Consider the following 72,089-nt stretch of genomic DNA (forward strand, 5'->3'; position numbering starts at 1 on the left):
GTTAGATTTGGGTATTTTAGGCGAAAATTGATCCTTAAGAGGCTATGATTGTCTCCGGTTTGTTTTATTTTCACTTGAGTCTGACTTCCTCTGCTACCTCCATGAATACATAACAAATCAAAAGAAGGCACATCAATACATTTTCTAAATCCTGTTTTTCAAACTGAGGTGGTTTATCATTCGCCCTTTTTTGTCTCGACAAAGTACAATACTTCCCCCTTGAAGCTACAAATTATATACTTGACTTGTGTTGTATGCAGATTCATTGTAGGCTGCTTGTGTAGCCTAGTTGGCAGAAGAATGGGGAAAGGATTTTAATGGGAGTATAGGCTACTGTGTATGTGTACTGTAGCATATGCACATCTAAAAGCACTTAATCAATGTCTTGTCTGGGTCATCATTTTTGTTCAAAAATCTAATACAGTAGAGTAACATGATTTGACCTGAATGTAATCATTATTAGTTGAAATCTCTGAAAATAACCTTGAAGGAGTATTGAAGGGTTCTTCAGTTTATGAAATAGCATTAACAATTACAAATACTTACAGCACTAAGATATTACACAACTGTTCATATATTTAAGGCTGCAGTATTTCCAGATATGTTATCAGATAGTGAATTATCCATGTGGAAATTAAGTATTAAAAAGTAGGAACCCCAAGAGATACACAGCTTTCCCCCCCAATTAACCGTATATCTCACAGCTCTAAATTGAGTCAACATGCGATAGTCATCTTCACAAGATAACTTTAAGGTGCCAAGATCCAGCCCCTGATTTCCATAATTATTCTCATAAAGCTATGTAGTTAAAATAAGAATGTTGATGTTGTGCTTGTTATGCAATGGAAATGACAGTTTGCCAACAAGTGGAGAAAGAGAAAGAAAGCACATATGTAATTAGGATCTTGGAGGATGCATCAAAGAGGAACTTTTTATGATCTATCCATTTAAGCATAGAGAAGGGAATTCCTCAGAAAATGCAATTTCAACTGCCTGAATAAAACAAAGTAATTCTAGACCTCTGCTCGTGGTATAGTGTTGGGGAAAAGTGGATTTTCTAAAATAGCCACAGTCAATGTCTTTGCACTGAATTAGAATGGTCAATTTAGTCCCCAGCATGTGAGCAAGGAACATAATGTTATGCAGTGTGGGGTACCGGTAGCTCAGCAGCCTGATGATGATGTCTTCATCCATGTTCTCACTTCTAGAGGTGTGGGTGCCTCTGGCCTGGGGGCTGTGGGTTACTGCTGTATATGTGAATAACATAACAGTGATTTAGTTTGATGAAATGTTGATTAGGGTCAACATGTCATGTTGCTCTCTGGGAGTAGAATAAATACGCTGTGTGTGGATATTGGATTTTTGTTGAGCCACACACTTACAAATCATCCATCTTGCTTTTACCAGCACAATAAAAAAGGGATTACCGTAAATCGTTTTATGTCACCTTCAAGGTGTGACTAATGCACAAAACATTAGGAACACCTCCTCTTTCCATGACATAGACCAGGGTTCTTCAATTCCGGTCCTGGAGGGCCGAAACACTTCTGTTTTTTATTTCTACCTGGTAGTTAATTGCACTCACCTGGTGTCCCATGTCTGAATTAGCCCCTGATTAGAAGGAGAGGATGAAAAACAGAGGTGTTTCGGCCCTCCAGGACCGGAATTGAAGAACCCTGACATAGACTGACCAGGTGAATCCAGGTGAAAGATCTGATCCCTTATTGATGTTGCCTGTTAAATCCATTTCAATCAGTGTAGATGAAGGGGAGGAGACAGGTTAAAGAAGGATTTTTAAGTCTTCAGACATTTGAGACATGGATTGTGTATGTATACCATTCAAAGGGTGAATGGGCAAGACAAAATATGTATGTGTCTTTGAACGGGGTAGTACGTGACTGGCGTGTGTCAAGAACTGCAATGCTGCTGATTTTTCATGCTCAACAGTTTCCCGTGTGTATCAAGAATGACCCACCACCCAAAGGACATCCAGCCAACTTGACACAACTGTGGGAAGCATTAGAGTCAACATGGGCCAGCATCCCTGTAGAACGCTTTCGACACCTTGTAGTCCATGCACCGACTAATTGAGGCTGTTCTGAGGGCTAAAAAGGGTGCAACTAAACATTTGGAAGGTGTTCCTAATGTTTTGTACACTGTGTAGGTTCACAATCTATTTGCTTACTTTAACAAATTAAACACATGCTAATGCATGTTAGAAAAATAATCAACTGTTTATCACTTGCCTACTCAAGGAGTGTGTGTTTGGTATTATAACAACATGGGAGATGCTATGAAACAAAACTCAAAAGGAAACATGATGTTCTGTTAATGTATGCGTTTAGGTAGATCAACACAGGCCTACATTGAAAAGGTTAAACATACTGTACAGTAGATGAACAAATCAAATTATGCACTGAAACTGTCTGATCTTACCCTGTTGACTTGCTGTAAAGTAAATGTACGAGATGTAAACATCTGACTGCTTAATGCAGTTTGAGTATGTTTAACTAGAAAGCTTGTATTTATCCAGATATCGTCTTATCTGCATGGTCTTTAACAGGATTAACGCAATAATCGCTTAACAATAAAAGATGCCACTGCAGTTGACATTTAAAAATCACTTGACATTTAATTTGACAAGAATAGAAGGGGATGATAACGTGTAGCTCCTCACTGACGAAAAAGGCAAACAAGTCCCATTGGTTGGGTCTTGTTTTCGACAGAAACAATTTGCCTATTGCACTGCCTTCAATTTGAGCTAGGTCATCAGAAACCAAGGAAAAGGGTTTTATTAAGTTTATTGTACAGTACTGTAGTTCACAATTGCATGCTTTTGAAGGTTTATTGTCTAAAGGCCAAGTTTAGCACAATTGTGTGAGCATGGATGAAGGGGGCTCTTTTAAATATACTTTTTATAAAATACATTTTGTAGACTGGTTATTCGGACAAAAACGTTTAGTTGGATGAAAACAGAACAGTTCCTGAGGCACTTTGAGAGGCTTATCAAGTTTATTTTAATAACACATTTCAAATGTTCTGCCTTCTAAATGAATAACAATAACAACCACCACAAAATATGATCAAAACTTAACTGAAAGGCTTGATTTTATTCCCATTGTCTTTTTAAAAAATCTACTATAAAAGTAAAATAGTAGTCTTTTCTGCCATACTTGTCTTCACAAGTACTCTCAGCTCTCCTCCACTTCCGCCGTGGGAGGATCTGCTTGGTCTTTGTCTAATATCCCCGCCAGAGTTTTAAAGGGCGGCCCACACTCGCTGAGGTTTTTGAAGTCCTCTCCACCTTCTGCCATCCATGACTCGATGGAGCTTAGCGACTCGGCCACCGACCCATCCCCCTCGTAGGCATACGTGACCAGTGAGTCATACGGCGGAGCAGAGAAACCCAGGTGGTTCTCCTGAAGACGCTGGTGGATGTAGTCCCTGATGACTTCCGCGCTGCCCTCTGTGGTGGGGGTCGACTCATTGATCTCAGTTTGGGTGGTGACCTCTGACCCTGTGCCCCTGCGGAGCATTTTTTCCTTGATGGCCTTGGTGTTCCTCAGGGTGCCCATGTCGAAGGCGTGGGTGTCCTCCTCGCCGCCCCCCTCGTCATCGTAGTGGATCACGTTGTCCCGGATGTCCTCCTTGGACGACATCAACGTCTCTCTCTTCTTCTGCCGTCTCAGGCCGACATAGAGTACGAAGATCACTACAACATAAAAGAACCAAGCACACAGAGTGTGTTATCTTTTACATACATAGTTGTACTGCAGTGAAAATTTACATTGATGTGCTTTTCAAGAGCCTTTCAAGGTACTGTAGTGGGAAGAGAGACAGTGGGATGTCATGTGTTAGGAGCCATTAGCTAATTTCCTATTTTCTCCAGACATTATTTTTTCAGCAGGATAACGTAAAAGTATCACAGCCTGAGGCCAGCCGTGATCTATTTCTGACATGCTATCTGTCACTATTGCAGTACTCAGACAGGATGAAAGGCTGTTTCACCTGGCTTTCATCTCCGTCTTCCTCCCTCCCAATGGCAGACAGTAGAGAATACAGCACAGCAGCCTAATCCATACTACTGAAGTGCTCACTGTGTTATGCAACAGCAAGAGATTATACTTTAGTAGGAAAAAGTAGGGGTGAATGACCAGACCAAGATAAGTGAGCTAAATCAACCTATAAGTATGAATATGATTATGGGACTGTTTCAAGGGCCATTTTTCAAATTGTGACATACATTTAATGATATTACTGTACTTTAGGACTTCAGCTCCCCCTAGTGTAAAATTATACACTTTAACATTATAATAATGTGCATTTACAGAGTCTTGGGGCAATCATTATTACTCTCATTCTGAAGGTGTCAGATGAAAAGTTCAGAAATACTGTGTTTCTGCAGCAGGATTGCAGTCTGAATGATAGACAGGACTTACCCAGAAGTATGACCATGCACAGTAAAATGGCCATCACTGCCCCGGTGCTGAGGCCCATTGGTAGGAAGACTGCCTCTGCCGTGCAGGACAGGAGTGATCCGTCAGTCTCACAGGCACACACTCGGATTGTGAGGGTGCCGGTAGTGCTCTGGGCTGGGTACCCATTGTCCTCCACCAACACAGGCATCAAGTAGTACTCCTGGACCCGCCTCTGGAACCCCACACGCTTGGTCACTATCTCTGCCGTGTTATCTGGAAACCAAATGACACAATCTTTAACCATACATGTCTCAAATCAATCACTCAATAAATCAATCCTGGAACCCTAGACATTTGGTCACTATTCCCGCAGTGTTGTCTGGAAACCAAATGACAACCATTAACCCTACATGACTGGAACCCTACACGTCCATTAACCATTAACTCTAATTGTCTGACTGGAATCCTATATGTCTGACTGGTCACGATCCCCGCAGTGTTGTCTGAAAATCAGAAAGACCATCAGAGAGTGTTCACCTGTGATGCAACTGAGAGTACATACATGCATCTACATACATCTTACTTAATCCTCTTAGTTCCAGGAGGAATATAGGACCTGTACTAAAGATCTACATCGCTGCCGGTCTTGGGCTACATGCATTTGCTTATGTCTCAGCCCAACCTTTATCAAGCCCGATTTTTCTTCAGGGGAGATCTTGAATTGTATCTGAAATGTCACTTTTACTGCTTTTGCTTTTCGCCTTATTTGAAATAAGGTGAAGGTGTGCACTTAGAATGTACAAAAGAAAACAAATAGGGCCAGCAGCACAATGCACAGCTCTGTGAAACAAACACAGGCCTGGCGTTTATACGGCTATACAGAGACGAAGTGTCGAGATGTGCCCTGCCTCCTCTCCTCTCCAGCACCAGGATAGTGGTGGTGAACTGACTTTGCACAGCCTTCCCTCTGCATGGCTGGACAAAGATCTCACTTGACAAGGTAGGAGCCATTAAAGCACACCTTGTGCCTGTTTTCTGAGAATGCCATGAGCGCTGCTGTCCCTCTGTATCAGGCCTGATAGCATTTTTCTAACACAATAACGCATAACTAACAGAGGCTGGTGAGATGGTAAGGCTTTAGGGCAGGGGTGTCAAACTCATTTTGCCCCGGGGGCCGCATTTGGTCTTCAATGAGGTCCGGAGGGTCGCATTGAACATTTGTTGTATTTCCTCAGTGTCAAAATTGGCAATTTGTTGTATTTCCTTGGCGTCAAAATTGGCAAAAAATAGTCCTCTATCCATCGTTTTGGGAATTTTCTATGTCTAGCTTTCATTTCTATGATTATTAGCAAGCTGGGCACAATCTACAAACTGTTTGAATCTGGGTCCATTATCATTTCTACACTGTTTCGATTTGATTTGAGTCATTTTAAAGTATATTTCGAAAAAGGAAATGTGCAGTTTCATAGCTAATTTCAAGCTATTTTACACATTTTGCCATGAGGCTGAGAGAAAATGTTGCTGTTTTCTAGATAATTTCCTTTGGGGGGCTTGTTGGGCTGCAGCGCCTGACATCCCCTGGGTTGTGACAACAACTCTAAACATGTATTCATTCAATACCAATTGTTAGTGGATATTGTAGGGAGCTAGTATCAAGAAAACAGATTTGCAGTGAGTCACTGGCACTGCATCATAACAGATAGTCTCTGTATATTATTATTATATACAGACATTTTCTACAAAAATATCCTTACTGAACATGCCACAACTATTCAATTTCTCTCTCTCTCTCTCTCTCTCTCTCTCTCTCTCTCTCTCTCTCTCTCTCTCTCTCCACCTCTCTCTCTCTCTCTCTCACTCTCTCTCAATCTCACTCTCTCCCCCCTTTACTCTCTCTCCACCTCTCTTCCTCTGTCTGTCTCTCTCTCTTTCTCAATCTCTCCCCCCTTTACTCTCTCTCCACCTCTCTCTCTCTCTCTCTCTCTCTCTCAATCCCTCCCCCCTTTACTCTCTCTCCACCTCTCTCTCTCTCTCTCTCTCTCTCTCTCAATCTCTCCCCCCTTTACTCTCTCTCCACCTCTCTCTCTCTCTCTCTCTCTCTCTCTCTCTCTCTCTCTCTCTCTCTCTCTCTCTATCAATCTCTCCCCCCTTTACTCTCTCTCCACCTCTCTCTCTCTCTCTCTCTCACTCTCTCTCAATCTCACTCTCTCCCCTTTACTCTCTCTCCACCTCTCTTCCTCTGTCTGTCTCTCTCTCCCTCTCAATCTCTCCCCCCTTTACTCTCTCTCCACCTCTCTCTCTCTCTCTCTCTCTCTCTCTCTCTCAATCTCTCCCCCCTTTACTCTCTCTCCACCTCTCTCTCTCTCCACCTCTCTCTCTCTCTCTCTCTCTCTCTCTCTCTCTCTCTCTCTCTCTCTCTCTCTCTCTCTCTCTCTCTCTCACTCTCTCTCTCACCTCTCCCCCTTTCTCTCTCTCACCTCTCTCTCTCTCTCTCAATCTCTCCCCTACTCTCTCTCCCCTCTCTCTCTCTCTCTCTCTCTCACTCTCTCTCAATCTCACTCTCTCCCCCCTTTACTCTCTCTCCACCTCTCTTCCTCTGTCTGTCTCTCTCTCTCTCTCAATCTCTCCCCCCTTACTCTCTCTCCACCTCTCTCTCTCTCTCTCTCTCTCTCTCTCTCTCTCTCTCTCTCTCTCTCTCTCTCTCTCTCTCTCTCTCTCTCCTCTCTCTCTCTCTCTCAATCTCTCCCCCCTTTACTCTCTCTCTCTCTCTCTCTCCACCTCTCTCTCTCTCTCTCAATCTCTCTCCCCCTTTACTCTCTCTCCACCTCTCTCTCTCTCTCTCTCCACCTCTCTCTCTCTCTCTCAATCTCTCCCCCCTTTACTCTCTCTCCACCTCTCTCTCTCTCTCTCACTCTCTCTCAATCTCACTCTCTCCCCCCTTTACTCTCTCTCCACCTCTCTTCCTCTATCTGTCTCTCTCTCTATCTCACTCTCTCCCCCCTTTACTCTCTCTCCATCTCTGTTGCTCTCTTTTATCCCTTTTCTGGAGGGAAAAAATATGGCTTACTTCCAAAGTCTCTCACAGTGAAATTCCTGTTTCTGATTTCCCTAGGGGACTTGAAGAAGAACCTCTGTCCAACAGCGGGAAGATCCTTGTCCGTAGCACTGATGGTCTGAATTACCTGGCAAAGCACAAAGAGCTTTCAAATATATGCCCAGAACCAAGTGGAGAAACAATTTATCACAATTATTCTCTTTCATTCTCTCTCACACACACGCACACGTGCACACAAGCACTCCACGCACGCACACAGCCTTTCTCACAGTGGAACTGTACATGCCTGGCCTACTTCTGCATTTTCACAGACAAAAGTGTCAAAGGGAACGGCAAGCTCCGGAGGGAACTCGTTGACATCCAACACATTGACTGTGACTGTGACCTTGTCGGATAGGAGAGGCTTGTCTGCAGAATCAAAGAAAACAGTAACATACAACATACAACACATAATAAATACATCATGCACACAGTGGACCTCAGTGAGCATCACAAATGAGTGAGCATTGCAAAAGTCCTTTCTCTCATCATGTGTGAACTGCTTTGTAAAACAAACAGTATTGAGGTGTATTACTAACTGTAAGTCGCTCTGGATAAGAGTGTCTGCTAAATGACTAAAATGTAAAATGTAATGATGTATTGGGCACATGTTAAGTCTAGTTTGATAAAAGATGCAACAGTGACACTTTCTGTTTGCACTTGGAATTGCAGGCCTCATTCAAGCAATATGAAATTGACAATTAAATAATGTAACACTTAAAAATAGTCATTGAAAAATATTCAAAATGTTTTAATAGAAAAACAAATGTCAGCACAGACAAATTATAAGATATTAATCATATGTGTTGATTGTATTGTGTGATTTGCTAATCATGCTAATGATTATTTTTATTTCAATTGAAAATCTTCCCATATAATAAGCTGCCGTTTCAGTGGAGAAATAGCATTAGTTCATCTTATCTGTCAGTCTGCATTACCGTACGTTTCAGTCAATTCCCCTAGATGGTGCCAAAAGTATGGAACATTGTGTGTGTAGGAGATTACTGAATGGCTTGCTTTCTGCAAACACTGTCCAAGTTATTTGCTCCAGGACCAGTATTCACAAAGTGTCTCAGAGATTACTGATCTAGGATCAGGGCCCCCTTCTTGTTCATTGTGATTTAAAAGGCTAAACTGATCTTAGATCAACAATTCTACTCTGAGAGGCTTTGTGAATACGGCCCCAGGCGGATTTATATTAACCAGAGGAGGCTGGTGGAAGGAGTTATAGGAGGACTGGCTCGTTGTAATGGCTGGAATGGAATAAATAAATGTTACCAAACACATCAAGCACATGGAAACAACGTGTTTGACTCCATTCCATTAATTCCAGTCCAGCCATTACAGTGAGCCCGTCCACCTACAGCCTCCTCTGATATTAATATATATTATATACATATTAACCCTTCGTCCCAATACTTACTAACTTTACTGGCCACAACAGAGATATTGTGCTGCCTATTACTCTCTCTGTCCAACATCTCGTTGGTGGAGATGGTCCCTTCCACAGTATCAATGTCAAAGCAGCTGTCCACAGGCCTCTTCCACTCAATAGAGTACCTACAAAACATGCAGAAAATGTATAATTAACATATACATATGATTCCTTCAACCTCACACGGCATCTCTCAATCAAGACATACAGCTTAGCTATTCTTGACATACATTTTCTATGTAATAGATCTATAGAGATAGATAAATATTTGATTGGTTCCCAAGGAGAAATGTCAGAACGATTAATCAAATAAAGACCAAGGCTATGACAGGAAACATTACACAGAATAATAATAATTTGATTTTCATGTAGAGACTGGGGATTTGTCCCAAATGGCACCCTATTCCTTATAGTGCACTTCTTTTGACAAAATAAGTGCACTATCTAGGGAATAGGATGCCATTTGGGATGCAGTCTGGTTGTGTTCTGATCAGCGTTTTAGTACATTTAAGTGTTCCATATCCCAAAAGAACAATGACAAATGTAATGCTCTGAAATATTAAGCAGCCATCATGAAGACTGCCTTTTAAGCAAGGTGAATGACTGCCTCCTCCATTTGTAGTAATCCGTTAAATATTCATAGATAACAAAAATACACAGTTGGGCTACAAAGTATTTTGATGTTCTTGTGCAAGAGATGTCCTGCGTCTCACGTTCCCGCTCTCAACACCAACAGAGTGGAAGTCAACTGTACTTGAAAAACATTTAGAAGAAGAAGACAAACAATAGGCCAAATGTGATAGTAGATGTCAGTGTTCATTCATACCTCTGAGGAGCAGAGGTGGGTTTTGTTGCCGTTTAAGGTGTCAGACATAAGTGCCCAAATGTAAAGTAACTCAGCCCATGATGGACCCATTTCTCAACCCCAGCCTTGATGGATCTCATCTTTGAGTAAACATACTGTAGGTACACAATACTTATTATATATATGCATGAGTACGTACCTAACTGCACTGCTGCTTGCGTCTAGGTCCTGTGCAGTAACTGATCCAATGATGGTGCCCACAGGAGTGTCCTCATACACATCTATGGTGTAAGAGGTCTTAGTGAACACAGGGGGTTCGTCCACATCCAGCACATTGACCTTGACTGTGGCGATGTCTTTGAAAGGGCCCAGGTGGAGGAACCGGGGGTCCCGGTGAGCGTTGGAGGCCTCCACTTTAAAGGTGTACGACTTTTTGTTTTCGTAGTCGAGATGCTGAAAGATAATGAGTGAAGGAGTAATCAGCAAAGTTAAATGCATTTATTATTCAGAAATATGAATCAACATAGAATGATCGAATTAATACCTTCAAGAAAAGCAAACATTTTACATGAACACTGAATATACTGTGCAATGGTCAAATATAAAGCTTAGGGGGTCATAACTGTCTTGGTTCAGTTTGTTAACACCTCTGTTCGGTTTAATATGCTCAACAGACACGGAAGTTAAGTACTTTCATATAGAAATGTGCCCATTAACTGCACCAACCAAGATTGATTAATCTAAAATGAACCAAAAGGGTTGGTTTCAATGTGCTTTTACCAAAACAGATGCATGTTCTTCAGTGTCTCAGCATTTAAGCAATTTGAGAATTGAAAAGTGAATGCTTGGGTTTTGACACATTTTCAGGAAGACACGTTGAGAACAGCTTTCTAACCCTATATTACTGTCTTACATTCACTCAGCTGGGTCCCTAGTTAGTGTTTACAACAAAACAGTTCTCACTGCCAACACACACACAGCAGTCCCTGTCTGAGGCACATGCACCCAAACATCTGGTAATCTGTGGAAATGGCAGCCACCCTGCTGACTGGATAACAACCAGACAGACAACAGGACTGGGCCGGTGATGCAGAAGGACAGACACCACAGCATGTGTGCTATCCTATCCCAAAAGCACTGTTCAGCGTTACCTGCAGGGAACACAATTCCTGCAATCAAATCAAATCAAATCAAATTTTATTGGTCACATGCGCCGAATACAACAGGTGCAGACATTGCAGTGAAATGCTTACTTATAGCCCTTAACCAACAGTGCATTTATTTTAAACAAAAAAAGTAAGAATAAAACAACAACAACAAAAAAGTGTTGAGAAAAAAAGAGCAGAAGTAAAATAAAGTGACAGTAAGGAGGCTATATATACAGTAAAATAAAGTGACAGTAGGGAGGCTATATATACAGGGGGGTACCGTTGCAGAGTCAATGTGCGGGGGCACCGGCTAGTTGAGGTAGTTGAGGTAATATGTACATGTGGGTAGAGTTAAAGTGACTATGCATAAATACTTAACAGAGTAGCAGCAGCGTAAAAAGGATGGGGTGGGGGGGCAGTGCAAATAGTCCGGGTAGCCATGATTAGCTGTTCAGGAGTCTTATGGCTTGGGGGTAGAAGCTGTTGATAAGTCTTTTGGACCTGCATACATGTAAATTAGCAGGGAAAATATTCATTATCTGGAAATTGAACCCATCCTTTGTTGGTTTGGGCCTATATCCTCCAGCTCTACCTCCCACCACAAATCTGCAACCTAGTGAAATGTCTTCTTATCATTGGCACAGAGGTGTCAATTACAGTTTTTGTGCCAGGAAGCTCCTGCTGTTTTCACTTTGCCCTCCTGTGTGACTGACTTACCTGCCATGTCTCATCGTCTAGGAGATCAATGGGATAGCAAAGCGCCTCAACTTCCTACTTAAAATGTGAGGGCACACTTGTTTTAATTCACTGATAACCCACATGATAATAACTACTTTTGGAATATACAAGAGCTCAGCTTGGAAAGAGATCATATTATCTCAAATAAATCAGAAGAGGTTGATAGTCTAACGTATAAAGGTTGGAACCTGCCAGATAATAATTACTGGAGTCTTGAAGTATAGTTTAGATTAGAGTGTGCTTTAAGACCGAAACGAAATCCAGCAAACTGTCCAATGTAGAAAGACCCCGATATCTTGACACATAAATACATGTAGAGGGCATTCGAATCCCACAGACGGTTTACCTATGGTTTCACTATAATCTTTTATTTTGACGGAGCCGATTATCCCTTGAATCCATTACTCCAAATCCTCTTATCACACTGTGGCAAACCTTGGCTGAGCCCTCCCTAAGTCAGAGACGGGAGCAAAATAACCGGTCTCAGCAATTTTCCAGACTTTCCACCAACACCTGGGCTTTCACAGTGGGTGGTTTGGTGCTGTTTAGGCAAATGTAGAGTACCAGTCAAAAGTTTGGACACACCTACTCTTTCCAGGTTTTTTTAATTTGTACTATTTTCCACATTGTAGAATAAAAGTGAAGACATCACAACTATGAAATAACACATATGGAATCATGTAGTAACCAAAAAAGTGTTTTATATTTTATATTTGAGATTCTTCAAAGTAGCCACCCTTTGCCTTGATGACAGGTGTGCCTTGTTAAAAGTTAATTTGTGTAATTTCTTTCCTTCTTAACGCATTTGAGCCAATCAGTTGTGTTGTGACAAGGTAGGGGTGGTATACAGAAGATAGCCCTATTTGGTAAAATACCAAGTCCATATTATGGCAAGAACAGTTCAAATAAGCAAAGAGAAACGACAGTCCATCATTACTTTAAGACATGAAGGTCAATCCGGAAAATTTCAAGAACTTTGAAAGTTTCTTCAAGTGCAGTCGCAAAAACCATCAAGCGCTATGATGAAACTGGCTCTCATGAGGACCGCCACAGGAAAGGAAGACCCAGAGTTATTAGAGTTAACTGCACCTCAGATTGCAGCCCAAATAAATGCTTCACAGAGTTCAAGTAACAGACACATCTCAACATCAACTGTTCAGAGGGGACTGCGTGAATCATGCCTTCATGATCGAACACCAATAAGAAGAAGAGACTTGCTTGGGCTAAGAAAAACGAGCAATGGACATTAGACCGGTGGAAATCTGTCTTTTGGTCTGATGAGTCCAAATTTGAGATTTTTGGTTCTTACCGCCGTGTCGTTTTTAGACGCAGAGTAGGTAAACGGATGATCTACGCATGTATTGTTCCCACCATGAAGCATGGAAGAGGAAGTGTGATGGTGTGGGGGTGCTTTGCTGGTGACACTGTCTGTGATTTATTTAGAATGCAAGGCACACTTAACCAGCATGGCTACCACAGCATTCTGTAGCGATAAGCCATCCCATCTGGTTTGCGCTTAGTGGGACTATCATTTGTTTTCAAACAGGACAATGACCCAACACACCTCCAGGCTGTGTAAGGGCTATTTGACCAAGAAGGAGAGTGATGGAGTGCTGCATCAGATGACCTGGCCTCCACAATCACCCGACCTCAACCCAATTGAGATGGTTTGGAATGAGTAGGACCGCAGAGTGAAGGAAAAGCAGCCAACAAGAACTCCTTCAAGAGTGTTTGAAAAGCATTCCAGGTGAAGCTGGTTGAGAGAATGCCAAGAGTGTGCAAAGCTGTCATCAAGGCAAAGGGTGGCTACTTTGAAGAATCTAAAATATATTTTGATTTGTTAAACACTTTTTTGGTTACTACATTATTCCATATGTGTTGTTTCATAGTTTAGATTTTTTCACTATTATTCTACAATGTAGAAAATAGTAAAAAATAAAGAAAAACACTTGAATGAGTAGGTGTGTCCAAACTTTTGACTGGTACTGTATGTGTGTGTGTATGTGTGTGTGTGTGTGTGGGGGGGGGGGTTTAGTTGACCCCTGTGTCTCTACTACCTGGTGATCCACCAGCAGCCATTTCGATGTATCATCTGGTACACACGCACGTTCTGCAATGTCAGTTATATGGTTTGTCATTTTGGGCTACTTGTCAGGACTTTGTAGATGTCTTACATTTAGAGAGTGGAAGAAATAGACAGAGCAATAAGAAGGATGGCTGTGATACAAAGAGCTACAAAATGATGGCCCAATAATCATTTCAATTTCAGAAGGCAATTGTGCCTTTATATATAATTCGCACTATGTATTTGCAAGAAAGTGTCTAATGCTTTGAAGTTTCATTGTCAACATCAAAACAAATGCAGGTGGCACATGGGGAAACTTCTATGTAACCAAGGACGTCCTCCAGAAACAGAAACACAGTATTTGCGAGGTAACTCACATAGCTGCAAGATACACACCCCATCTGTGAACAAGTAATAATATCATCCCAGACCAAACGAGAGATGTACTCAAACCGAGTTCAAAAGCTTTCATCAGGACAATTGGTGCAACTATCCATTTATGTGAAGATAGGAGTTTGGAAGTATGTGGGTCTCAAAGAGAAAAGCTGCTGTAAAGAGAATGTCTAAAGGGATTCCTGCTCGTCACATCCCATCAGGAGGTGTGTTTTCTGATCCTAGCCTTGGAGGCATTTATTTATTAATGTCAGCTAAATCCCAAAACATTGCCCACTGGGCACACACTGGTTGAATCAAAATTGTTTCCACGTCATTTCAATGAAATGACGTTGAACCAACGTGGAATAGACTTTGAATTGACGTCTGTGTCCAGTGGGTGGGCACTTCCTGCGAAAAATATCCCAATGCATTTTTAGAATGCCAGAACATCGGGATCATCAAGTTCTCCATACTTCCTCCTGGTTAGGTTCTGAGGATGGTTTGTAGCTGTGATAAAAAGATATATGCAGCAATTATCTATTAATATTCCAAGGCCCAAGTAGTACATTATTTTAATCATCTAAATGAGCAGCATTGCTCGTGATCTATCATAACAGATCTGAAATTCTCATGGAATGAAATTGAGAAACTGTCCCAAAACCAAGTGCAATGGATATCATTTGTGGACCTACAGTATCCTCATCACAGGGCAAAAGTGTTAAAGTTAAATGAAGTGACTGGTGGAGGGTTGTGAATTCCTACCTTTCTAAGGACTATGATTCCCTCCTGACTGTGCATGTTGGAGGTGACATCAAACACCTTTCCTTCATCCCCAGGAACTATAGAATATTCCACCTCTGCATTCCTGCCAGAGTCCAGGTCATGAGCTCTGATCTTCCCTACTGCTGAGCCCACAGACGATGATTCTGGGACCCTGAGGTGGAAAATACCTGGTGGAAAATAAAGACAGACGAGAAAGTTTAAAATAAAATATGTCATTGGCAGATTCTTGTATGTGTCAAGTCCCGGCGGTAGTGTTAAGTAAGGACAACAGACTCACATCATCCTCTTTGTAATGTGTTATATGAAAACTATCTGTGCAGTTATCACTTCTATGGTCATTTAAAACAATTGATTATGTATAGACAGTGCATAACCTCATTATAATTGAGTTACACTAATTAACACTAATTAATGATTAGATTAACATAAAATTACTTAGAGATATAAGGTGACTTTCAGCACACACAATTAACACATGCATTCAACTTTCATACTTGTTAGACTTGCTAGATTTATTGGCTAACAGCAAACAAAGCCGTTGTCATTTAAATGCAATGTGGCACACTTTTTGAAAACCTGGGCGGGTTGTCATTGACGTCGCTGAGGGTGATGTTGATGGTGGTTGTTCCGGCTAGTCCCCCCAGCTGCCCGCCCATATCCTTGGCCTGAATAAGGACCTGGTACAGCTCCTTCATTTCACGATCCATGTTGGGTAAAGCAGTCCTTATCACCCCTGTTTAAGGTCACAGAAACAAACAGGGAAGATGTGAGGGAGAGAAATGAGAGAGAGAGAGAGAGAGAGAGAGGCAGAGAGAGAGAGGGAGAGGGTACACAGGTGGAGAAAGAGAGATGAGTTGTGACTATACGAGATCGTATCACCTTTGATGTTACTAGAGGGAATTGAGAAGAGGTGGATTGTGTGTGAATAGTGAATAAAAGATGTGTGAATAGCGTTTGATCAGGAGTCAGCCCATGGCACGGGTACTACGGGGTCACAAGTTGCCACCGACAATGAGTAAAAAGGCAAAGGAATTGCACTGTGTTGTCATCCTGTGAGTCAAGCAGAGTGTTCCCCTATACTCTGTCCAACTTTATCTGCAACACTCACTATTGAGTTCCAAACTGCCTCTGGAAGCAACGTCAGCACAAGAACTGGTTGTCGGGAGCTTCATGAAATGGGTTTCCATGGCCGAGCAGCCGCACACAAGCCTTAGATCACCATTCACAATGCCAAGTGACGGCTGGAGGGGTGTAAAGCTCGCTGCCATTGGACTCTGGAGCAGTGGAAACTCGTTCTCTGGAGTGATGAATCATGCATCACCATCTGGCAGTCCGACGGACGAATCTGGGTTTGGCGAATGCCAGGAGAATGCTACCTGCCCCAATGCATAGTGCCAACTGTAATGTTTGGTGAAGGAGGAATAATGGTCTGGGGTCTGTTTTTCATGGTTCGGGGTAGGCCCATTAGTTCCAGTGAAGAGAAATCTTGACGTTACAGCATACAATGACATTGTAGACAATCCAACTTTGTGGCAACAGTTTGGGGAAGGCCATTTCCTTTTTTCAGCATGACAATGACCCCGTGCACAAAGCTAGGTCCATACAGAAATGGTTTGTAGAGATCGGTGTGGAAGAACTTGACTGGCCTGCACAGAGTCCTGACCTCAACTCTATTGCACACCTTTGGGATGAATTGGAACACCGACTGCGAGCCAGACCTAATCGCCCAACATCAGTGCCCAACCTCACTAATGCTCTTGTGGCTGAATGGAAGCAAGTCCCCGCAGCAATGTTCCAACATCTAGTGGAAAGCCTTCCCAGAAGAGTGGAGGATGTTATAGCAGCAAAGGGGAGACCAACTCCACATGAATGCTCATAATTTTGGAATGAGATGTTCGATGAGCAGGTGTCCACATACTTTTGGCAATGTAATATCTACAATAATCACATACAGTCAGGCCCATAAATATTTGGACATTGACCAAGTTATTATTATTTTAGCTGTCTACCACAGTATATTGGAGTTGAAATTAAATAATGAATATGAGCTGAATGTGCAGACTTTCAGCTTTAATTTGAGGGTATTTACATCCAAAACGGGTCAACGGTATAGGAGTTACAGCACTTTTTATATGTGTTCCCCCCCTTTTTAAGTGACCTAAAGTAATTGGACAATTGGCTGCTCAGCTGTTCCATGGCCAGGTGTGTGTTATTCCCTCATTAGTTCATTTACAAGTGTAAGGTTCTGTATTTATTTTCTTAGTTCACCTTGTGTTCTTGAACGTAGCCCTGTTTCTTTGTGTTCTTGAACGTAGCCCTGTATTTTATTTTTGTTCATTGATTTCACCTGTGTTACTCACCTGGTCTCATCAGCCCCTTATTTAGTTCAGTTCATTCTGTTTGTGCCTTGTGAGGTATTGTTCTTTTTGACTCTACTAAGCCTTTTCCTAGCTCGTTTGTGAGAACCAGTTATAGCCTTCAGTCCTAGTTTTGATTCACATGCCTGTTAGCCTTCCTGTGTATGACCATTGCCTGCCTGTGTCCACGATTCCTGCCTTCTGCGAATGCAAAATAAACACCTGCCGCGCTCTGCGCGTGAATCTACAAATTTTTCTCCCTGAGTATGTATTACAACAAGTAAGCAGATAAAAGGTCTAGAGTTGATTTCAAGTGTGGCATTTGGAATCTGTTGCTGTTAACCCTCAATATGAAGTCCAAAGAGCTGTCACTGCCAGTGAAGCAAGCCATCATTAGACTGAAAAATCAAAATAAACCCAGAGAGATAGCAAAACATTAGGTGTGGCCAAATCAACTATTTGGTACATTCTTAAAAAGAAAGAATGCACTGGTGAGCTCAGGAACACCAAAAGGCCCGGAAGACCACGGAAAACAACTGTGGTGGATAACAGAATCATTATTTCCTTGGTGAAGAAAAACCCCTTCACAACAGTTGGCCAGATCAAGAACACCCTCCAGGAGGTAGGCATATCTGTGTCAAAGTCAACAATCAAGAGAAGTGTCACGGTTTTGGCCGAGGCTGCTCCTCCTCCTTGTTCGGGCAGGCTTCGGCGGTCATGAGGAGTCTATTCAGCTATATCTGATCGACTCCCCTGCGTACCCGGTGGTGCTGGGAATTCCCTGGTTAAGTACCCATAACCCTTCTATTTCGTGGCAAGAGAGGGCTCTCAGGGAGTGGTCTGCTCAGTGTGAGGGGCGATGTCTGGGTGTTTCCGTGGGGGCGACCTCGGTGGAAAGTCCAAACCAAGTGCCCGCAATGCACATTCCCCCTGAATATGAGGATTTGGCACTTGTGTTCAGTAAGGCGAGGGCGACGCAGTTGCCTCCTCACAGACAGGGGGATTGTGCGATAGACCTCCAGGCAGGAGCAGCGCTCCCGCGGAGCCACGTGTACCCTTTGTCTCAAGAGGAGAAAAGGGCTATGGAGACGTACATAGCCGAATCTTTGAGACAGGGATACATACGGCCCTCCACTTCCCCTGCGTCCTCAAGCTTCTTTTTTTGTGAAGAAAAAGGATGGATGGTTGCGCCCGTGCATTGATTACCGTGGTCTCAATCAGATTACTGTGAAATACAGTTATCCACTCCCTCTGATTGCGACTATGACGGAATCATTGCACGGAGCGCGTTTCTTCACAAAACTGGATCTCAGGAGCGCATATAACTTGGTGCGCATTAGGGAGGGCGATGAATGGAAGACAGCATTTAGTACCACCTCGGGTCATTACGAGTATCTCGTCATGCCATACGGGTTGATGAATGCTCATTCAGTCTTCCAATCCTTCGTGGATGAGATCTTCCGGGACATGCAGGGGCAAGGTGTGGTCGTGTACATTGATGACATTCTGGTGTACTCTTCTACCCGAGCCGAGCATGTAGCCCTGGTGCGTCGAGTGTTGAGGAGGCTGTTGGAGCACGACCTGTATGTCAAGGCAGAGAAATGTCTGTTTTTCCAGGAGTCGGTCTCCTTTTTTGGGTTATCGGTTGTCCGCGTCAGGGGGTGAAGATGGGGTGGACCGTAGTGTCAGCCGTAGCGTAATTGGCAAACCCCGACCACTGTTAAAGAGGTGCAGCAGTTCTTGGGCTTTGCGAATTACTACCGGAGGTTTATCCGGGGTTTTGGACAGGTGGCAGCTCCCATCACGTCTCTTCTGAAGGGGGTCCGTGCGCTTGCAGTGGTCAGCTGAGGCGGACAGGGCTTTTGGGAAACTGAAGGGCCTGTTTACTTCGGCTCCGGTGCTGGCGCATCCGGATCCCGCCTTACCATTTCAGGTAGAGGTGGACGCGTCTGAGGCCGGTATAGGGGCCGTTCTATCTCAACGGTCTGGCACGCCACCTAAACTCCGCCCCTGTGCTTTTTACTCTAAAAAGCTCAGCCCGGCGGAGCGAAATTATGACGTAGGGGACAGGGAGCTGTTAGCCGTGGTACAGGCCCTAAAGGTGTGGAGGCATTGGCTTGAGGGGGCTCAACACCCTTTCCTCATTTTGACTGACCATCGGAACCTGGAGTACATCCGGGCGGCTAGAAGACTGAACCCTCGCCAGGCTCAGTGGAGCATGTTTCTAGCCAGGTTTGTATTTAAAATCACGTACATCCCTGGGTCCCAGAACGGTAAGGCAGACGCCCTGTCCCGGTGGTATGACACAGAGGAGAGGTCCGTTGAGCCCACTTCCATACTACCGGAGTCTTGTCTAGTGGCACCGGTTGTGTGGGAGGTCGATGCTGAAATCGAGCGGGCGTTGCGTACCGACCCTAGCCCTCCACAGTGTCCTGTGGGTCGGACGTACGTTCCGCTCGAGGTTCGGGATCGACTCATTTATTGGGCTCACACGTCACCCTCCTCTGGACATCCTGGTATTGGCCGGACAGTGCACTGTCTTGGTGCTAAGTACTGGTGGCCCACGTTAGCCAGGGATGTGAGGGTTTATGTCTCCTCCTGCTCGGTGTGCGCCCAGTGTAAGGCGCCTAGACATCTGCCTAGGGGTAAGTTACAACCCCTGCCCGTTCCACAATGACCATGGTCTCACCTCTCGGTGGACTTCATCACTGACCTTCCCCCCTCGCAGGGAAATACCACTATACTGGTCATTGTGGACCGGTTCTCTAAGGCCTGTCGTTTGCTCCCTATGCCGGGCCTTCCTACTGCCCTACAGACCGCCGAAGCTCTATTCACCCACGTTTTCCGGCACTACGGGGTACCCGAGGATATTGTGTCTGATCGAGGTCCCCAGTTCACCTCCAGAGTCTGGAGAGCTTTTATGGATCGTTTGGGGGTCTCGGTGAGCCTTACCTCGGGTTACCATCCTGAGAGTAATGGGCAGGTGGAACGCGTGAACCAGGATGTGGGTAGGTTTCTTAGATCATACTGCCAGGGCCGGCCGGAGGAGTGGGCACGGTATGTTCCTTGGGCAGAAATGGCCCAGAATTCCCTACGCCACTCCTCAACTAACCTAACCCCTTTCCAATGTGTGTTAGGTTACCAGCCGGTTCTGGCACCATGGCAGCAGAGCCAGATCGAGGCTCCTGCGGTGGATGAGTGGGTGCGGCGCTCGGAGGAGACGTGGAACGCTGCACACGTCCATCTGCAGCGGGCCATCCGTCGTCAAAAGGCGAGCGCCGATCTCCACCGCAGTTAGAGGCCGGTGTACGCACCTGGTGATCGAGTCTGGCTCTCTACCAGAAACCTGCCCCTCCGCCTGCCATGCCGGAAACTGGGTCGGCGGTTTGTGGGGCCGTTTAAAGTCCTGAGAAGATTGAACGAGGTGTGTTACAGATTACAACTGCCTAGTGACTATCGTATTAACCCCTAGTTCCATGTGTCTCTTCTCAGGTGGTGGTAGCTGGTCCACTCCAGGAAGATGAGATCAGAGAGACTCCTCCGCCCCCATTGGACATCGAGGGGGCACCGGCGTACACCGTGCGGTCCATCTTGGATTCGAGACGTTGGATGGGGGGTCTCCAATATCTCGTGGAGTGGGAGGGGTACGGCCCGGAGGAGCGGTGCTGGGTGCCGAGGAGGGACATCTCGACCCGTCTCTTCTGACCGAGTTCCATCGTGGTCATCCCACGCGCCCTGCTCCGCATCCTCCTGGTCGTCCTCGAGGCCGGGATCGGCGCACGGCTGGGGCCGCGCGTCAAGGGGGGGGTACTGTCACGGTTTCGGCCGAGGCTGCTCCTCCTCCTTGTTCGGGCAGGCTTCGGCGGTCGTCGTCTCCGGAGTACTAGCTGCCACCGTTCTTTGTTTTCGATGTTTGTTTGGTTAGGTCTGTTTGGTACACCTGTTCATGTTTAGTGTTGATTATGTGTCCTATAAGTTCTCGTTGTTTCTGTCATGTGTTGTGTGTAATTGTTTTCACCTGTCTGTTGGTGCTCTTCATTTGTTTGGACAGACGCCAGAGTGTACCGTCGCACTTTTGTTTTCGTGCGTAGTCGGTTTTGGTATTTTACGCACTGTTGCGTATTGTTCGCCTCCGGGTTAGTTGGACCCGTTTGTATTTGTTTCATTTCAGTAAAGTCAGGTTTGACTGAGCTCCTGTGTCCTGCACTTGATTCCACACCACATTCGCATCAGAACCCTTGACAAGAAGACTACACCAAAGTAAATACAGAGGGTTTACCACAAGATGTAAACCATTGGTAAGCCTCAAAAACAGGAAGACCAGATTAGAGTTTGCCAAAAAACTTCTTAAAAAGCCTGTACAGTTCTGGAACAACATCCTGTGGACAGATGAGACAAAGATCAACTTGTACCAGAATAATGGGAAGAGAAGAGTATGGAGAAGGGAAGGAACTTGTCAGCTTCCTGCTTCTCCTGTTTGTCTCCGGGCCTCTAGAGGTCAGCTGTGTTCCCCTCTGCCTTAGTTCTTCCTCGTGTGTCCTCATTAGTTTGATCCAGGTCACCTGTGCCTTGTTTTCCCTTTAGTATTTTAGCTGTGTGTTTTCCCCTTGTTTCTCACTTGGTTATTGCGTCCTGACTATGTGTCTCCTGCTTTGTCCCACCGTGTCTGTCCTAGTAAGTTGTTCGAAGTTATCTTTAGTTTGTTTTTCTCCCCTCGTGGAGTTGTTTTGTTTTGCCTCCTGTTTTGGGAACATTAAATCTACTTGCCTGGAGTATTGCCTTGGGTGTTTCATTTGGGTCCTACAACACCTCCTCTGTGGCTAAGGGGTAGTACCCCCAGCTCTCCACATCTGAGACCGGAGTTCTAGCCCGGCTTGTGACAGAATAACCAAGTCAATCATGGACCCAGAAACACTCAGTTCCCAGGATCTGTTGGCGGTGATCACTCGACATGAGGCTTCTTTCCAGCGCCATGAAGCCGTTCTCAGCCGACAAGAGGAGCTGATGGCTAGTCATTCTCAACTCCTGGCTGAAATGATGAGTTCCCTCCGCCAGCTCTTTGAACGCCTCCCTGGTCCTCTCCCTTCCCCCAGGTCACCCCCAGTGACGACAGGTCGTCTCCGGTTGGCGGAGCCCCGACTACCACCTCCCAAGCCCTTTTCTGGGGATCCAAGCTCTTGCCAGGGTTTCCTCACCCAATGCTCCCTCACCTTCGAGCTCCAACCCTCAAGTTTTCCCACAGACCGTTCCAAGATTGCCTACATCATTACCCTTCTTTCAGACAAGGCGCTCGCCTGGGCTTCTGCGGTGTGGCAGTCCCAGGAGGCCTGTTGTGACTCCCACGCTGCATTTGTAGAAGAGTTCAAGCGGGTGTTCGATCATCCTGTCAGTGGGCGGGAGGCTTCCAAGCGCCTACTGTCTCTCCGTCAGGGCCCCCGAAGCACGGCAGATTTTGCCATTGATTTCCGGACCATAGCAGCAAGGAGCGGATGGAATGATGAAGCGCTGAGGGTCTGCTTTCAGGGAGGGTTATCTGAGCCCCTTCAAGATGAGTTAGCCACCCGAGAACCAGCTGGTGATCTCGAGTCCCTCATAGCCTTGGCCATCCGCCTGGACAATCGTCTAAGAGAGCGGAGAACGGCTCGCCGTCAGGTGTCTCAGTCCCAAGTTCCTCTGAGCAGCTCTGTTTCTCCTGTTTGGACTCCGTCATTCAGAGCTTCCCCGGCTCCTGAACTGCTCCAGGATTCCCCGGAGAGCATGCAGTTAGGCCGTTCCAGGCTTTCTCCCAACGAAAGGGAACGTCGCATGAGGGAACGTCGGTGCCTCTACTGCGGGGTTGCCGGCCACTTCCGCTCCACTTGCCCCGAGCTGGGAAACGCCTGTCCCCGCCCAGCTACAGGAGGGCTGTGATGGGGAGAATTAGAGCGCCTCCTACTAACGCTGTCCTGGCTATTCCAGCCACTCTGTCCTGGGGGGCCACCAGCATCGGGTCCAGGCTATGATCGATTCCGGTGCCGCAGGTGATTTCCCTGGATGTAACCTTGGCTAAGGAACTTAAGATCCCTACCCAACTACTTCCTCAACCCCAGGCAGTTACAGCCTTAGATGGCAGACCTCTGGAACCAGGAAAGGTTACCGAGGCGACTCAGTCCCTGCGACTTACCATCTCTCAACACCAGCAGGAGGAGACCTTCTATCTCATTGACTCTCCCGAGTATCCTATTATCCTGGGTCACCCTTGGCTATGCAGACATAATCCCCAGATCGACTGGCCTACGGGCACCATTCTAAGCTGGGGTCCCACCTGCCAACTCACCTGCATGCTTCAGAGTCCCTCAGCCCCTAGTACCCAGTTTCAAGAGTCTGTTGACGTCTCCCGAGTCCCCAGTGTTTACCATCGGTTCAAGGCAGTGTTCAGCAAGGCCCGGGCTACTTCCTTACCGCCTCATCGCACGTATGACTGTGCCATTGATCTACTCCCTGGGTGCTGCCCTCCTAGAGGTCGGATCTTTTCCTTGTCCTCCCCGAGCACGCAGCTATGGACACCTACATTAAGGAGTCCTTGGCAGCCGGCCTCATCTATGCCTCTACTTCCCCGGCTGGGGCGGGCTTCTTTTTTGTTGAAAAGAAAGACGGGGTCTTAGGCCTTGTATTGATTACCGGGGACTCAACAAGATCACGGTCCGGAATCGATACCCCCCTTCCTCTCATGGCCACTGCTTTTGAGCTGCTTCAAGGGGGCTTCCATTTTTACTAAGCTGGATCTCCGCAATGCTTACCATCTCGTGCGGATCCGGCAAGGAGACGAATGGAAGACGGCGTTCAACACGCCCACGGGGCACTATGAATATCGGGTGATGCCGTTCGGGCTCACCAATGCCCCCCGCAGTATTCCAAGCCCTGATTAATGATGTTCTCCGGGATATGCTTAATCTGTTCGTCTTCGTGTACCTGGACGATATCCTCATCTTCTCGAGGTCACTGAAGGAGCATGAGGGGCATGTTAGCAGGGTTCTCCAGAGGCTCCTTGACAATCACCTCTACGTTAAGCCTGAGAAGTGTGAATTTCATGTTTCTCAGACTCAGTTTCTCGGGTTTATTGTCACTCCCGGGCACCTAGAGATGGATCCCAAGAAGGTCAAGGCGGTCCACGATTGGCCCACACCTGCCACAGTCAAGGAGGTTCAACGGTTCATTGGCTTTTCTAACTTCTATCGGAAGTTCATTAAGAATTTCAGCTCGGTGGTAGCCCCCTTGACGACGCTTACCAAGGGAGGAGGGACCAAGATTCACTGGGGTCCGGAAGCAGCAGGGGCCTTCGAGGATCTCAAGCGCCGCTTCACTTCTGCTCCGATTCTGGTGACCCCTGACCCAGAGAGACCTTTCGTGGTGGAGGTGGACGCCTCAGAAGTGGGGGTGGGAGCCGTCCTGTCACAGAGGGGTGCGGATGGGAGATTACACCCTTGTGCCTTCATGTCTCGCCGCCTGTCTGAGGCCGAGCGCAACTACCACGTGGGGGATCTAGAGTTGCTTGCGGTAAAACTGGCCTTGGAAGAGTGGCGCCATTGGCTTGAGGGGGCTCAGCACCCTTTCCAGGTTCTCACAGACCACAAGAACCTGGAATATCTCCAATAGGCTAAGCGGATGAACCCCTCGGCAAGCACGATGGTCCCTTTTCTTTAATCGATTCCAGTTCCTCCTGACTTACCGACCTGGCACCAAGAACGTCAAGCCGGATGCTCTGTCTCGAGTCTATTCTCCCGAGGTACAAGAGAAGCCCTTGGCATCGATTATTCCGAGGTCTAGGATCGTCGCACCTCTTCAGTGGGAACTAGAAAGAGGGGTACGAGAAGCTCTTGTCCATGAGCCCGATCCAGGCGGTGGTCCTGCCGGTCGCCTGTACGTTCCTCTCTGTTCGGGCCCGCGTCTTGCAGTGGGGTCATGAGTCGCCCTTGACATGCCATCCAGGCAGTGCTCGCACACTGGAGTTCCTCCGACGGCGGTTTTGGTGGCCGGTCCATTAAGAAGGACGTGCAGGTCTATGTTGAGGCCTGCCCTGTGTGCAACCAGGGAAAGTCGACACGCCAGCGACCCCAGGGACTGCTCCATCCCTTACCTGTTCCTCGAAGGCCATGGTCACACCTTTCTCTGGACTTTGTTACGGGACTTCCTCTATCCCAGGGCAACACCGTCATCCTTGTGGTGGTAGACCGGTTCTCTAAGGCTGCCCGGTTTATTCCCCTGCCCAAGCTGCCCTCGGCTAAGGAGACTGCTGAGCTCCTCATGAACCATGTCTTCCGGATATTTGGTATTCCCCTGGACGTGGTCTCTGACCGAGGTCCCCAATTCTCGTCCCGGTTTTGGGGGGCCTTCTGCAGGCTTGTTGGGGCCACAGCCAGCCTATCGTCGGGGTTCCATCCAGAGTCTAATGGCCAAACGGAACGGATTAATCAGGATCTGGAGACCACCCTGCGGTGTATGGCGGCCAGTAATCCCACGTCTTGGGCCACCTATATCATTTGGGCTGAATACGCCCACAACACCCTCCAGTCCTCAGCCACCGGATTGTCCCCCTTCGAATGCCAGTTCGGTTACAACCCTCCATTATTTCCAGAGGAGGAGGCGCAAGTTGGTGTTCCCTCGGCCCAGCGCTTTGTCCAACGCTGTGGCGGACCTGGAAGAAGGCCAGGCGTGCCCTCCTTCGGACCTCCCAGAGATACCAAAGTCAGGCTAATCGCCACCGCCGGACGGCCCCTAGTTTCCGAGCTGGTCAGAGAGTTTGGTTGGCCACTAAGAACCTGCCCCTCCGGGTCGAATCCAAGAAGCTTTCCCAGAGATACATCGGCCCTTTCCGCATTGCTAGAAAGGTTAACCCTGTGTCTTATCGTTTGGTTCTCCCTCGCTCCCTTCGTATTAACCCCACTTTCCATGTTTCACTTATTAAACCTGTCTTGTCTTCTCCCTTTGCCCCCCACGCAGACCCCCGCCACCTCCCAGGATTATTGACGGCCAGCCAGCCTACACAGTCCGCCGGATACTGGACTCCCGGAGGGTCCAGAACTCTCTGCAGTATCTGGTGGACTGGGAGGGCTACGGGCCAGAGGGGGAGCGCTCCTGGGTTCCAGCCAGGGACATCCTGGACCCAGGGTTGATCCGAGATTTTCGCACCCTGAGGCCAGGGTGTTCTGGAAGGAACGTCAGGAGTCGTTCCTAGAGGAGGGGGTCCTGTCAGCTTCCTGCTTCTCCTGTTTGTCTCCGGGCCTCTAGAGGTCAGCTGTGTTCCCCTCTGCCTTAGTTCTTCCTCGTGTGTCCTCATTAGTTTGATCCAGGTCACCTGTGCCTTGTTTTCCCTTTAGTATTTTAGCTGTGTGTTTTCCCCTTGTTTCTCACTTGGTTATTGCGTCCTGACTATGTGTCTCCTGCTTTGTCCCACCGTGTCTGTCCTAGTAAGTTGTTCGAAGTTATCTTTAGTTTGTTTTTCTCCCCTCGTGGAGTTGTTTTGTTTTGCCTCCTGTTTTGGGAACATTAAATCTACTTGCCTGGAGTATTGCCTTGGGTGTTTCATTTGGGTCCTACAACACCTCCTCTGTGGCTAAGGGGTAGTACCCCCAGCTCTCCACATCTGAGACCGGAGTTCTAGCCCGGCTTGTGACAGAACTGCTCATGATCTGAAGCATACCACCTCATCTGTGATGCATGGTGGAGGTAGTGTTATGGCGTGGGCATGTATGGCTGCCAATGGAACTGGTTCCCTTGTATTTATTGATGATGTGACTGCTGACAAAAGCAGCAGGATGAATTCTGGTGTTTAGGGCTATATTATCTGCTCAGATTCAGCCAAATGCTTCAAAACTCATTGGACGGTGCTTCACAGTGCAGATGGGCAATGACCCGAAGCATACTGCGAAAGCAACCCAATATTTTTTTAAGGCAAAGAAGTGGAATGTTCTGCAATGGCCAAGTCAATCACCTGACCTGAATCCAATTGAGCATGCATTTCACTTGCTGAAGGCAGAACTGAAGGCAAAACGCTCCAAGAACAAGCAGGAACTGAAGACAGCTGCAGTAAAGGCCTGGCAGAGCATTACCAGGGAAGAAACCCAACATCTGGTGATGTCTATGAGTTCCAGACTTCAGGTAGTCATTGACTGCAAAGGATTTGCAACCAAGTATTAAAACTCACAATTTAATTTATGATTGTTAGTTTGTCCAATACTTTTGAGCCCCTAAAATTGGGGGGCTATGTATAAAAATGGTTATAATTCCTACACGGTTCATAGAAGAATTTCGACAAAACCCTTAAATTAAAGATGAAAGTCTACACTTAAAGCACATCTTGATTGTTTCTTTTAAAATCCATTGTGGGGGCGTACAGAGCCAGAATAATGCAAATTGTCACACAAATACTTATTACATTTACATTTACATTTTAGTCATTTAGCAGACGCTCTTATCCAGAGCGACTTACAGTTAGTGAATACATCTTTTTTTATACTGGCCCCCCGTGGGAATCGAACCCGCAACCCTGGCGTTGCAAACGCCATGCTCTATCAACTGAGCTACATCCCTGCCGGCCATTCCCTCCCCTACCCTGGACGACGCTGGGCCAATTGTGCGCCGCCCATGAGTCTCCTGGTCGCGGCCGGCTGCGACAGAGCCTGGATTCGAACCAGGATCTCTAGTGGCACAGTTAGCACTGCGATGCAGTGCCTTAGACCACTGCGCCACTCAGGAGCCAAGTCCATATCACCTATTTATATCATGTGTGACTCATGATACTGTACATCGAAATAAGATATTGCAGTGGTCAGGGCTCTAAAGTGTGACCAATTTGGTTGAAAATGTTTGTATTTTTGCTGTGCGACCTGGAGTTTTAATTTGGGAACACCAGTGGTACAGCTTTACATTTTGCCATTGTAAAGGCCAGTTACACATTTGGTTTTCAAATCTCTCCATGTGACATTATGGATGTGCCTTGATTTCAAATGTGTTGTGATCTCACCAGTTTTGGAGTCGACTGAAAAGTAAGGCTGTCCGTATAGGATACTGTACACGATCCGTGCACTATTCCCATAGGTGGGGTCGTCAGCATCTGTGGCAGTCACCTGCATAACAAAAGTACCTGTGCGTCAGACAGAGACAAAGGGAAGGAAATTGTTAGAAATACTGTTATTTTCGTCACTTCGAGCATTACGTCTTAAGAATAGTACAAGATTCGTATGTTTTTCATGAAGAAAAATTTGTGACATAATTTGACACATTCTGGCATGTAATATAATCTACAGTGGGGAGAACAAGTATTTGATACACTGCCGATTTTGCAGGTTTTCCTACTTACAAAGCATGTAGAGGTCTGTAATTTTTATCATAGGTACACTTCAACTGTGAGAGACGGAATCTAAAACAAAAATCCAGAAAATCACATTGTATGATTTTTAAGTAATTAATTAGCATTTTATTGCATGACATAAGTATTTGATCACCTACCAACCAGTAAGAATTCCGTCTCTCACAGACCTGTTAGTTTTTCTTTAAGAAGCCCTCCTGTTCTCCACTCATTACCTGTATTAACTGCACCTGTTTGAACTAGTTACCTGTATAAAAGACACCTGTCCACACACTCAATCAAACAGACTCCAACCTCTCCACAATGGCCAAGACCAGAGAGCTGTGTAAGGACATCAGGGATAAAATTGTAGACCTGCACAAGGCTGGGATGGGCTACAGGACAATAGGCAAGCAGCTTGGTGAGAAGGCAACAACTGTTGGCGCAATTATTAGAAAATAGAAGAAGTTCAAGATGACGGTCAATCACCCTCGGTCTGGGGCTCCATGCAAGATCTCACCTCGTGGGGCATCAATGATCATGAGGAAGGTGAGGGATCAGCCCAGAACTACACGGCAGGACCTGGTCAATGACCTGAAGAGAGCTGGGACCACAGTCTCAAAGAAAACCATTAGTAACACACTACGCCGTCATGGATTAAAATCCTGCAGCGCACGCAAGGTCCCCCTGCTCAAGCCAGCACATGTCCAGGCCCGTCTGAAGTTTGCCAATGACCATCTGGATGATCCAGAGGAGGAATGGGAGAAGGTCATGTGGTCTGATGAGACAAAAATAGAGCTTTTTGGTCTAAACTCCACTCGCCGAGTTTGGAGGAAGAAGAAGGATGAGTACAACCCCAAGAACACCATCCCAACCGTGAAGCATGGATGTGGAAACATCATTCTTTGGGGATGCTTTTCTGCAAAGGGGACAGGACGACTGCACCGTATAGAGGGGAGGATGGATGGGGCCATGTATCGCGAGATCTTGGCCAACAACCACCTTCCCTCAGTAAGAGCATTGAAGATGGGTCGTGGCTGGGTCTTCCAGCATGACAACGACCTGAAACACACAGCCAGGGCAACTAAGGAGTGGCTCCGTAAGAAGCATCTCAAGGTCCTGGAGTGGCCTAGCCAGTCTCCAGACCTGAACCCAATAGAACATCTTTGGAGGGAGCTGAAAGTCCGTATTGCCCAGCGACAGCCCCGAAACCTGAAGGATCTGGAGAAGGTCTGTAAGGAGGAGTGGGCCAAAATCCCTGCTGTAGTGTGTGCAAACCTGGTCAAGACCTACAGGAAACTTATGATCTCTGTAATTGCAAACCAAGGTTTCTGTACCAAATATTAAGTTCTGCTTTTCTGATGTATCAAATACTCATGTCATGCAATAAAATGCAAATTAATTACTTAAATATCATACAAGGTGATTTTCTGGATTTTTGTTTTAGATTCCGTCTCTCACAGTTGAAGTGTACCTATGATAAAAAGTACAGACCTCTACATGCTTTGTAAGTAGGAAAACCTGCAAAATCGGCAGTGTATCAAATACTTGTTCTCCCCACTGTATATAGGCTATAGGATATATGATGTAATTCAAAGCAAGACAGCTTGGCTGGACTTTTTGGATGAATGCTGGGATCTGAAGCTTTAACATGGAGTTTAAACTTTATGAGAATTAAGAGATTATGGTCTTAAAACCTCACCGTTAACTTTAAGTAATAGTATTTACCAGACAGATGGAATGGGCTAGCCGCTCCATCCCTAACTTAAGCTTTATACATAGATCAATGTGTAGACCTTGTCTATTCATTTCACCCTGTAGGCTAAATAATGTATTTATCATTTACATTTTTCTCAGACCTTAATAATTGACAGCACAGTGTTTTGTTAAACTACATGGTTTCAGTTCGCTACTATTACCAAAATGCCGGTGTTGTTTTGTGCTTTACCAACATTTAGCCATTTCGCTCCTTAGAATTTGTTTCTTTCATTATTCCATGTAATTTATCTGTTGCATTTTCCTGTGTATGCTGTGTTTAGGATCTCATGAACACTTACGAGGTATATGTTGTCTTTACTGAATTCAACCTAATTGAATTTTCATCTCATTTTTCTTTTGTTTGTGTTCCCTCACTTCCATCGACTGGTCATGTGCTCTCTGGATTGGTGCCAGTATTTCTGGCAATAGGCCTACGTGAAATACCTGTGTGTAACGTTTTGTTGGGTTTAGCTTGTTATGGGCAGAGCCTGGTACCCCACCTGTGCTCAGTGATCGAGGAAGGAGAACCTGCTTAGGCCTTACTTAGATTTTATATTAATTCAATGTTTTGTTTTTAAGCTTATAGACCTATCTGATAAAGACAGAATTTTTTTTGGGATTTAGGCCTACACTCTTATTAAAAAAGGTTCTATCTACAACCTAAAATTGTTCTTCATCTGTCCCCATAAGATAACCCTTTGAAGAGCCCTTTTTGGTACCAGGAAGAACCCTTTTGGTTCAGGGTTGAACCTTTTTGGGTTCCATGTGGAAACCTTTCCACAAAGGGTTCTACATAGAACCCAAAAGGGTTTTACCTGGAACCAAAAACAGTTCTACCTGGAACCTAAAAGGGCTCTTCAAAGGGTTCTCTTATGGGGACAGATGAAGAACCATTTTAGGTTGTAGATAGAACCTTTTTTAATAAGAGTGTAGGCCTAAATCCAAACATTTTCTGTAACCCTTTTGGAACCCTTTTTTCTAAGAGTGTACTACATGTCCTCAATATTGATTTAACAAAGTTTAACAGGGATCCCATTAAAAGGGGAGTCATTTGATGCCTAGTTAAAAGTAATACATTGTTAGCAATGTTGTTGAGTTGACTTAATGTTTTCTTATTCATCCCTGGTTGCAGCCCGGTTTAGGTCTATAAACCACTGCCTATTTCACTATGTTCAGCACGCGATGCATGCGTTTAGAAAAAAGGTGCGGTTTGTTCGAGACGACCAACATCGGGTGAGTCCACTGCAATTTACTGTGAATGAATGTCCCTGGCTTTTAATGTGTGCTTTATGGCAAATAGTGTACTTTATTCATTTCAACTGCAAAAACGTTTACAACCCAAAACATCAAGGCCACCTGCCTGCAATGATATTAAACCAAGCAACAGTAACCTATGCCGGTCTCAATCATGTGATTGTATGAAGATGAAATCGTAGACAGTATAACTAGGCCTCTAGTCCTAAAGGATACCCTTCAAATACCCTAGTGTAGATTACTGTCCAACATCGTCATAGTATCTTTACCCCATATGGATTTGTGTAAGCCAAAAAGTACAGTATATGTGCCTTTCTTACCTCCTGGTGACATCTCTGGGACACTGGCTGTATATGGGCCCTCTAAGAACTTTGGTTCATTGTCATTGATGTCTTGAACTTTTATGATGAATTCAGACTCAGGCTCCAGAGGCCTGCCTGTGTGCATGTCCATAGCCTGGGCTCGTAATGTGTAGTAAGACTTCTCCTCTCTGTCCAGACCCATCAAGGCATGGATGTCGCCCGTCGTCTGGTCTATGGTGAAGATGGTGCCGGCTCCTTCTCCTGAGAGAGTGTACTTCACCTCGCTGTCACCCCTGTCCAGGTCTGTGTGAAGCTGAATAGAGAAAACATGTTGTATTTGTCAATTAATCAAAGTAGGTATATATACTAGGCCTAGTTATTTATGTGACTTTAGTTGTATTCGCATTTCCCCAACCCTCTCCATGAGATTGATTTCAGCTATGTCACAACTGTGTTGTACCACTGTTATACAACATAATGTTATCAAAGTAAGTGAGAACTCAGTGTACTGTACTCCCCTAGACATGATATAATTAGACCATTAGTGCATACTGTGGCTTGTTTGATGGATGACAACAAGATGCATAGGGGGACAGAGTTTTCTTGCTGAGCTGTGTCTATTTCCTGCTCCTCCTCGTTCCTTCTAACTGTCACTGACCATAAGAAAATGCTGAGAACATGTTGTGCCATTGATAGATACATAATGGGGCAGAGCACAGTCCCCTGTGTTAATAAAGAAATCCTTTAGATGACCTGTGGCTTGACTATCCTATAAAGGGATTCATTACTCGACTGGATGGCCGGGTTTTACATACAGATGTAGGATCTTAATTTGATCACTCTTTTGTGGCTGAGAATGTTCCTGCACAGCAGGAAATGCAAACTTCAAGGGTATTCAAAGTTTAAAAAGGCTTCTAAAGTTTGTAATTTCCACTTTAAAATGTCAGACTTGATTTACTAACGAAAAATGTATCAACCCTTACAAAACATTTCTATTAATATTTCCTGTTGCTGCAGGATTATTTTCTTGCTTTAGCAAACGGGCTCAAATTAAGCATACACTCATATCAAATACGGCACTGGAAGGCCGATTAAGCTGTTTACATGTCCTAATAATTCAAAGGTTTTCTCAGAAAACCAGATGTTTTAATCGGCGTATGCTTACTTCGATTTTGACCTTACGCCGATTAAGATACACACTATATATACAAAAGTATGTGGACAACCCTTCAAATTAGTGGATTAGGCTATTTCAGCCACAACCGTTGCTGACAGGTGTATAAAATTGAGCACTGCCATGCAATCTCCATAGACAATTGTCTGTCCTCGGTTGCAACACTCACTACCGAGTTCCAAACTGCCTCTGGAAGCAACTTCCAGTGAAGGGAAATCTATAGCTACGGTATACAATGACATTCTAGACGATTCTGTTCTTTCAACTTTGTGGCAACAGTTTGGGGAAGGCCCTTTCCTGTTTCAGCATGACAATGCCCCGTGCACAAAGCAAGGTCCATACAGAAATGAAACATCGGTGTGGAAGAACTTGACTGGCCTGCACATAGCCCTGAGCTCAACCCCATCAAACACCTTTGGGATTAATTGGAAGGCCGACTGCGAGCCAGGCCTAATCGCCTAACACTAATGCCCTTGTGGCTGAAGTCCCCGCAGCAATGTTCCAACATCTAGTGGAAAGCCTTCCCAGAAGAGTGGAGGCTGTTATAGCAGCAAAGGGGGGACCAACTCCATATTAATGCCCATGAGTTTGGAATGAGATGTTCTACGAGCAGGTGTCCACATACTTTTGGTCATGTAGAGTATTTACATACTCGGCCTACTGCCATAATCAGTTTAATATGTAATTATTAGTGTGCATAAAAACATGCTCATTGTAAGGGAGCATGAAAGATGCAATGCATTGTTCCAGTGTCCAGCACATAAGTCCAAACATTTATTTTATTTTAAGTGAATGGTGGAAACTGCAGGAAGCAGTGCTAGACCTAAATGTCAATGATTTAGGTTCTCTGTTAGTGTTTAGACTTTGTAATTTACTTTGCATGGAGTATGTGACATTCCTGCATTTCTAACAGCTGCATACTAGAGAATAGAGAATACTTTTTATATTGAATAATCAAGTAAAATTCCTGCCACCTCTTGACTTGCAGAGGATACAGATGTAGGATCTTAATTCGATCACTCTTTTGTTGATGAGAATCTGCACAGCAGGAAATGCAAACTGTATTCGAAGTTTAAAAAGGATCTAAAGTTTGTAATTTCCACTTTAAATGTCAGACTTGATTTGCCCTAACGAAAAATGTATCAACCCCTACAAAAAATGTCTGTTAATTATAATCCACATAGTAATTCACATTTCCTGTTGCTGCAGGATCATTTTCCTGCTGTCGCAAACTGGCTCAAATGAAGATCCTACATCTGTAGCAGATAATCCATGAGCCACAGCAACAGAGCGATAAAATGTCCCACTCTATTCGCTATGTACTGCATTACTTTTGACCAGGGCCCATAGGGTTCTGGTCAACAGCAATGCACTATATAGGGAGGGAATAGAGTGCCATTTGGGACACAACCACTGTGATTCAGTTTCAGTATGCAGGGGACCATAAAACCAATTCCATGAGATTAATGGTTTATTTAGAAAGTCAGTGAATTGAATGTAATTAAATCAAAGGGCGGAATCTCGAGACACATTTGCTAATCACATGCTTTTTTACTGTCTGATGTACCTACCGCATTCAGCAGGAGGAACACGATTTTACTCTTTACAGTGGGTTTGGATATAATGAGTTTTAAAGTGAATCAGATATTGATGCCATTTGTGGTAAAAACAATGAGACATCCACAGGAACAATGTCTGGCTTAAATACATACACTTACAGTGGGGAAAAAAAGTATTTAGTCAGCCACCAATTGTGCAAGTTCTCCCACTTAAAAAGATGAGAGAGGCCTGTAATTTTCATCATAGGTACACGTCAACTATGACAGACAAAATGAGGAAAAAAAATCCAGAAAATCACATTGTAGGATTTTTTATGAATTTATTAGCAAATTATGGTGGAAAATAAGTATTTGGTCACCTACAAACAAGCAAGATTTCTGGCTCTCACAGACCTGTAACTTCTTCTTTAAGAGGCTCCTCTGTCCTCCACTCGTTACCTGTATGAATGGCACCTGTTTGAACTTGTTATCAGTATAAAAGACACCTGTCCACAACCTCAAACAGTCACACTCCAAACTCCACTATGGCCAAGACCAAAGAGCTGTCAAAGGACACCAGAAACAAAATTGTAGACCTGCACCAGGCTGGGAAGACTGAATCTGCAATAGGTAAGCAGCTTGGTTTGAAGAAATCAACTGTGGGAGCAATTATTAGGAAATGGAAGACATACAAGACCACTGATAATCTCCCTCGATCTGGGGCTCCACTCAAGATCTCACCCGTGGGGTCAAAATGATCACAAGAACGATGAGCAAAAATCCCAGAACCACACGGGGGGACCTAGTGAATGACCTGCAGAGAGCTGGGACCAAAGTAACAAAGCCTACCATCAGTAACACACTACGCCGCCAGGGACTCAAATCCTGCAGTGCGAGACGTGTCCCCCTGCTTAAGCCAGTACATGTCCAGGCCCGTCTGAAGTTTGCTAGAGTGCATTTGGATGATCCAGAAGAGGATTGGGAGAATGTCATATGGTCAGATGAAACCAAAATATAACTTTTTGGTAAAAACTCAACTCGTCGTGTTTGGAGGACAAAGAATGCTGAGTTGCATCCAAAGAACACCATACCTACTGTGAAGCATGGGGGTGGAAACATCATGCTTTGGGGCTGTTTTTCTGCAAAGGGACCAGGACGACTGATCCGTGTAAAGGAAAGAATGAATGGGGCCATGTATCGTGAGATTTTGAGTGAAAACCTCCTTCCATCAGCAAGGGCATTGAAGATTAAACGTGGCTGGGTCTTTCAGCATGACAATGATCCCAAACACACCGCCCGGGCATTGAAGGAGTGGCTTCGTAAGAAGCATTTCAAGGTCCTGGAGTGGCCTAGCCAGTCTCCAGATCTCAACCCCATAGAAAATCTTTGGAGGGAGTTGAAAGTCTGTGTTGCCCAGCGACAGCCCCAAAACATCACTGCTCTAGAGGAGATCTGCATGGAGGAATGGGCCAAAATACCAGCAACAGTGTGTGAAAACCTTGTGAAGACTTACAGAAAACGTTTGACCTGTGTCATTGCCAACAAAGGGTATATAACAAAGTATTGAGAAACTTTTGTTATTGACCAAATACTTATTTTCCACCATAATTTGCAAATAAATTCATTAAAAATCCTACAATGTGATTTTCTGGATTTTTTTTCTCATTTTGTCTGTCATAGTTGACGTGTACCTATGATGAAAATTACAGGCCTCTCTCATCTTTTTAAGTGGGAGAACTTGCACAATTGGTGGCTGACTAAATACTTTTTTTCCCCACTGTAGGTTGGAATCATTAAAACTCGTTTTTCAACCACTCCACAAATTTCTTGTTAACAAACTATAGTTTTGGCAAGTCAGTTAGGACATCTACTTTGTGTATGACATAAGTAATTTTTCCAACAATTGTTTACAGACAGATTATTTCACTTATAATTCACTGTATCACAATTCCAGTGGGTCAGACGTTTACATACACTAAGTTGACTGTGCCTTTAAACAGCTAGGAAGATTCCAGAAAATAATGTCATGGCTTTAGAAGCCTCTGATAGGCTAATTTACATCATTTGAGTCAATTGGAGGTGTACCTGTGGATGTATTTTAAGGCCTACCTTCAAACTCAGTGCCTCTTTGCATGACATCATGGGAAAATAAAAAAAAAACAGCCAAGGCCTCAGAATTTTTTTTTTAGACCTCCACAAGTCTGGTTCATCCTTGGAAGCAATTCCCAAACGCCTGAAGGTACCACGTTCATCTGTACAAACAATAGTACGCAAGTATAAATACAATGGGACCACACAGCCGTCATACCGCTCAGGAAGGAGACGCGTTCTGTCTCCTAGAGATGAACGTACTTTGGTGTGAAAAGTGCAAATCAATCCCAGAACAACAGCAAAGGACCTTGTGAAGATGCTGGAGGAAACAGGTACAAAAGTATCTATATCCACAGTAAAACGAGTCCTATATCGACATAACCTGAAAGGCCGCTCAGCAAGGAAGAAGCCAATGCTCCAAAACCGCCATAAAAAAACCAGACTATGGTTTGCAACTGCACATGGTGACAAAGATCGCACTTTTTGGAGAAATGTCCTCTGGTCTGATGAAACAAAAATAGAACCGTTTGGCCATAATGACCATCGTTATGTTTGGAGGAAAAAGGGGATGGCTTGCAAGCCGAAGAACACCATCCCATCCGTGAAGCACGGGGGTGGCAGCATCTTGCTGTGGGGGTGCTTTGCTGCAGGAGGGACTGGTGAACTTCACAAAATAGATGACATCATGAGGAAGGAAAATTATGTGGATATCTTGAAGCAACATCTCAAGACATCAGTCAGGAAGTGAAAGCTTGGTCGCAAATGGTTCTTCCAAATGACCCCAAGCATACTTCCAAAGTTGTGGCAAAATGGCTTAAGGACAACAAAGTCAAGGTATTGGAGTGGCCATCACAAAGCCCTGACCTCAATCCTATAGAACATTTGTGGGCAGAACTGAAAAAGTGTGTGCGAGCAAGGAGGCCTTTGTCAGGAGGAATGGGCCAAAATTCCCCCAACTTTATTGTGGGAAGCTTGTGGAAGGCTACCCGAAACGTTTGACCCAAGTTAAACAATTTAAAGGCAATGCTACCAAATACAAATTGAGTGTATGTAAACTTCTGACCCACTGGGAATGTGATGAAAGAAATAAAAGGTGAAATAAATCATTTTCTCTACTATTATTCTGACATTTCACATTCTTAAAATAAAGTGGTGATCCTAACTGACCTAACAGAGGGAATTTTTACTAGGATTAAATGTCAGGAATTGTGAAAAACTGAGTTTAAATGTATTTGGCTAAGGTGTATGTAAACTTCCGACTTCAACTGTACATATTTGAATATAATCATTAACAGTATCCATCCAGTGCTTTTATGCAGAGGAATAGCTTGTGCCCTGAGTACAAAGCATTGTTGGGATGGGGTGACTGTCGGGCATTTGGGCAGTTATAGAATAGAATGAGGTGTTGATATTTAGCCAAATCCATACAATCTGATGTATAATGTGGTTATTTGAGCGTCTGAACGGCATGCACAGGGCCACCAGTAAGATAAATGAATGTGTCATTGTTAACGGTTTTCCAGCAATAAGGAATAGGGGACATGTGGGTGAAATGGGGGTGAAATGGGGGTGAAATGGCGCCAGAGGAGATGGCTGCCGTTTTACGTGCTCCTAACCAATTGTGCTATTGTGTGTGTTATTTGTGTTTTTTCACGTTATTTGTAACTTATTTTGTACATACTGTTTCTGCCACCGTCTCTTATGACTGTAAAGATCTTCTAGATATCAGAACATCGATTACTCACCTCGTACTGGACAAAGATTTTTTCTTTAACAAGTCGGACACGAAGGATTTACTTCAGACACCCGACAAGGCCCAAATCCCTGTCATTCGCAGGAGAACGAGACGGAGATATCGGGGACATAGGTTGGGGTGCCTTGTAAGGATCCGACAGCGAGTGGGTAATCTGCCTCTACCATCAGTCCTATTAGCCAACGTACAATCATTGGAGTTACGATTACGAATATCCTACCAACGAGACATAAAAAACTGTAATACCTTATGTTTCACCCGAGTCGTGACTGAATGACGACATGGATAACATACAGCTGGCGGGGTTCATGCTGCATCAGCAAGATAGAACAGCGGCATCCGGTAAGACAAGGGGTGGCGGTCTACAGTGAGGGAAAAAGGTATTTGATCCCCTGCTGATTTTGTACGTTTGCCCACTGACAAAGAAATGATCAGTCTATAATTTTAATGGTTGGTTTATTTGAACAGTGAGAGACAGAATAACAACAACAAAAATCCAGAAAAACGCATGTCAAAAATGTTATCAATTGATTTGCATTTTAATGAGGGAAATAAGTATTTGACCCCTCTGCAAAACATGACTTAGTACTTGGTGGCGAAACCCTTGTTGGCAAATCAAAGAGGTCTGACATTTCTTGTAGTTGGCCACCAGGTTTGCACACATCTCAGGAGGGATTTTGTCCCACTCCTCTTTGCAGATCTTCTCCAAGTCATTAAGGTTTCGAGGCTGACGTTTGGCAACTCGAACCTTCAGCTCCCTCCACAGATTTTCTAAAGGATTAAGGTCTGGAGACTGGCTAGGCCACTCCAGGACCTTAATGTGCTTCTTCTTGAGCCACTCCTTTGTTGCCTTGGCCGTGTGTTTTGGGTCATTGTCATGATGGAATACCCATCCACGACCCATTTTCAATGCCCTGGCTGAGGGAAGGAGGTTCTCACCCAAGATTTGACGGTCCATCGTCCCTTTGATGCGGTGAAGTTGTCCTGTCCCCTTAGCAGAAAAACACCCCCAAAGCATAATGTTTCCACCTCCATGTTTGACAGTGGGGATGGTGTTCTTGGGGTCATAGACAGCATTCCTCCTCCTCCAAACACGGCGAATTGAGTTGATGCCAAAGAGCTCCATTTTGGTCTCATCTGACCACAACACTTTCACCCACTTTCACCCACATCTGAATCATTCAGATGTTCATTGGCAAACTTCAGACGGGCCTGTATATGTGCTTTCTTGAGCAGGGGGACCTTGCGGGCGCTGCAGGATTTCAGTCCTTCACGGCATAGTGTGTCACCAATTGTTTTCTTGGTGACTATGGTCCCAGCTGCCTTGAGATCATTGACAAGATCTGGGCTCCATGAGGTGAGATCTTGCATGGAGCCCCAGGCCGAGGGAGATTGACAGTTCTTTTGTGTTTCTTCCATTTGCGAATAATCGCACCAACTGTTGTCACCTTCTCACCAAGCTGCTTGGCAATGGTCTTGTAGCCCATTCCAGCCTTGTGTAGGTCTACAATGTTGTCCCTGACATCCTTGGAGAGCTCTTTGGTCTTGGCCATGGTGGAGGGTTTGGAATCTGATTGATTGATTGCTTCTGTGGACAGGTGTCTTTTATACAGGTAACAAACTGAGATTAGGAGCACTCCCTTTAAGAGTGTGGTCCTAATCTCAGCTCATTACCTGTATAAAAGACACCTGGAGCCAGAAATCTTTCTGATTGAGAGGGGGTCAAATACTTATTTCCCTCATTAAAATGCTAATCAATTTATAACATTTTTGACATGCATTTTTCTGGATTTTTGTTGTTGTTATTCTGTCTCTCACTGTTCAAATAAACCTACTATTAAAATTATAGACTAATCATTTCTTTGTCAGTGGGCAAACGTACAAAATCAGCAGGGGATCAAATACTTTTTTCCCTCACTGTATGTATATTTGTAAACAACAGCTGGTGCACAAAATCGAATATTAAGGAAGTGTCGAGGTTTTGCTCGCCTGAGGTAGAGTATCTCATGATAAGCTGTAGACCACACTATTTACCAAGAGAGTTTTCATCTATATTTTTCGTAGCTGTCTATTTACCACCACAAACCAATATTGGCACTAAGATTGCACTCAATGAGCTGTGTAAGGCCATAAGCAAACAGGAAAACACTCATCCAGAGGCGGAGCTCCTAGTGGCCGGGGACTTTAATGCAGGGAAACTTAAATCCGTTTTACCTAATTTCTACCAGCATGTTAAATGTGCAACCAGAAGGGAAAAAACTCTAGACCACCTTTACTCCACACACAGAGACGCGTACAAAGCTCTCCCTCTCCCTCCATTTGGAACATCTGACCATAAGTCTATCCTCCTGATTCCTGCTTATAAGCAAACACTAAAGCAGGAAGCACCAGTGACTCAGTCAATAAAGAAGTGGTCAGATGACGACTGTTTTGCTAGCACAGACTGGAATATGTTCCGGGATTCTTCCGATGGCATTGAGGAGTACACCACATCAGTCACTGGCTTCAGCAATAAGTGCATCGACGACATCGTCCCCACAGTGACCGTACATACATACCCCAACCAGAAGTCATGGATTACAGGCAACATCCGCACTGAGCTATAGGGTAGAACTGTCGCTTTCAAGGAGCGGGACTCTAACCCGGACGCTTATAAGAACTCCCGCTATGCCCTCCGACGAACCATCAAACAGGCAAAGCGTCAGTACAGGGCGAAGATTGAATCGTACTACACCGGCTCTGACGCTCGTCGGATGTGGCAGAGCTTCCAAACTATTACAGACTACAAAGGGAAGCACAGCCGCGAGCTGCCCAGTGACACAAGCCTACCAGACGAGCTAAATTACTTCTATTCTTGTTTCGAGGCAAGCAAAACTAAAGCATGCATGAGAGCATCAGCTGTTCCGGACGACTATGTGATCACGCACTCCATAGCCGATGTGAGTAAGACCTTTAAACAGGTCAACATTCACAAGCCTGCAGGGCCAGACAGATTACCAGGACGTGTACTCCGAGCATGCGCTGACCAGCTGGCAAGTGTCTTCACTGACATTTTCAACCTGTCCCTGACTGAGTCTGTAATACCAAAATGTTTCAAGCAGACCACCATAGTTCCTGTGCCCAAGAACACTAAGGTAACCTGCCTAAATGACTACAGACCCGTAGCACTCACGTCTGTAGCCATGAAATGCTTTGAAAGGCTGGTCATGGCTCACATCAATACCATTATCCCAGAAACCCTAGACCCACTCCAATTTGCATACCGCCCCAACAGATCCACAGATGATGCAATCTCTATTGCGCTCCACGCTGCCCTTTCCCACCTGGACAAAAGGAACACCTACGTGAGAATGCTATTCACTACAGCTCAGCGTTCAACACCATAGTGCCCTCAAAGCTCATCACTAAGCTAAGGACCCTGGGACGAAACACCTCCCTCTGCAACTGGATCCTGGACTTCCTGACAGGCCGCCCCCAGGTGGTAAGGGTAGGTAACAACACATCTGCCATGCTGATCCTCAACATGCGGGCCCCTCAGGGGTGCGTGCTCAGTCCCCTCCTGTACTCCCTGTTCACCCATGACTGCATGGCCAGGCACGACTCCAACACCATCATTACATTTGCTGAAGACACAACGGTGGTAGGCCTGATCACAGACAATGATGAGACCGCCTATAGGGAGGAGGTCAGAGACCTGAACGTCAACGTGATCAAGACAAAGGAGATGATTGTGGACTACAGGAAAAGGAGGACCGAGCACGCCCCCATTCTCATCGACGGGGCTGTAGTGAAGCAGGTTGAGAGCTTCAAGTTCCTTGGTGTCCACATCACCAACATGGTCCAAACACACCAAAACAGTCGGTAAGAGGGCACGACAAAGCCTATTCCCCCTCAGGAGACTGAAAAGATTTGGCATGGGTTCCCAGATCCTCCAAAAGTTCTGCAGCTGCACCATCGAGAGCATCCTGACTGGTTGCATCACTGCCTGGTATGGCAACTGCTCGGTCTCCGACCACAAGGCACTACAGAGGGTTTTGCGTATGGCCCAGTACATCACTGGGGCCCAGCTTCCTGCCATCCAGGACCTCTATACCAGGCGGTATCAGAGGAAGGTCCTAAAAATTGTCAAAGGCTCCAGCCAACCTATTCATAGACTGTTCTCTCTGCTACCGCACGGCAAGCGGTACCGGAGTGCCAAGTCTAGGTCCAAAAGGCTTCTTAACAGCTTCTACCTCCAAGCCATAAGACTCCTGAACAGCTAATCAAATGGCTACCCACCCAAACCACCCCCCTCCTCTTTTACGCTGCTGCTGCTCTCTGTTATTATCTATGCATAGTCACTTTAACTCTATCTACATGTACATATTACCTCAATTACCTCGCCTAACCTGTGCCCCCGCACATTGACTCTGTACCGGTACCCCCTGTATATAGCCTCGCTACTGTTATTTTACTGCTGCTCCTTAATTATTTGTTTTTAATTTTTTACTTTTTTTACTTATCACTTATTTTTCTTAACTGCATTGTTGGTTAAGGGCTTGAAGTAAGCATTTCACTGTAAGGTCTACACCTGTTGTATTCGGCGCATGTGACAAATACAATTTGATATTAGATGTTCTCAATCAATGGGCATGAGAGGTGTTCTCTTTTCATGATTAAAACAAATAATGATAACTTTATAATCTGCTGCAGCAATGGATAGTCATGGACAGGGGCGCAACTTTTGTTTTAGAAGTGGGGGGCATATACAGTGGGGAGAACAAGTATTTGATACACTGCCGATTTTGCAGGTTTTCCTACTTACAAAGCATGTAGAGGGCTGTAATTTTTATCATAGGTACACTTCAACTGTGAGAGACGGAATCTAAAACAAAAATCCAGAAAATCACATTGTATGATTTTAAAGTAATTAATTTGCATTTTATTGCATGACATAAGTATTTGATACATCAGAAAAGCAGAACTTAATATTTGGTACAGAAACCTTTGTTTGCAATTACAGAGATCATACGTTTCCTGTAGGTCTTGACCAGGTTTTTACACACTGCAGCAGAGATTTTGGCCCACTCCTCCATACAGACCTTCTCCAGATCCTTCAGGTTTCGGGGCTGTCGCTGGGCAATACGGACTTTCAGCTCCCTCCAAAGATTTTCTATTGGGTTCAGGTCTGGAGACTGGCTAGGCCACTCTAGGACCTTGAGATGCTTCTTACGGAGCCACTCCCAGTTGCCCTGGCTGTGTGTTTCGGGTCGTTGTCATGCTGGAAGATCCAGCCACGACCCATCTTCAGTGCTCTTACTGAGGGAAGGAGGTTGTTGGCCAAGATCTCGCGATACATGGCCCCATCCATCCTCCCCTCAATACGGTGCAGTTGTCCTGTCCCCTTTGCAGAAAAGCATCCCCAAAGAATGATGTTTCCACCTCCATGCTTCACGGTTGGGATGGTGTTCTTGGGGTTGTACTCATCCTTCTTCTTCCTCCAAACACGGCGAGTGGAGTTTAGACCAAAAAGCTCTATTTTTGTCTCATCAGACCTCATGACCTTCTCCCATTCCTCCTCTGGATCATCCAGATGGTCATTGGCAACCTTCAGACGGGCCTGGACATGCGCTGGCTTGAGCAGGGGGACCTTGCGTGCGCTGCAGGATTTTAATCCATGACGGCGTAGTGTGTTACTAATGGTTTTCTTTGAGACTGTGGTCCCAGCTCTCTTCAGGTCATTGACCAGGTCCTGCCGTGTAGTTCTGGGCTGATCCCTCACCTTCCTCATGATCATTGATGCCCCACGAGGTGAGATCTTGCATGGAGCCCCAGACCGAGGGTGATTGACCGTCATCTTGAACTTCTTCCATTTTCTAATAATTGTGCCAACAGTTGTTGCCTTCTCACCAAGCTGCTTGCCCTATTGTCCTGTAGCCCATCCCAGCCTTGTGCAGGTCTACAATTTTATCCCTGATGTCCTTACACAGCTCTCTGGTCTTGGCCATTGTGGAGAGGTTGGAGTCTGTTTGATTGAGTGTGTGGACAGGTGTCTTTTATACAGGTAACGAGTTCAAACAGGTGCAGTTAATACAGGTAATGAGTGGAGAACAGGAGGGCTTCTTAAAATAAAACTAACAGGTCTGTGAGAGCCGGAATTCTTACTGGTTGGTAGGTGATCAAATACTTATGTCATGCAATAAAATGCAAATTAATTACTTAAAAAGCATGCAATGTGATTTTCTGCATTTTTGTTTTAGATTCCGTCTCTCACAGTTGAAGTGTACCTATGATAAAATTACAGACCTCTACCTGCTTTGTAAGTAGGAAAACCTGCAAAATCGGCAGTGTATCAAATACTTGTTCTCCCCACTGTATGTGTATATATATATTTTTTTATCCTATCAGATAAACACTCCAAACAGCCTACCCGACCACTCGGAGGCGTCCGCCTGGTCCTAAAGCACACCGCTGCCTATTTTTGTATCACACTAGGGGGGACAAAAATGCAATTTCAGAATGTGGGGCGGACATGTCCCCCCGTTCCCCAGTGAAAGTTGCTCCCTGGTCATGGAGGCTAGTGGCTCTGCATTCATATGCAAAATGATATGATAGCTGAAGTCACATGTTGTAGTTTAAACTGAGAAGTGGCTGTCCTTGAGAGACCCAACCAGCATGCTATAATAATCATCAGCACCACAGACAATTTAACCCAGTGATTTAGACTAGAAAGAAGCTTAGTGTGTTTTAGCTTTGACCAGACAAGCCCACTAACCCAGTCTTCCTTGCAGATGGCATTTGCTCAGTATGGGGGCCAGAAGCAGATAGTTTAATTGTACAGAGTACAGTTGCACCTAGTTGTTTTCCTCTAAGGCTTGCCGAATGTCAGATCCAGGAGCACAAGGTAAGCTGGTGCTTAAATGTGGGTCTTTCACTCAGCTGGTCAGCTGTGTCTGTGTCTGCCTCTACGGTTGCATAATGCATGGGGACAAACCCAGCAGAGGAGCTTTGGGCAATGTGGATCAGTGGTGCAGTCATTTTTTTCTTTTTAAAATGCTCACACAAAGGTGTGCATGTTATGGGGAAAAAAAGCATTTTCTCCTGTTTTGCAAACAAAGCTGTGGCCATTACCTGTTGGTAAATTCAAAGTTGTGCATTTTATGTCTGTTTATAAGTAATAGTATTGCCTCGCTAAATCTCGATACAAAAGTGGTATATGGAAACAATAACCAAAGCAATGTCTGAAGAAAGTCTTCATGTGCAAATTATCATTATATACTATAATATGGATGCCGTTAGACAGATCTCCCTAGCTGGAGGCGAAACAATGGGAGAATCTCAATTGCATACTCCTTGCATCCTCTCTCCTTGGCTCCTTCTCAAACCCATTGGTCTCCCTCCCCTCTGACCTTCTCCTCCAATGGGTTTAAAGAAGGAGGCGGGGCGAGAGGAGAGAGGACATGAGGAGTATGCAATTAAGATTCTCCCAATGACTTGGCAGTCACACTGTTTCCAAGCCAGATTTGATCTATGTTCCCATTTCCAAACATGTAGCTCACAGTGATAATCAAGGTCCTGATCCTTCACACTGTCAACTATTAACTGGCAGCAGATTAATCTGTGGTCTCGGGGCTGGCCGTGCACGGCTCGATGCTGTCGTCCTCATTCTCAACACAGAAACTGTGTATATCCCAAATGGCACCCTTTACCATGTATGGTGCACTACTTTTGACATGAGCCCTATGGGCCTCCCTGATCTAAAGGAGTGCAATATGTAGGAAATAGGGTGCCATTTGAGACGCACACACTGTGAGGAGTGAATCACTCAGTAATTTTAAAGCAGCAGTGGTAGCATCTGTTTGACAATGTGTGGATGCGAATATACCCATCCCTCCTTTCTCAGCCAACGGAAACACATCCAGCGGGACCGTGCGTACTGAGAAAGGCAGTAGTAGATTGCCTTGGCATCAACAGCTGACAAGTCAATCTAAACCATTATCCCATTTGAGCTGGAAGTGCCAGATTCCAGGGTGGTTCTTAATGCCTCTTGAAATTTGATTTGGAACTGCACAAAATTTTTTTTAACCTCCTTTGTGTGTGGATAATTAGAGACGATACTGAGAAAATTGCAAAAGTCACAGTCAGAATCGATCAAGCAGGCCAAGCAATTAGATGAGATTTGTGTCGTGCTGCTTATTCGTATATTCTTTAAGTCTTAATGAACAGATGCCTAATCCTTTGAACTCTTCTTCAGTTTGATTTCTGACCTCAAACTGTCATAGGAGGAGTGAAGGCAGAGGTTAAATATAGTTTTATATTGATCAGTCTTAGAGAACCAGAACCCTAAAATGATGGTGCTTACCTTTCCAACGTACTGTGGTTCAGATCCCATATATTCCTCCAGTACAAAGAACTGGTTCCACACCCATCCTCGCTTCACCCTCTGAACCCCTGATGCCCCATGTCTCCTCAGTCCCAGTCCTGCCACGCCCCCCAGGTGGTGTTCTCTGCCCATCCTGCTTTGGGGTGGAGAGTGAAGGGGAGCCAGGAAGCCTTTGTCCAAGAGAAACCAAAAGACCAGCAGGAGACCGTTCCTTGGGATCATTGGCAATCTGGGCAGTGGAGGATCTCTGTTGAATTCCAGTGAGAGACTGTCAGTGAGAAAATAACAGCTGGGTTGTAGACCCAAGGTAGAAGGGGATGGGGGGATGTTGTGGTGACATTGTTAGATTGGTCTCCAGGATCTTTGGCTTCTCATTCAACTAGTCCTCATTGACCTTAGTCTGCTGGTGGAAAGAGGAATGACATGGTCTTACTTTGCACTGCAGTTAAAGTAGTTACAAGGCAACATGGAAAGTAATTTCGTCCACCAACCGACTCTCTCTGTCGAACCCGTCTCTCTGTCTATGTGGTAGCAACAGAGCCTAGGACGAGGCTACATAATACATTGTAATACATTGCTATAAGCAGCAGTACTTCAAACAGTCCTATCTCATAACTGCCCGATCAGCAACTCATCATCATTATTAACTAAATCTGTTCAGGCTGTTTCTACTCTGATTTCTTTTATAATTTAGGTCATAATACACTTTATATGTTCGTCTAGTCAAGCTTGACAGTATCTTACTAGAGGAATTTTACGGATCATGATTCAGTGAAAACGAAACTTGAGCAAATTGGTCCTCAGGAGTGCATTTAACTCTGCACGTCAGGCAATGTGAAGTTAGTGGAGTAGGAGTAAACATCAAACACAGTCGCACACACAGAGGAAAGGGAGATGAGATAAAAGAAAGAGACTCCCTGAGCACGGTTACATACACACAATAATACAATTATTGTGGATAGTCAGATTAACATAATAGTTCGTTTAAAATGTTTACATGCTTTGGAAAAAGAACGATTTCCCTAATAATCTTGTTTAATGATCTTGTCTGAAATCAGGCTACCTGATTGAACTTTTGTTAATGCAGAAAATCGGCAATCAAAATAAACGTCCTACCACAGTAACCATGTTATTTTTGTGAAGCCTATTTGATTCTGAGTTCGGACATATAACGTTTGTATGTGAAAACTATTTGTAAGATGATGCATACTTTCAGTTTTTCCAAACTCACTTCACTCGCGCATAAGAGGAAGCCTTGCACTACCGGTGCTGGCACATGTTCAGATCAAATCAAAAGATTGCTCAGAAAACCAGATGTTTTAATCGGCGTATGCCTACTTCAACTTTGACCTGGAGGAAGCAGTGCTAAAGATAGATGTCAAGGATTCAGGTTCTCTGTTAGTGTTTCGATTTTGTAATTTACTTTGCATGGAGTATGTGACATTCCTGCATTTCTCACAACAACTGCATGCTAGAGAAGAGAGAATAATTTTCATATTGCATAATCAAGTAGAATTCCTGTCACCTCTTGACTTGAATACAGATGTAGGATCTTAATTTGATCACTCTTTTGTTGATGAGAATGTTCCTGCACAGGAGGAAATAGAAACTTGTAATGTATTCAAGTTTTAAAAAGGGTTCTAAAGTTTGCAATTTCCACGTTAAATTGTCAGACCTGATTTGCCCCAACATAAATATATATGTATCAACCCCTGCAAAAAAAGATACATGAATTATAATCCACACAGGATTATTTTCCTGCTGTAGCAAACTGGCTCAAATTAAGATCCTACATCTGTACTTTGTAGTCACCCTCATAGACATTACACACTAGTGTTAGTTGTTTACAGTGTCTGCATGCATAGCACTGAATGATAGACATAGGCCCACTGTCACTGATCCCGCCCCCATCCCTCTTTAGTTCAATCCTTCCACCCTCCAAATCTGCTTCAACAGACCGCTTTATTTTTAGCATCCGGTTTATACACATTTACAGTACAGTTTATCTCCTTCATTGTGAGCCCAATCTGAATGCATTCTTCCTGTGATATCAGTTGAAAGGCGATGGTAGGCCACATTCCTTGGTTGACAGGTTATTGTGCATTTACATTTTAGTCATTTAGCAGACGCTCTTATCCAGAGCGACTTACAGTTAGTGAGTGCATACATCATTTTTTAATTTTTATACTGGCCCCCCATGGGAATCGAACCCACAACCCTGGCGTTGCAAACGCCATGCTCTACCAACTGAGCTACATCCATGCCAACCATTCCCTCCCTTACCCTGGACGACGCTGGGCCAATTGTGCGCCGCCCCATGCGTCTCCCGGTCGCGGTCGGCTACGACAGAGCCTGGATTCGAACCAGGATCTCTAGTGGCACAGCTAGCACTGCGACGCAGTGCCTTAGACCACTGCGCCACTGCATCCATTGCTGTATTCTCTGAGGGCTAAACCCCTGCCGTTCTTATCCCAAAATTGAACAAAATGTCCTTGTGTCGTGTCGCACTCGACTATTCCATATACCAGTTTCCGAAGTTTAGTGGTCACCGAATGATGACTGACTGATAACTTGTGTTGGATGACCTTGTTGAATATAGTACCTGCATCCATATAATGGTTTGCCACGAAATGTTATATTGTTGTGTCCTATAAAGTATTGTTTGTCCCAATCAGCAGGCCATCATCAGTCATCAGTGTTATTTTACAGTTAATGTGAGATGTGTCCTGTAGTGTCTGCCCTCAGAGCAGAAGGCCTAATGGGAACAGACTAGTGTGTGTAGTGCAGGAATCTGCACGGCACTAATACTGGCCAACGAGGGCTCAACCAACCCTCTTACTGCACCAACATGTGACTTAACAGAAAGCCACCCCTAATCCAAAAGAATTATCCTTAAACTCCCAGACATTGTCAGACCGAGTTAGATTGAGGACTGAGGAACTGTGGGTTGAGAGATGTGTTGCGAGATCCAACAGCATCCCTCAAGAAAGGCAGTAGCCAAAACTTCTGTGCTGGCTGAACTATATTGAATTTAATAAATGTAAAAGACTACAGTAAGCAAGAACAGACTTGTGTTTTTTGCATGTGCACCCTTTCTCTACATTGAGAGATGTGTTAAAACGTTTAGATAAAAAAAAACGAAGAACAAGTTTGCAACGACAGGCGTACAAGGACGCAGACAATTACAAAGCATAAACTATCACTCACAATGGCTTTTTTTCTAGGAAACATCTTTGTGCTGTATAACACAATTTCATGTAATTTTGTTGCTGCATCAATATTCCAAGACAAAGGAAATGGTATTGTTTGACTGCAATTGTGTTACATAAGATCCAGTTTGTCATATAAAGTAGAACCCAATATGAACCAGCAAAGCCTAGACGAACAGTATTTGTGTTAGTCCACCAACACGTGAACCTCAGGCTTGTATATACTGTACAGTAACCTCTGAGCATAATCATATCTTTAAGTCATGACCAAAGGCACAAACATCATCAGAGGCATGATGAGATGGTCTGAGATGCCATTATGGTTCATTAAACAATCTGTAATGTATGTTTCTACATAATTATCACACATACACACACACAAACACACACTCTCTGACTTACATAGATTGTGGGAACAGGTGCAAATCCCCCCAAACACAGAGGTCATCAATCTCCCTATGATGCGAAACCAGCTCTGCTGCCCCAGTTGTACAATAATTTTGGGATTTCGCTGGTTTGGAATATACCAACACATTGCATCACTGGATTATCCACTGCCGACAGTTTTAAGGCTACATCACAGTTTATAAAAGAGACAGAAGGATGACTAGCATTTTGAATGTTGAATGTTTTATAGAATATGGCCAATTATCTTTATGTGTTGACCAACTTTATGTTGTGTGGACATGTTAGTCAATTAAATGCAAACACCATGTTTCGACGATGTCTGTGCTAAAAACCGGCCTTTGCAATAAAGTAAATAAATACATATTTCTAAAGAAAAGTGGAGAGTCAGATATTCCCCAGCTAGCACATAACGTTCTGAGAACCATGTTTCTTAGTGCTTGGTGAGAGCGTGGCTGTCCTATGATTTCTTTGCATACAACCTTCCAACAACCTTCTGGGAATGGTGCAGGAGAGTTGCTTGGCTTTGAAACATTCTCAGCACATCTAGGGAACTTGACAAAAAAACATTATTTTATTGGTATTTAATTACATTAACAGAACATTTCCTAAAAGTTAAAACATGGTTACATCTCATTTCAATGTTGGTAATGTTCTAGGAACTTTCTCCAACTGGTTTGACATTGGGAATGTTCTCAAATAGTTCAGAGAAAGTTAAGAAACAATGTTCTTCTGTGGGAATTTCAGAACTTCAGCATAACGTTTTCTGCAGGTTTCCTCAAGGTTCTATTTAAAGCAATGTTCTCAGATTGTTCAGAGAATCTTGAGAAACAATGTTCTTCTGTGGGAATTTCAGTACTTCAGCATAAAGTTTTCTGCAAGTTTCCTCATGGTTCTATTTACAGTCATGTTCTCAGAACATTAAGAAAACATTCCATAAAAAAACACAAGAAAACATTAGTAACATTCAAATAACTATTTAAGAATGTAATTTTAAAACATATACAGTGGGGAGAACAAGTATTTGATACACTGCCGATTTTGCAGGTTTTCCTACTTACAAAGCATGTAGAGGTCTGTAATTTTTTATCATAGGTACACTTCAACTGTGAGAGACGGAATCTAAAACAAAAATCCAGAAAATCACATTGTATGATTTTTAAGTAATTAATTTGCATTTTATTGCATGACATAAGTATTTGATCACCTACCAACCAGTAAGAATTCCGGCTCTCACAGACCTGTTAGTTTTTCTTTAAGAAGCCCTCCTGTTCTCAACTCATTACCTGTATTAACTGCACCTGTTTGAACTCGTTACCTGTATAAAAGACACCTGTCCACACACTCAATCAAAACAGACTCCAACCTCTCCACAATGGCCAAGACCAGAGAGCTGTGTAAGGACATCAGGGATAAAATTGTAGACCTGCACAAGGCTGGGATGGGCTACAGGACAATAGGCAAGCAGCTTGGTGAGAAGGCAACAACTGTTGGCGCAATTATTAGAAAATGGAAGAAGTTCATGATGACGGTCAATCACCCTCGGTCTGGGGCTCCATGCAAGATCTCACCTCATGGGGCATCAATGATCATGAGGAAGGTGAGGGTTCAGCCCAGAACTACACGGCAGGACCTGGTCAATGACCTGAAGAGAGCTGGGACCACAGTCTCAAAGAAAACCATTAGTAACACACTACGCCGTCATGGATTAAAATCCTGCAGCGCACGCAAGGTCCCCTGTTCAAGCCAGCGCATGTCCAGGCCCGTCTGAAGTTTGCCAATGACCATCTGGATGATCCAGAGGAGGAATGGGAGAAGGTCATGTGGTCTGATGAGACAAAAATATAGCTTTTTGGTCTAAACTCCACTCGCCATGTTTGGAGGAAGAAGAAGGATGAGTACAACCCCAAGAACACCATCCCAACCGTGAAGCATGGAGGTGGAAACATCATTCTTTGGGGATTCTTTTCTGCAAAGGGGACAGGACAACTGCACCGTATTGAGGGGAGGATGGATGGGGCCATGTATCGCGAGATCTTGGCCAACAACCTCCTTCCCTCAGTAAGAGCACTGAAGATGGGTCGTGGCTGGATCTTCCAGCATGACAACGACCCAAAACACACAGCCAGGGCAACTAAGGAGTGGCTCCGTAAGAAGCATTTCAATGTCCTGGAGTGGCCTAGCCAGTCTCCGGACCTGAACCCAATAGAAAATCTTTGGAGGGAGCTGAAAGTCCGTATTGCCCAGCGACAGCCCCGAAGCCTGAAGGATCTGGAGAAGGTCTGTATGGAGGAGTGGGCCAAAATCCCTGCTGCAGTGTGTGCAAACCTGGTCAAGACCTACAGGAAACGTATGATCTCTGTAATTGGAAACAAAGGTTTCTGTATCAAATATTAAGTTCTGCTTTTCTGACGTATCAAATACTTATGTCATGCAATAAAATGCAAATTAATTACTTAAAAATCATACAATGTGATTTTCTGGATTTTTGTTTTAGATTCCGTCTCTCACAGTTTAAGTGTACGTATGATAAAAATTACAGACCTCTACATGCTTTGTAAGTAGGAAAACCTGCAAAATCGGCAGTGTATCAAATACTTGTTCTCCCCACTGTACGTTCCATTCTCAGCGTCACTGAAACTCTTTCTATATCCTCCATCTTGTTAGGTGTGTTGGCCGTGCCCACTAATTGGCCACACCTAATCTTAATGAGTGCTTGTTTCCTTTGAAATGGTGTCTGTTTGAGTAGACTAAAATTATCAGCTTTATATGAGTAAAAGAAAGATGGCATGCTAGCGCCATCCTGGTGGCGCAGAGGACTAATTTCATGGAGAGAAAATAAAAGATCATATGTTCGAATCTCACCGATGCCGTGCCATGTTAAAAAATATTGTTTGCATGATTAATGCCTAAGTAAATGAATTGTCCTATCTGTGCTTGGAGTTCAAAACAGTTAAACTAAGCTAGCATTATTTAAACACTTAGTTAAAGTTTTAAAGCACTCTATCAAAAAGGTAAAAACATTACCTTCGAATAACCTATAATTTCTGTTCTCAGAACGTTAATAAAACCTCCCAGGAAAACTTCCATGCAACCATAGTAAATGTTCTCAAAGCCTCCCTGAAATGTAAAAAAAAGTATGTTCCCAGAAAAGGGAACATTTTCACTTCCGTTCTCAGAACGTTTAAAAATATTTTAGTTTTACAGGTCAGGAAACGTATGACTTCATTCCCAGAATTAATGGGAAACCATAAACTTATGTTCCCACAGCTTCCAAGGAACTAAATGTGCTAGCTGGGTCTATTGTAGCCTACGCTCATATTTTATTAATGCAGTGAAGACAAGAACCAATGCTTGGGCACACAGTGCGTTCATACATCTTAATCAGTGGTGGCTGCTGAGGGGAGGACGGCTCATAATAATGGCTGGAACGGAGCAAATGGAATGGCATCAAACCACGTGTTTGATGTATTTGTTACCATTCCACCAATTCCACTCCAGCCATTACCACGAGCCCGTCCTCCCCAATTAAGGTGCTACAAACCTCCTGTGATCTTAACGTTGCTTGACCCCAGGAAGAGTATCTGTTGCCTTGGCAGCAGCTAATGGGGATCCTTAATAAATACAAATACAAATAAACAAGGGTTTAGAAAAGAAAGATTAAAACTCAGGTTAGTGTTTTTCGTCATGAATATTGTTCTGGGGGCAGCTCTGCAGAGTGGTCACTAGCTGGCACAGCCAAAAAGTCATAAAATCTGATTTTAAACATAACCCTAACCTTAACCACACCGCTAACCCTATTGCCTAACCCTAATCTTAAATTTAGACCACAAAGCACATTTTTATTTTCATAAATTTTTACAATATTGCCAATTTTGACTTTGCAGTTGGCCTATCCAAGGGGAAATTGCTCAGTTCTGGCTCCAGGACAAGACTCAATACAATAAACGTCAACCTGCGATAAAAACAGCTGAGAAAGGAAAGGGAACTGAAGTTGTCTTCTTTGCATGTACAGATGTAGGATCTTAATTTGATCACCCTGTTGCCGGATAACTTTTCTGCAATGCAGGAAATTTAAAACTTTTAGTGTATTTGAGGTTCAAAAAGGCTTTTGAAAAATGTATCAACCCTTACAAAAATGTGCATTAATTATAATCCAAATAAAAATTCACATTTCCTGTTGCTGCTGGATTATTTTACTGGTGTAGCAAACTGGTCCAAATTAAGATCTTACATCTGTATTTGTGATTACCATTTAAATATACACAGAGACAATACCAGCTTTAGAGCTTAATATGGAATTCAGTGCACTCTATTTGAATACCTGCAACATTTGCATCAATTTCATCCAGTGCAGATCATTGAGCTCAATACCACTGACTGGGCTGCTGCTGTTTTCCCTTCAAATGCAATACATCTCAAATGTAATCCATGTAGGCACATTCCATGGGGGCTAGATAGAGTTAGTAGGCTGTATGTCATATGGACAGAATTGATTTGCTACTGTACAAGTAATTTCTTATTTCATTACTTTCACACTTGACTATCTTTTCTTTATCTATCTTATCTTTGTAAAGATAAAATGTTTAGTTCAATTATTATTTTAATGAAACTGTGAAATTAACCGGAACTCTCTTAAACTAAACATCAACCTTCAGCATCTACCCCAGTGGGTATAACTACTCCACTTCTCTGTTGCCTAATTTATTTATTTTATCCTCAAAAAACAAACACCAACTAAGGACACTAACAGTGACACATACCTTGACTGTTTCTCCCAGACTTTCCGGCTGGTGTTCGTTAGACCAGATTAATCCAAACGTCTGATGGCAAAAGCAATGCAACTCCCTTGCGAGCAAAGAACACATTCAGACTTACAGCCCCTCAAACACATTCTCTCTCTCTCTCTCGCTCTCTCTCTCTCTCGCTCTCTCTCACGCTCTCTCCAAGGTTCTCCAACACTCTTTCTTCTCACTATCTTGCAGCAGAGGAGTGTGGAGGAGAGATGAAAAATGAGAGATTGAGTATCAGCTGTATGTAGTAGTATTGTATTCAGGAGAACTCAGCAGTGCACAGAGCGTCAAGCCAAGCTGCAAGCCAAGCACTCTGATGTGCTCCTGTTCCATGTGTTGTGAATATAGTTGAGGTGGGTGTCAGAGAGTCTCGATCCCCTAAGGTCCCCATGCTGGTCTGGAATCCTCCTCCCACCTCTAGATTCCTGGATTAGTAGAGGGGAGGAACCCACTCACTGCAGGAGCCAGCCGGTGATGTGCTCTGTTGTGTTCATCATTTGAGGAGCTTACAAGAGCCATGAGACTTTGATGGTAAAGACCCAATTACTGACACAAGTGTTGATGAGGCGCTGTCATTTAAATTGAAATTTGAGTCATTTAGCAGACGCTCTTATGCTTTTTTTTCATACATGTAGGGTGTGTGTGTGTGTGACTAAAACGGGCTACAGGCTCGTTAAGAAATTAAATGGAACATATTCTACTCTTCAGAAATTGATAGATTAGAGGAACTCTCATATGAATGCACTTTATCATTATAATTTTTTATAGAAAAGCTCAAGCTCTTAATGTTTTAAAATAGCTTTTGATGTATGATGTCCTTCATTATGGGCTGACCTATTTTGGATTCCAAATTTTCTCTCATCATTTCCTCCTTGTCTAGCTCTGGACTCTCATTCATTGGTTGGTTCTCTGCAAGAAAGAGCTGTTTTCTCCAAAAGCAGGGAAGAGATAATGACAAAAATGCTGTCGTTTCTAAATGGTGTCATTTCTAAACGGCTCAGCAAGGCATGTCATCTCACACACTGTAGCCTATGACAAGCAGCCACACAGATAAAATAAAAAATATTATCCAACAGCAAAGTTTAAGGTGAGCAACAATTGTAAGCAGCATAATGAAAACATAATCAACTTAGCAAAGTAATTCCATGTAAATAGAATTGCTCAGTGAAGCACAAAAATGACATGTACTGTATAAAACTGTAAATACACTGAAGGGGCTAAATGTCATGTTTTGTTTGAATACAGAGCCTCCCAAACAAGTGTTTAAAGGGTTTACAATTTAGAGAGAGAGTGAGGTGGGTGGATTATGGGTCAGGATGCTGACCTAAAAGAGGGATTTAAACCCTAGCTCAGTTCCCACAGTAATGGAACAAAAGTACAGTACTGTAGCATACATGGCTGGGAAGCAATTAAGACAGAGCACACAACCACCAGATCACATAGAGTGTGTCCCAAATGACACCCTATTCCCTATGTAGTACACTACTTTTGACCATGGCCCATATGACTCAGGTCAAAGGTAGTGCACTATATAGGGAATAGGGTGCCATTTGGGATGTACTCACAGGATTGAAGGGCTCTGTTCACCTATCCCAGTGGCATGGTATCTGTGTACCTTGTGTCATCACAGACGGACAAAGGTCTGCGATGGAATACATGGTCTTGTCCATTATTAAGCCAATTTAAAGGCCCACTGCAGTCAAAAACATAATTGTTCTGTATTTTATATATACACTCACCGGATAGTTTATTAGGTACAGCCATCTAATACCGGGTCGGACCACCCTTTGCCTCCAGAACAGCCTGAATTCTCCGGGGCATGGATTCTACAAGGTGTCGGAAACGTCTCTTGAAAACTCTCCCAACACCAGTACACCACCACCGCCACCAGCCTGTACCAGACATAAAGGGTCCATGAACTCATGCTGCTTACGCTAAATCCTGACTGTTATCAGCATGACGCAACAGGAACAGGACCAGGCAATGTTTACCAACTCCTCAATTGCCCAGTATTGGTGATCATTTGCCCACTGGAGCCGCTTCTTCTTGTTTTTAGCTGATAGGAGTGGAACCCGGTGTGGTCGTCTGCTGTAATAGCCCATCTGTGACCAGGATCAACATGTTGTGCGTTCCGAGATGCCGTTCTGCACACCACTGTTGTACTGCGCTGTTATTTGTCTGTTTGTGGCCCGTCTGCTAGCTTGCACGATACTTGCCATTCTTCTTCGACCTCTCTCATCAAAGAGCTGTTTTCGCCCACAGGACTGCCGCTGACTGGATGTTTTTTTTTTGTTGCACCATTCTCGGTAAACCATGGACACTGTCGTGCGTGAAAAGCCCAGGAGAGCAACTGTTTCTGAGATACTGGATCCGGCGCGTCTGGCACTGACGATCATACAATGCTCAAAGTCACTTAGGTCACTTGTTTTGCCCATTCTAACATTCAATAGAACAGTAACTGAATGCCTCAATGTCTGTCTGCCTGCCTCATATAGCAAGCCACGGCCACATGGCTCACTGTCTGTAGGAGTGATCAATTTTTGTGAACGGGGTGGTGTACCTAATAAACTGTAAAATGGGTTGGGATAATACTGCGAAACTGTTCGCAGACAAGATTTGATATTGAGATAAAAACGGCTGCATTGGACCTTTAAAAACTCCCCACAGACTAAGCCATAGCAACTGGTAGTAGTGGTGTGTAATAACATCGTATGATAGCGTTTTTCTCTGAACCTCTGCCTTTCTCCTAACGTGGTCTTAATTTGATTGCTGTTCATGGAGTAATGTGAATCCCCTGCCTGCTCTGATCAACCCCTGTCCAGATGGCATGGTGTGCACCCTGAGAAACACAATTGAATCCTCCTAACACATGGTGGGCTGAGTCGTGCTCTGTGTGTGTGTGTGTGTGTGTGTAGGATAATCAGAGAGGGTGGAAAGATACTGCAGATATAACAGGTCTGGCAAGCAACCTGCGGGAGTAGTTCTGATTATACTTTTGCAACTTTTTAAATTACATTGCCATGCTTCCAAAACTGTTAATAAAGAATTTGTGTACTGTTAATGCATTCTGAATAGGAAGAATCATATGTTCTGATAAACTGAGGTAGCTACAAAACAATCCCCACACCCGCCTTGGGATGTGACAAGCTACCGTACCGTTTATAAGCCCTACCACACACTGTGACTATATAATGCAGATCATTTATTTCCTTTTCCGTGTTAAGTCAGAACAACACTTTTCAGTCAGAACAACAAATACAGGCATCTCATTACAGGTTAAAGTAGCTCCAGATGTCTAATAAAGGATTTGCTGCTTTGCCTTAAGGAAATACAAAAGCTTAGAGGCCAAAAAAATTGAAACTGCTTATGTCCCCTACTGTACCAATTGTGGATTTGCATGCCATTGTGACAGATGGGAGGGGGGTGGGGGGTGGCTGTCACTAAAGCGAAGATAATCCAATGCAATACAAAGGAATTGTGCAAAGATGCTATGACATTCCATGAAATCACAAAGGAATTGAATTGTACAGCTGCTGATGTCATATCAAATCAAATTGTATTTGTCACATCCATGTGTTTAGCAGATGTTATTGCGGGTGTAGCTAAATGCTTGTGCTTCTAGCTCCGAAAGTGCAGAAATATTTAACAATTTCACAACATATACCCAATACACACAAATCTAAGTAAGGGATGGAATTAAGAATATATACAAGTCGGAAGTTTACATACACCTTAGCCAAACACATTTAAACTCAGTTTTTCACAATTCCTGACATTTAATACTAGCAAAAATTCCCTGTCTTAGGTCAGTTAGGATCACCACTTCATTTTAAGAATGTGAAATGTCAGAATAAAAGAGAATTATTTCTTTCAGCTTTTATTTCTTTCATCACACTCCCAGTGGGTCAGAAGTTTACATACACCCAATTAGTATTTGGTAGCATTGCCTTTAAATTGTTTAACTTGGGTCAAAAGTTTCGGATAGCCTTCCACAAGCTTCCCACAATAAGTTGGGTAAATTTTGGCCCATTCCTCCTGACAGAGCTGGTGTAACTGAGTCAGGTTTGTAAGCCTCCTTGCTCGCACAAACTTTTTCAGTTTTGCCCACAAATTATCTATAGGATTGAGGTCAGGGATTTGTGATGGCCACTCCAATACCTTGACTTTGTTGTCCTTAAGCCATTTTGCCACAACTTTGGAAGTATGCTTGGGGTCATTGTCCATTTGGAAGACCCATTTGCGACCAAGCTTTAGCTTCCTGACTGATGTCTTGAGATGTAGCTTCAATATATCCACATAATTTTCCTTCCTCATGATGCCATCTATTTTGTGAAGTTCACCAGTCCCTCCTGCAGCAAAGCACCCCCACAGCATGATGCTGCCACCCCCGTGCTTCACGGTTGGGATGGTGTTGTTCGGCTTGCAAGCAAACCCCTTTTTCCTCCAAACATAACGATGGTCATTATGGCCAAACAGTTCTATTTTTGTTTCATCAGACCAGTGGACATTTCTCCAAAAAGTACGATCTTTGTCCCCATGTGCAGTTGCAAACCGTAGTCTGGCTTTTTTATGGCGGTTACGGAGCAGTGGCTTCTTCCTTGCTGAGCGGCCTTTCAGGTTATGTCGATGTAGGACTCGTTTTACTGTGGATATAGATACTTTTGTACCGGTTTCCTCCAGCATCTTCACAAGGTCCTTTGCTGTTGTTCTGGGATTGATTTGCACTTTTCGCACCAAAGTACGTTCATCTCTAGGAGACAGGACGTGTCTCTTTCCTGAGCGGTATGACGGCTGCGTGGTCCCATGGTGTTTATACTTGCATACTATAGTTTGTACAGATGAACGTGGTACCTTCAGGCGTTTGGAAATTGCTCCCAAGGATGAACCAGACTTGTGAGGTCTACCATCTTTTTTCTGAGGTCTTGGCTGATTTTTTTTGATTTTCCCATGATGTCAAGCAAAGAGGCACTGTGTTGAAGGTATTCATTGAAATACATCCACATGTACACCTCCAATTGACTCAAATGATGTCAATTAGCCTATCAGAAGCTTCTAAAGCCATAACATCATATTCTGCAATTTTCCAAGCTGTTTAAAGGCACAGTCAACTTAGTGTATGTAAACTTCTGACCCACTGGAATTGTGATACAGTGAATTATAAGTGAAATAATCTGTCTGTAAACAATTTTTGGAAAAATGACTTGGGTCATGCACAAAGTAGATGTCCTAACCGACTTGCCAAAACTATAGTTTGTTAACAAGAAATATGTGGAGTGGTTGAAAAACTAGTTTTAATGACTCCAACCTAAGTGTATGTAAACTTCCGACTTCAACTGTACATATATGGACGATCAATGACAGAGCAGCATGGAATAAGATACAGTAGAATATTATAGAATACAGTATATACATATGAGATGAGTAATTTAAGATATGTAAACATTATTAAAGTGACTAGTGTTCCATTTCTTAAAGTGGCCAGTGATTTCAATAGGCAGCAGCAGCCTCTAATGTGCTAGTGATGGCTATTTAACAGTCTGATGGCCTTGAGATACAAGCTGATTTTCAGTCTCTCGGTCCCAGCTTTGATGCACCTGTACTGACCTCACCTTGATGTCCTTGATGATCTTTTTGGCCTTCCTGTGACATCGGGTGCTGTAGGTGTCCTGGAGGGCAGGTAGTTTGCCCCCGGCAATGCGTTCGGCAGACAGCACCACCCTCTGGAGAGCCCTGCGGTTGCGGGCAGGGCAGTTGCCGTACCAGGCGGTGATACAGCCTGACGGGATGCTCTCAATTGTGCATCTGTAAAAGTTTGTGAGGGTTTTGGGTGCCCATTTCTTCAGCCTCCTGAGGTTGAAGAGGTGTGTTGTGCCTTCTTCACCACACTGTCTACATGGGTGGACCATTTCAATTTGTCAGTGATGTGTACACCAAGGAACTTGAAGATTTCCACCTTCTCCACTGCGGTCACGTCGATGTGGATAGGGGGGTGCACCCTCTGCTGTTTCCTGAAGTCCACGATCATCTCTTTTGCTTTGTTGACGTTGAGTGAGAGGTTATTTTCCTGTAGGCTGTCTCGTCATTGTTGGTAATCAAGCCTACTACTGTTGGGTAGTCTGCAAACTTGATGAATGAGTTGGAGGCTTGCTTGGCCACGAAGTCAAATCAAATCAAATCACATTTTATTGGCCACATGCGCCGAATACAACATGTGTAGACATTACAGTGAAATGCTTACTTACAGCCCTTAACCAACAATGCATTTTTTTTTTTATAAAAAAGTAAAATAAAACAACAACAAAAAAGTGTACGAAGAAAAAAAAAGCACAAGTAAAATAAAATAACAGTAGGGAGGCTATATATACAGGGAGGTACCGGTGCAGAGTTAATGTGCGGGGGCACCGGCTAGTTGAGGTAGTTGAGGTAATATGTAATAATACATGTGGGTAGAGTTAAAATTAACAGAGTAGCAGCAGCGTAAAAAGATGGGGTGGGGGTGGGGGGGCAGTGCAAATAGTGCGGGTAGCCATGATTAGCTGTTCAGGAGTCTTATGGCTTGGGGGTAGAAGCTGTTGAGAAGTCTTTTGGACCTAGACTTGGCAATCCGGTACCGCTTGCCATGCGGTAGCAGAGAGAACAGTCTATGACTAGGGTGGCTGGAGTCTTTGACAATTTTGAGGGCCTTCCTCTGACACCGCCTGGTATAGAGGTCCTGGATGGCAGGAAGCTTGGTCCCAGTGATGTACTGGGCCGTACGCACTACCCTCTGTAGTGCCTTGCGGTCAGAGGCCGAGCAGTTGCCATACCAGGCGGTGATGCAACCAGTCAGGATGCTCTCGATGGTGCAGCTGTAGAATTTTTTGAGGATCTGAGGACCCATGCCAAATCTTTTCAGTCTCCTGAGGGGGAATAGGCTTTGTCGTGCCCTCTTCACGACTGTTTTGGTGTGTTTGGACCATGATAGTTCGTTGGTGATGTGGACACCAAAGAACTTGAAGCTCTCAACCTGTTCCACTACAGCCTCGTCGATGAGAATGGGGTGTGCTCAGTCCTCTTTTTCTTCCTGTAGTCCACAATCATATCCTTTCTCTTGGTCACGTTGAGGGAGAGGTTGTTATCCTGGCACCACACGGCCAGGTCTCTGACCTCCTCCCTATAGGCTGTCTCATCGTTGTCGGTGATCAGGCCTACCACTGTTGTGTCGTCGGCAAACTTAATGATGGTGTTGGAGTCGTGCCTGGCCATGCAGTCATGGGTGAACAGGGAGTACAGGAGGGGGCTGAGCACGCACCCTTGAGGGGACCCAGTGTTGAGGATCAGCAAAGTGGAGATGTTGTTTCCTACCTTCACCACCTGGGGGCGGCCTGTCAGGAAGTCCAGGGCCCAGTTACACAGGTCGGGGTTTAGACCCAGGGCCTCAAGCTTAATGATGAGCTTGGAAGGTACTATGGTGTTGAATGCTGAGCTATAGTCAATGAACAGCATTCTTACATAGGTATTCCTCTTGTCCAGATGGGACAGGGCAGTGTGCAGTGTGATGGCAGTTGCATTGTCTGTGGATCTATTGGGGCGGTAAGCAAATTGAAGTGGGTGTAGAGTGACAGGTAAGGTAGAGGTGATATGATCCTTGACTAGTCTCTCAAAGCACTTCATGATGACAGAGGTGCGTGCAACGGGGCGATAGTAATTTAGTTCAATTACCTTTGCTTTCTTGGGTACAGGAACAATGGTGGCCATCTTGAAGCATATGGGGACAGCAGACTTGGATAGGGAGCGATTGAATATGTCCGTAAACACACCAGCAAGCTGGTCTGCGCATGCTCTGAGGACACAGCTAGGGATGCCGTCTGGGCCGGCAGCCTTACGGGGGTTGACATGCTTAAATGTCTTACTCACATCGGCCATGGAGAAGGAGAGCCCACAGTCCTTGATAGTGGGCCGCGTTGGTGGCACTGTGTTACCCTCAAAGCGGGCGAAGAAGGTGTTTAGCTTGTCCGGAAGCAAGACGTCGGTGTCGGCAACGTGGCTGGTTTTCCTTTTGAAGTCCGTGATTGTCTGTAGACCCTGCCACATACGTCTTGTGTCTGAGCCGTTGAATTGCGACTCCACTTTGTCTCTATACTGATGTTTTGCCTGTTTAATTGCCTTGTGGAATGAGTAGCTACATTGTTTGTATTCTGCCATATTCCCAGTCACCTTGCCATGGTTAAATGCGGTGGTGGTTCGCGCTTTCAGTTGTGCGCGAATGCTGCCATCTATCCACGGTTTCTGGTTAGGGTAGGTTTTAATAGTCACAGTGGGCATAACATCTCCTATACACTTCCTGATAAACTCAGTCACCGTTTCAGTGTATTCATCATAATTATTTTCGCAAGCTACCCGGAACATATCCCAGTCCGCGTGATCAAAACAATCTTGAAGCATGGATTTTGATTGGTCAGACCGGCGTTGAATAGTCCTTAGCACGGGTACTTCCTGTTTGAATTCATGCCTATAGGAAGGGAGGAGCAAAATGGAGTTGTGGTCAGATTTGCCGAAAGGAGGGCGGGGGAGGGCCTTATAACCATCCCGGAAGTTCGAATAGCAATGGTCGAGAATTTTTGCAGCCCGAGTACAACAGTCGATATGTTGATAGAACTTTGGCAGCCTAGTCCTCTACTTTGCTTTGTTAAAATCCCTGGCTACAATAAATGCAGCCTCAGGATATGTGGTTTCCTGTTTGCATAAAGTCCAGTGAAGTTCTTTGAGGGCCGTCGTGGTATCGGCTTGAGGGGGGATATACACAGCCGTGACTATAACCGAAGAAAACTCTCTTGGGAGATAATACGGTCGGCATTTGATTGTGAGGTATTTTAGGTTGGGTGAACAAAAGGACTTGAGTTCCTGATGTGCCGTGCCTCTGACAAACAATGAGGTCTGAGAACACTGGCCCATGAGTCTGTGGCTGTTTTTAAACTCATATTGTCTGTCAGCTCCTCTGAGGTGTGAAGAGACTAAATCCCCAACATGCAGTAGGATAGGAGCTTCCAGAAACACTTTATGCAGCCCTCATTGGTCAAGAGTGTGTTTTTATTCATTTCCTGGCCATGGAAGTGACTATTATGTATTTCCTGGGAGAATAACTGTTCCCATTGTTATGATTTTTCTCAATGTGTTTTTCCATCTTCCCCTTGACCTAAGATGTCAATTACGTCACTCTGGACAATATAACGGCAGATCCGTGGAAGCTTTCACTATTGTTTACCAGGCAGTAGCCTATAGAGTACAGTGCAATTCTGAATATTATGGAAATAGTGGAATGCTGGCTCTGTTCCCACTATTCTCTTATACCTTGGTTTTGCCATGACAATCTTTACCTTACACCAGAGGAGAGTGGTGGGGGGAGCTATAGGAAGACAGGCTCATTGTAATGGCTGGAATGGAATTAATGGAACGGTGTCAAACACATAAAATATATGGAAACCACATTTGACTCCTTTCCATTAATTCCATTCCAGTCATTGCAATGAGCCCTTCTTCCTATAGCTCCTCCCACCAGCCTTCTCTGCTTTACATGTATCACTTGGGCAGTGATGGCATGTAGTCTAAGCCATTCAGTACCTCCCCTGAGGTCAAAGGAGCTAGAAATTGTCCTTGAGGGGAAGAAGATTTTTACTGACCTTGTTTCTGCCCAACCACTTGGAATACAAGATTGGAATGTTGGTCTCATCTGATCCTTCCACTAGTGTTTCATTGTAAACTTCAACAGAACCAAAAGGTATCTTGTGTTCTTCAGAGGTGTAGAGGTACTGAACATGTCCTCTGAGATTCCAAATGAAAATATGAGAGAAGAATAGAGGGCAGAATCCGTTTTTAGATTCTGCATGATATTATACATCAGAGGCTTAGATTCATACAGGTCTGTCCGTGTTCTAACCAACGGGCTATTCTATTCATAGTCCCTGTGCCTCTGGCTGACCACAAATGAGGGCGACATATCAGATACCAAGAGGCATTCTGCAATGACTATCAAATTAAATCATGGTCAGCCACACACATTTCATTTGCCCTGTCTCTCACTTCCACAGCAGAAAATAGACAGAATATTGCTCTATGCTGTAACGAGGTCTCAGAGAATAGGCTACAAACTGATTAGGTTATCCTTCCTAAAATAATACTGCAATATTTCAATCTAATGATTAATCATCCTTTTTCATCTTTTTTTCCCCAGGAGAAAATGTATTTAATGGGCTACACTACCTATAGTATTACCAGGTCAGAAATTGACTAAAATAGTTGTTATGAACACTATATAATCTATAGTATACTGTATAATGTAGTCAGTGATTTTATCATCCTTATTCATCCTTATCAGAGACTGGATAGTGGTTTCTAAGGGCTGCATACAAACAAAGCATGTCCTCAGCTTACACAGGATAGGGAGACCTCAGAGGGTCAAGCCCCTGGCAAGGTCAGTCACAACAGGTTAATGACTAAGTAGAGTAGCACCCTCTCTAACAAGGTGGTTAATCTACCATGACAGGGTGGACACAAATCAAGCCCTAATGTGCTCAACGAAGCAGAAGGCAACTTCCCTAACGTAATTACATGGAATGTGTGTAAACTTGTTGTTTCTCCTAGCTAAAATAAGCTTTAAGTTCGGCTAAAATATGTTGAGGATTTATGTATATTCTTAAGGGCTTAGGCAGATTCCCTACACATGCAAAGCATTATTTTCTCATCCAGTCTGACTTCCAAATGGAAATGAACATACTTTTTGGGCATAAACAGTACAGTAGCATCAGGATTGTGTTGTATCAATCTCCTGTAACATTGCCCCATGGTCAGCTTATAGCTTCCTGGTAAGACTTATGACGGTCTTCCATCATGGGGATATTTAGGCACAAAGAAAATTAGGGTATAAAATGCATTTGCACATATTTTCCCTCCATGGAGATTGGTATGAGCTCCTCAAATTATATTTCCTCCAGAGGGAAGGTGTTCAGTTCAGAATGTAAGATTTGATTGATGAATTCATAAATTCCCATGAGTATAAAAAGGGCTACGCATGTAATTAAATAATGATGGACAGTACACCCACCAAGGTCAGGGTTAGTTTCACATCTCAGTGGGTTGTTTCTCAGTTGAAAACGTACACATGTATTACTTGTTGAGTACTCCCTGTAGGCTCTTACTGTGCATCTATATATAAATATAATAATACTACAGTATTTATACCATAGCATACTATAGTATTTTTTCATGCATTTTTTCCCAATATGCCTCCCTCAATACACCAATACATTATTGCACAATGTATACAGTAATATCTTAGTCAACCAGTGTTCAATGTTTTGAGCTGGTTAAATCATAAGCTTTTTCGCTTGTTTACATAAAAATAGACTAGAGCAATTTGTTTTGTAGTTCTTAAAGAAAATTGGCTATACATTCTCTTCCATAGGGTAATTGTATTTTTTCTCCATGAAGCCCAGAGTTTCTTCTTAGTGGAATGAACAAAACAAATCTTTCTCCTGACAAATACCCAATTAACTTTACTTTACACATTACTTCTATTCTTTAACAAGGTCTATAGAGCTTTTTCCAAGAGATGGTATCTGCTGTGCTGGTACAGTCACCTCCTGTGTCTGTCATTTGTCACACAGTAAGGGTGGTTTGCTAGTATAATCTATGGCCCTATACATTCCTACTTTAAAGTGAACTTATGCTCAGCTTTTACAGATGAACAAATATACAGTTTAGGCTATAAATATATATATATATATATATATATATATATATATATATATATATATTGTGACGTCACGAGAGGCTACACAGCTTTCAGCGGGATTGCTCAAGTAGTGCAAGGAGACAAGGTTCAAACAAAACAAGGATTTTATTATAGGTCTTGGGAAATTAACGAAAATATAACAAAATTCTGTTCTCTTGTGGCTCTTTAAGGGTTAACAGTTCAGGGATGTCTCTTCCACATCCAAAATCATAATTCTCACTCGCTCAGATAACTTTTCCCCAGCCTTACTGTAGTCCACGTTGCAGCTAGTGGCCAACCCAGCAAAAAAGTCCTTCCAAATGTCTCTCACGTATTTCCACAGGTGCATGTATCCAAAGGTGAGTATTTCCCAAAGGTAAGTATCTCCAAATCCTTATATTCCTCATGGAAGTGGACGTGCAGCACTCTTGTCCTCCAGAGAGCCCAGCTTGGAGACTGTGTCTCTTCCCTTCCCAAACCTTCAGCTCATCAGCTCCTCATTTGTTTCAGCTGCGTGGGAAGATTGGCCATAGAGGGGTGGAGTTCCCGACCATACCAGCAGATGGAGCCATAGCTGTCTGGGTTTGCAGCCACCTCAGGGGGATGTAACGTCCCTCCAGGACACAGCCTCTCGTGACATCACAATATATATATATATTGTTTTATATGTGAGTGGTTTTCAGCTGTTCAAGTGGATTACCTGGAAAACCATATCTCCTGGTTCCTAGAATAATCTCAAAATGTTGTATTGCTTTAGTAAAGCCTGCTGTAACTTTGGGGATTGACCTTCAGTTAACCCTGTTGATCTCTGCAGTGCTTTCAGGGGATCTACTGTACTGTATTCCTACCAGCCACATGTCAACCTGTTACTGTCATTAATTTACTATTATGAGTTGGGTTACTACAGTTCATGGATTACTAGTACATGGGTTACCTTACATCACAGTACCACATCAATTTGCTTGTTCATGACATGTTCCCAGAGTTGAAGCCATGCAGGGCTAGATGATTGAACACTGGGACACCCACTCAGGATGGCTTAACATACATATATATATATACACAAATATATACAGTATATGTATATACTGTAGATACTTTTGTACCCTGTTTCCTCCAGCATCTTCACAAGTCCTTTGCTGTAGTTCTGGGATTGATTTGCACTTTCCGCACCAAAGTACGTTCATCTCTAGGAGACAGAACGCATCTCCTTCCTGAGCGGTATGACGGCTGCGTGGTCTCATGGTGTTTATACTTGCGTACTATTGTTTGTACAGATAAACGTGGTACCTTCAGGCATTTGGAAATTGCTCCCAAGAATGAACCAGACTTGTGGATGTCTACAATTTTTTTTCTGAGGTCTTGGCTGATTTCTTTTGATTTTTCCATGATGTCAAGCAAAGAGGCACTGTGTTTGAAGGTAGGCCTTGAAATACATCCACAGGTATTCCTCCCATCGACTCAAATGATGATCAGAAGCTTCTAAAACCATGACATAATTTTCTGGAATTTTCCAATCTGTTTAAAGGCACAGTTACTTAGTGTATGTAAACTTCTGACGTACTAGTATTGTGATTATGTGAATTATAAGTGAAATTATCTGTCTGTAAACAATTGTTGGAAAAATTGCACAAAGTAGATGTCCTAACCGACTTGCCAAAACTATAGTTTGTTAATAAGAAATTTGTGGAGTGGTTGAAAAACGAGTTTTAATGACTCCAACCTAAGTGTATGTAAACTTCCGACTTCAACTGTTGTAAGTTTACATACAACAGCTGAAGTCGGTAGTTTACATACACTTAGGTTGGAGTTATTAAAACCTCTGCAAGTCTGGTTCATCCTTGGGAGCAATTTACCACATTCATCTGTACAAACAATAGTATGCAGTATAAACACCATGGGACCACGCAGCCGTCATACCGCTCAGGAAGGAGATGCGTTCTGTCTCCTAGAGATGAACGTACTTTGGTGCGAAAAGTGCAAATCAATCCCAGAACAACAGCAAAGGACCTTGTGAAGATGCTGGAGGAAACCGGTACAAAAGTATCTATATCCACAGTAAAACGAGTCCTATATCGACATAACCTGAAAGGCCGCTCAGCAAGGAAGAAGCCAATGCTCCAAAACCACCATAACAAAGCCAGACTATGGTTTGCAACTGCAAATGGGGACAAAGATCGTACTTTTTGGAGAAATGTCCTCTGGTCTGATGAAACAAAAATAGAACTGTTTGGCCATAATGACCATTGTTATGTATGGAGGAAAAAGGCGATGGCTTGCAAGCCGAAGAACACCATCCCATCCGTGAAGCACGGGGGTGGCAGCATCATGCTGTGGAGGTGCTTTGCTGCAGGAGGGACTGGTGCACTTCACAAAATAGATGGCATCATAAGGAAGGAAAATTATGTGGATATATTGAAGCAACATCTCAAGACATCAGTTAGGAAGTTAAAGCTTGCTCGCAAATGGGTCTTCCAAATGGACAATGACCCCAAGCATACATCCAAAGTTGTTGAAAAATGGCTTAAGGACAACAAAGTCAAGGTATTGGAGTGGCCATCACAAAGCCCTGACCTCAATCCTATAGAAGATTTGTGGGCAGAACTGAAAAAGCGTGTGCGAGCAAGGAGGCCTACAAACCGGACTCAGTTACACCAGCTCTGTCAGGAGGAATGGGCCAAAATTCACCCAACTTATTGTGGGAAGCTTGTGGAAGGCTACTCGAAACGTTTGACCCAAGTTAAGCAATTTAAAGGCAATGTTACCAAATACAAATTGAGTGTTTGTAAACTTCTGACCCACTGGGAATGTGATGAAAGAAATAAAAGCTGAAATAAATAATCCTCTACTATTATTCTGACATTTCACATTCTGAAAATAAAGTGGTGATCCTAACTGACCTAAGACAGGGAATTTCTACTAGGATTAAATGTCAGGAATTGTGAAAAACTGAGTTCAAATTTATTTGGCTAAGGTGTATGTAAACTTATATATATATATATATATATACACAGTACCAGTCAAAGGTTTGGACACGCCTACTCATTCAAGGGTTTTTCTTTATGTTTACTATTTTCTACATTGTAGAATAATAGTAAAGACATCAAAACCATGAAATAACACATATGGAATCATGTAGTAACCAAAAAAGTGTTAAACAAAGACTCTTGAAGGTAGCCGCCCTTTGCCTTGATGGCAGCTTTGCACAATCTTGGTATTCTCTCACAACCATTTTCAGGGCTTGCCATAGATTTTCAAGTAGATTCAAGTCAAAACTGTAACTCGGCTACTCAGGAACATTCACTGTGTTCTTGATAAGTCACTCCAGTGTAGATTTGGCCTTGTGTTTTAGGTTATTGTCCTGCTGAAAGGATAATTAAATCTCCCAGTGTCTGGTGGAAAGCAGACTGAACCAGGTGTTCAGTCCTTAACAATTACAAGCATACCCATAACATGATGCAGCCACCACTATGCTTGAAAATATGGAGAGTGGTAGTCAGTAATGTCTCGTATTGGATTTGCCCGAAACATAACACTTTGTATTCAGGACAAAAAGTTAATTGCTTTGCCACATTTTCTACAGTATTAATTTAGTGTCTTGTTGCAAACAGGATGCATGTTTGGGAATATTTGTATTGGGTACAGGCTTCCTTTTTTTCACAATTAGGTTAGTATTGTGGAGTAACTACAATGTTGTTGATTCATCCTCAGTTTTCTCCTACCACAGCCATTAAACTCTGTAACTGTTTTAAAGTCACCATTGGCCTCATGGTGAAATCCCTGAGTGGTTTCCTTCCTCTCTGGCAACTGAGTTAGGAAGGATGCCTGTATCTTTGTAGTGACTGGGTGTATTGATACACCATTCAAATTGTAATTAATAACTTGACCATGATCATAGGGATATTCAATGTCTGCTTTTTTATTTTTACCCATCTACCAATAGGTGCCCTTCTTTGCGAGGCATTGGAAAACCTCCCTGGTCTTTGTGGTTGAATCTGTGTTTGAAATTCACTCCTCGACTAAGGGACCTTACAGATAATTGTATGTGTGGGGTACAGAGATGAGGTAGTTATTCAAAAATCATGTTAAACAATACTATTGCACACAGAGTGAGTCCATGCAACATATTATGTGACTTGTTAAGCACATTTTTACTCCTGAACTTATTTAGGCTTGCCATAACAAAGGGGTTGAATATTTATTGACTCAAGACATTTCAGCTTTTCATTTTTAATTAATATTTGTAAAATAAATTGAAAAACATCATTCCACTTTGACATTATGGGGTATTGTGTGTCGGCCAGTGACAAAAAATGTCAATTTAATCCATTTAAAATTCAGGCTGTAACACAGACACTGTATACCCACTTATTTTCAGTGGGCATTGCATATACTCACTTCCTAATCCCCACTAATGCGGATCAAAGTAGTGTAGTGGAGGTATATGCTGTATCATTTATGTAGTACAATAGAAAAACCATGCAAAAAATTGCCTACACAAACCAAGTGAAATATTTTGCAGTATGGGTACCATAGCATAGGTCTATATTATTCAGCACGACAGTCAGGTAATGCGGCCGTCTGGCTGAGCCTGCGAAAGCCAGATAAAAGATTTCAGCACCGGACAGCTCCGCACTCCGCTCTGTTCTCTGACTCCTGATATTCACATTCACAAAGAGAATTGTGCACATATTCCAATGTCTCATGAGTTCTACAGTTTAGCCTCTTTATTTAGCTTCTCGATAGAAGAGCTTTAGAGACAGGCTATGGGTTTAGACCAGGGCCCTGACTTGATCCGATAGCAATCACCATTTCACCTATAGACTAAATAGATTAGGCCTACAGAAATCATGTGGCAAAGACTACAGCCTAAAAAAGTTATAACACATAAATCTGGTCCTTTAGCCTAACATATCAGCCATAAGCGCTAGGCCTATTGTTTAATTCTGGATATCATGGTAGATCTACTTCGCATTGCCATGATTTTAGGTCATTCAGAGTAGCCTACATCTGATTCTCATAGAATTGTTCACACAGGGCGCCTTTCATTCCCCAGGCAGGCCTGTTGGGAATTTATTGGCAAAATTAGAGTATACCCACAACGACTACACCACTGATGTCTGGGTATTTTTGCTGGCGAACATTGTCCCAGTCACT

At 43.9% G+C, this 72,089-nt stretch overlaps 1 protein-coding gene across 6 annotated transcripts; it reads right to left on the bottom strand.

Annotated features, from left to right (window-relative positions):
* Nucleotides 1-2,784: 2,784 nt before the first annotated feature.
* Nucleotides 2,785-55,566, bottom strand: LOC121580940 (cadherin-12-like). Of its 6 annotated transcripts, none has more exons than XM_041896155.2 (13): nucleotides 55,154-55,241; nucleotides 53,935-54,004; nucleotides 46,756-47,023; nucleotides 31,877-32,171; nucleotides 28,221-28,340; nucleotides 15,427-15,594; nucleotides 14,841-15,028; nucleotides 9,952-10,205; nucleotides 8,936-9,072; nucleotides 7,760-7,881; nucleotides 7,486-7,600; nucleotides 4,440-4,691; nucleotides 2,785-3,712 (listed from the first exon to the last, which is right to left on the bottom strand). In XM_041896155.2, exons 3-13 carry the CDS (start codon nucleotides 46,996-46,998, stop codon nucleotides 3,192-3,194), a joined length of 2,415 nt encoding a protein of 804 aa, XP_041752089.1. In that variant the 5' UTR covers nucleotides 46,999-47,023; nucleotides 53,935-54,004; nucleotides 55,154-55,241; the 3' UTR covers nucleotides 2,785-3,191. The 6 variants fall into 6 exon arrangements, with proteins under 6 accessions (XP_041752089.1, XP_041752090.1, XP_041752092.1 ...); XM_041896156.2 differs by having other exon boundaries at nucleotides 46,756-47,179; XM_041896158.2 differs by lacking the exon at nucleotides 53,935-54,004 and having other exon boundaries at nucleotides 55,154-55,237.
* Nucleotides 55,567-72,089: the final 16,523 nt, after the last annotated feature.

This window comes from Coregonus clupeaformis, chromosome 14 (genome assembly GCF_020615455.1).
Source record: "Coregonus clupeaformis isolate EN_2021a chromosome 14, ASM2061545v1, whole genome shotgun sequence".
Lineage (NCBI taxonomy): Eukaryota > Metazoa > Chordata > Actinopteri > Salmoniformes > Salmonidae > Coregonus > Coregonus clupeaformis.

Coding starts and splice junctions, on each gene's coding strand:
- LOC121580940 (XM_041896155.2), bottom strand. CDS start 46,998: ATGATCCCAAGGAACGGTCTCCTGCTGGTCTTTTGGTTTCTCTTGGAC. Junction 7,601..7,759: donor AAAATGCAGAAGTAGGCCAG/GCATGTACAGTT, acceptor GTGCTTTGCCAG/GTAATTCAGACCATCAGTGC. Junction 4,692..7,485: donor CACTGTGAGAGACTTTGGAA/GTAAGCCATATT, acceptor TTTGGTTTCCAG/ATAACACGGCAGAGATAGTG.